The sequence below is a fragment of the Dromiciops gliroides genome, chromosome 1 (genome assembly GCF_019393635.1).
Source record: "Dromiciops gliroides isolate mDroGli1 chromosome 1, mDroGli1.pri, whole genome shotgun sequence".
NCBI lineage: Eukaryota > Metazoa > Chordata > Mammalia > Microbiotheria > Microbiotheriidae > Dromiciops > Dromiciops gliroides.
In genome coordinates this window covers 202,030,674-202,102,762 of record NC_057861.1, presented here as the reverse complement: position 1 = coordinate 202,102,762, position 72,089 = coordinate 202,030,674, and the positions used below count along the sequence as shown (strand labels likewise).

General features: G+C 34.8%; 1 protein-coding gene across 1 annotated transcript; it reads left to right on the top strand.

Annotated features, from left to right (window-relative positions):
- The first annotated feature begins 36,660 nt into the window (after positions 1-36,660).
- LOC122735043 (cytochrome c oxidase subunit 7A-related protein, mitochondrial-like) lies at positions 36,661-37,397 on the top strand. Its single transcript, XM_043976291.1, has one exon. It carries the CDS (start codon positions 36,663-36,665, stop codon positions 37,059-37,061), a length of 399 nt encoding a protein of 132 aa, XP_043832226.1. The 5' UTR covers positions 36,661-36,662; the 3' UTR covers positions 37,062-37,397.
- The last annotated feature ends 34,692 nt before the right edge of the window (positions 37,398-72,089 follow it).

Below are 72,089 nucleotides of genomic sequence, written 5' to 3'. Positions count from 1 at the left end.
AGTCATTCCCCAATTGAGAAATGGTCAAAGGATATGAACAGGCAATTTTCTGATGAAGAAACCAAAGCTATCTATTCCCATATGAAAAAATGCTCTAAATCTCCAATGATTAAAGAGATGCAAATTAAAACAACTCTGAGGTATCACCTGACACCTATCAGATTGGGTAAAATGACAAAAAAGGAAAATAATAAATGTTGGAGAAGCTGTGGGAAAATTGGAACACTAATCCATTGTCGGTGGAGCTGTGAACTGATCCAACCATTCTGGAGAGCAATTTGGAATTATGCCCAAAGGGCTCTAAAGCTGTGCATACCCTTTGACCCAGCAATACCACTTTTGGGTCTTTTTCCCAAAGAGATCATGGAAGGGGGAAAGGGACCCACATATACAAAAATATTTATAGCTGCTCTTTATGTGGTGGCAAGGAATTGGAAGTTGAGGTTGTGCCCATCAATTGGGGAATGTCTGGACAAGTTGTGGTATATGAATACCATGGAATACTATTGTGCTGTAAGAAATGATGAGCAGGAGGAGTTCAGAGAAACCTGGAGGGTCTTGGGTGGGCTGATGATGAGTGAGATGAGCAGAACCAGAAGAACATTGTACACAGTATCATCAACATTGAGTGTTGATCTACTGTGATGGACTATATTCTTCTCACCAATGCAATGGCACAGAAGAGTTCGAGGGAACTCATCATGGAAGAGGATCTGCAAATCCAGGAAAAAAAAAAAAAAAGAACAGCGGAGTACAGATGCTGAATGAACCATACTATTTCTTTTGTTTTTGATGCTGTTGTTTTTTTTTTCTATTTTGAGGTTTTTCATCATTGCTCTGATTTTTTCTCTTATAACAAGACTAATGCAGAAATAGGATTAATGTTATGTATGTATGTATGTATGTATGTATGTATGTATATATATATATATATATATATATATATATATAACCTATATATATATATATATATAACCTATATATATCAGATTACCTGCTGTCTAGGGGAGGGGGCAGGGAGGGGAGGGAGGGAGAAAAATCTGAAATTGTAAAGCTTATATAAACAAAAGTTGAGAACTATATTTATATGTAACAGAAAAAAATAATATACTTTATTAATTAAAAAAAAAAAAAGGAATGTCCTTTCTCCTGAAAAGACTTACCTGAACTGATGCACAGTGAAGTGAGCAGAACCTGGAGAACATTGTGCACAGTGACAATATCATTAGATGAAGATCTATGAATGACAACAATTCTCAGTAATACAATGATCCAAGACAATCCCAAAGGATGAAGCGCCTCCAAAGAAAAAACTAATATTGGTTGAACACAGATTGAAGCATGCTATTTTCACTTTCTTTTTTTTCTTTTATTTGAGTTTTCTTATACAAAATGACTAATATGATAATGTTTTATATAATTGCACATGTATAACCTATATCTGATTACTTACCACCCCATGAAGGGGGGGAGGGGAGAGAGGGAAGGAGGGACCTAGTTTGGAACTCAAAACTTTAAATAAAAATGTTTATTAAAAAAAAGAATAGAAATGACCCTTCCCACATCTGGAAATAATTACTTGTTTTCAACCAAGCCCATCATTAGGTTTTATAATTTCTCCATTTGAACCCCAACTTTGAGCAAGTTTCCTCCCTAACACATCTCCCAACTCTTCATGCTGTGTGAGTTTCTTGTTTTCTGTGAGGAGAAACCTCTGTCTCTTTATATATGCCACAGAGTATATGGGTTCTTTTGTCTGCCTGTTGTGCTGAATAATAATAACCCCCCCTCTTTTTTGTATAAGCTTCATGAGTGCCAATTTCCTGTAAATTTCAAAACCCAGGTCTTTGCTTTAACCTGAGTTATGAAGCCAAATAAAGCAGTGATCTCTTACTTTCTCCGAATTTATCTTGGGTATCAACTCCCAGTTAGATATTTTGAGTGAAAAGGTAATTTTCCTTTATAGAGAAAATAAGAATAATTTAAAATTCAATAGACTTTCCTTTTTCTGTTCAGGTAGTCTAATCCCTTTCTACCTTCTTTGGCCTTCATCCAAATCATCTCTCTCATAGTCCCTACCTCTTCATTCAGTTCCTATGTTATATATTCTTAAAATATAATGCAAAATCAACTCCATTTTATCTATCTCCTTTCTTTTGAAATCCATCCAACGCCAAAGAATAGTCAAAATTTTCATCTCAACAAGACTTAGTTATAACTGTGAGGTCACATTTGTATTTTTGTAATAGGGTCTCTAGATCATCTTGCTTATTGCCTAAAGTTTCAAAATCTGTATATAATCTTTACAAACCATGGGCATGAGTACTGATTATTTCCTTGAATTTGTATCTCTTGGGAATTTCTGCCTTTCTCAGCGGATAATCTTCTTTTGTCTTTGTGGCTATTCTCTATTTAGTCTATAAGTTTGGGAAAATATCCTCTCAAACTTTTCTCTCTTTTTTTGTTAGATCAAAGCCCATTTAATTTAGTTTGAAAGTTTCTAGGCAAATACATCTTTTACCAGTTTTTGTTACAGGTAGTCTATCTCTGGAGTGAGAGAATATGTGAACCCCCTATTTTAAGCTGTGATCTAGACACCTAAATCCCATTTTCAGATATTAACTTCTTAGTCAGTTGTTTACTTTGCAAATTACTTTTTTCTCATCTGCATCATTCATTGCCTTCAATGGGAAATGGGGTGCAGGGGAGATATGCCCTTATGGTTTTTCTTATTCAGGACTGCAAAAATCATTGATGATAATATTTTCCTGACATTCCTTCTGGGAATGTCATCTGTGCCCACTTGAATCAGTAGAATAGATAGTTATTATTTGTTTGAAACATCTTAAAAAGTTCTGTATTTGTGTCTTGGATACCTTCCCCATGAAGACAACATACCTCTTTGCCATTATACTAAGCTAATAAATAGCTATCTTAGTATTCCTGGTCAGAAAATCATTTACTAATGCTACTTGTCTCTTCTTCCTCTGACACATACTAGATAATTTCTTACCTGATAGCTTCTATGGCTTTAATATATCATTATCTGGAAGACAAGAAGTTTTGTTCCCCTCTGATAATCCATTTTTCTTCTCTTCAAGAAGAGCTTAAATATGTTTTAAGCTTTAACTGCACAGCTATCTTTTCCCCTCCCTTCATATTTCCTAGTGGTTGTTTGGTGATAAGGTGGTTAGAGCATCAGGCCTTAAGTCAGGAAAAACCTGAGTTCAATTCATCCTCAGACACTGCCTAGATGTGTGACTCTGGGTAAATCCATTAACCTCTATCTGTCTCAGTTTCCTCCTCTATAAAATAGGGATAATAATAGTGTCTAACCCCAAAGGTCATTTTGATGATCAAATGAGATATTATTTTTAAAGATGTTAGCACAATGTAAAGAATATTGCAGGCATTTAATAAATGCTCATTTCCTTCTTTGCTCCTCTTTATAACATTCTCTCATTTTCCCATCATACTGACACGACTCAGGTTTCACAACTTTAGATTCTCCTTTTCTCCCATTGAAGCCTTGTTTCTATTTATTTTCAGAGCCCTTATTTCTCCCTAACAATCTGGAGTGTGGAGGTAGAATTCCTCAAATTTGAATATGTAATATGACAATGTGTAATATTCCACTCAGCTGTGTCAGGAATGCAAGCTACACAGTCAGTGAAAGTCACCATACAATTTCCCCTACTCTCCATTATGGTTGATATTTTCACTCTTGCTACTCAAAAGTGATTAAGAAAAACTTAAGATTATAGGCGTATATTAGCTGAACATTGAAGGGAGCTATGTATTATAAGATGTAAGGTTACAGTCAGTGCATTCCAGGTTTGGGGAAAAGAAATATTCCCATACATTGAGAGAGGATGTAATGTTTATCCTAGAGGCAATAGGAAAACCCTGAGGATTTTTTAAGTATGGGAGTGACAATTTCAAAATTGTGAATTAAAAATGAATATTTTTTACAAATATCAGAAAGACAGATAGACAAGGCAAAGACTAAAAACAAGCACAACTGTAAAGAGGGAGGATGTTGCCAAAAGCCCGGTTAAAAGATATGAAATTCTGAACCAGGAAAATGGTTTTGTGAATGGAGAGATGATGTAGAAACAGAATATGTAAAGCGCAGATAATTGATTGCATGTATGGGGCTATGGAGAGAGAATCATCAGCAATTAATCAAAGGATATGAACCTAGGTGACTGGAAGAATGGGAGCAGCACCAACCATAATAAGAAGGAAATTTGGAGGAGAAACAAATTTAGATAAAGTCACTACATTTTGGTTTGGATATGTAGAGCTTGAAGTTCCTATGATAATGCCAGGAATTGATGGAGTTTTCAGTAGCCATCTATGATGGACTGTAGCTTAGTACAGAGATCAGAATTAGACATGTACATTTGTATAGACATTATAATTACATCCATAGAACCTAATGAAATGATCTAGGGAGAGAGTGCAGAGACTGATAAATGAGTGACAATGGCAAAAGCTAGAATGAAGACTAAGAGAAGTAATTTTTTGTCATTGTTAATGATTATCATTACCCTACAAAAGAAAAGGTTGAGTTTAGTGGTCAGGTCAGAAATCAGGGCAGGTAGGTAGCATAGTAGTAAGAGCACCAGACCTGAAGTCACGAAAATCCAAGTTCAAATCTGGCTTCAGACATTTACTAGCTGTGTGACCCTGGGCAAGTCACTTAACCCTGTTTATGTCAGTATCCTTATCTGTAAAATAAATTGGAGAAGGAAATGGCAAACCACTCCAGTATCTTAGCCAACAAAACCCTAAATGGGTTCACAAAGAGTTGGGCACAACTGAAACAACTGACAACAGAAGTCATATTACAAGACACATAAAAATGTGAAGTAGGAAAATAGAGACATCTGATATAAATAATTCTTTCTAGGAGTGTAGCTGTGAATAGCAAAGAACTTTCCCAAAGAAAAATGTTATGGCAGGTCAAATCAAGGAGTATTGTGTGTGTGTGTGTGTGTGTGTGTTCATGTTTATATATGTGCATTAGGGAGGATATACTTGTGTGTAGGAATCAGGAAAAGAACTAGTGAATTAGGAAAAAATTAAAGAAAATCAAAAGAAAGGAAGAGATTAAGGATCAAGATCCCAGAGAAAATAGGAGGTGATAGAGTTCGGGGCATGAGTAGAAGGTATGGCTTGGCAAGAAGAAAAGATAATTCTTCTACAAATCATATAAAGAAAAATGTTAATTGATGTAGAGGGATTTTGAGGTGAGAAATGAGGGAAAGAGAAAACTTACAATGGATTCATTAGACACATACAGTGCCTGGCACACAATAAATATATAATAAGTACTTGTTGGCTGACTGGCTGAATGATTTCTAATTTCTTTCAGGAAAATAGTAACATCAAGAACTAAAATTTATAAAGCATTTACTATGTGCTAGGCACTATGTTAAGTACTGTAAGGAATTAATTGTGATTTGGGGTTTCCATGACCATATCTTTGCTTCATTTTGGTCAGACTGAAATGATTGTAATCTTGAAAGCCCTGCAGCTTCAGCATCAGGAAGCGATGTTTCCTTGTGGGACTTTTCGATCAAAGTTGCCAGTCAATTAGCTTGGGGCTGTGTGTGTGTGTGCGTGTGTGTGGATGTCCCTGTTTCTGGTTTCACAGGAGGCTTCAGGAGGAAGCCTGGGAGGAGAACTCTCATTTTTTTGTTTGTTTGTTTCATTTTTGTTTTTTCCCACCCACAAGTAAGGAGGAGAAGGGCTGGTGTGGTGGACATTCAGGCTGAGCTAGGGGACACTGTGCAGCTCATTCTCCTTGGAACTATGGATTCTGGGTGGTGGTGAGTTTGTGTTGTTGAAGCGAGGCTAGATCTTTGGGCTACCTGAACTGGAGGCAAGTTTAAGATTTGTGTTGGTTTTTGTTTGTGCCAGGCTTGTTTGTGGTGCCTGGGGCCTTTTTGCCCTAGAGATTTAGATTCTAATCATCTGGGAAGTGGGTCATATCTTTCCCTTTCTCTATCCCCTTTCTCATTGTCCATGGCTCTATTAACTTCACCTGTGTAGTAGATTTGTTCCCATTAATAAAACCTGATTTGTTTGTGGAAAAGAGGCTGTTAATCTCCTTTCTTACCCCAATATTACAGCGAGTCACCCAATTAACTCTCCCCATACTAAATTTGGCCCTTACAGTACTTTACAGGTATTATCTTCTTTGATCCTCACAACAACCATGGAAGGTGCAGTTCTATTATTGTCCCTATTTTACAAATGTGGAAATCAAAGTTAAGTGACAGATCCAGGGTCATATAGCTAAGAAGTGCCTGAGGCCAGATTTGAACTCTAGTCTTCCTCACTCTAGGTCCAGTGACTGTCCCTTGTGCCAGCAAGCTGCCCCATGTAGTTGAAGGAAAGGTCCACAGTAAGGGGGAAAAGAAGTGATACTGGTTCAAAGAGAAATTTTGGAAAAGCTGATAGAGAAAATATAGTATAAATGCAGATCAGGAAGCAATATAAGCATTGCCATGCTGCAGTGAAGGCCCAGGTAAGATTATATTAGATTCTTCCTGTCTTTGAAAAAAAAAAAAAAAAACAACAACATGACAGCATAGAAATCTTTTAAATAAATGTTTTTAGCATTAAAACCAAATTGAATGAATGATTTCTTAGGCTCTTATCCAAAATGATTTTATCTAAAAGTCTTTACTTTTTCATCCTACACCCTATGCTGAACTATTCAAGACATCTTGATTGTTCTTTTAGTTTAATACATATTAAGCTCTATTAAAAAATGAAACAAAATATCCCAAGAAGTTCATTTCAAATGGTTTATGTGTAACTGAAACACCAAACAAAATAATACCACATGTATAGAAGAGCCAAAAAATTATAGAATGCTGAGTCTCAGCACTTAAAGCTAGAAAACACTCCGATCACATAATCAGATTCTCTCATTTTACATACAATAATATTGAAATCTAAAGAGATGAAATATACTGCTCCAAATCACACATTGTAAAATGGCAATGACTATATCTGCTTTAATTCTCAAATGAGATAGAGTATGCAAAATGTTAATACCTGAAAGTCAAACCAACATCAAAAATTGTATCAGAGAAGAATTCAAATGCAGTTGCTCTGATTTCAGATCAGGCTATGTTTGAAAGAAGGAAAAAGAAATAATTTATTAAGCACCTACTAAATGTCAGGCACTGTGCTAAGCACTTTAAATATATCTCACTTGAGCCCTACCAAAACCTAGAGAGGTAAGTGCTGTTTTCATAATCTCCATTTATAATCATCTTGGTCAAGGTCACACAGATAGTAAATAATGCATGTCTAAGGCTGGTTTTGAACTCTTCTTACTGATTCGAGGTTAAGAACTCTATCCTTTGTAACAATGAACTATCTCTGTTTGGTACATTATGTCTCATTGTCTCTAGCCTGTAAGGGGCTAAAATTCTAGCTATACTATCCAAAATCTGAGTGGTCACCAATAAACTATAAGCTTTAGCAATAGTTTAGACTTTTAAGCATTTATTAAGGAGAATAAGGATTTGGTAAAGACAGAGAAAAAGGCCTAGATTCATCTATCTATCTCTGGGAGCTACCATTCTCCTCCTCTGCTCTCCACCAAGTCCTGGCGAAAGGGAGCGTCAGAGTGCCAGCTTCACCCCTTCTTCCTCCCACAAGCAAATGTCACTTCCTGACACCAAAGAAAAGCTGCATGGCCTTGCCCTCAGAGGCCTTCTCCTTATGGTGGAGCTTTTCTACAGTAAGTCTCCAGCAGGTGGTGTCATTCCAATCATTACAAGCCCCAGGGAGAAAAATCTAAAGTAAATCTAATGATGATTGGATGAAAAAAAAAGGAAATTGTCACATCCTTTCAAGTAACATTTTTGAAGAACAATCTTAGCATCTCGTCATTGGAAAACAATTATAAAGAAGCAATTGTAAAAATACAATAAAATGTCCCTACCCATGAAAGGTTGAGAAAATTTTTGTTTATCTTCTGAGTAATAGGAGAGCCAATTTTCTTGTATATTGTAGTATGAAAAACAACTGTCCTTAATAATTATGTAAGAAAAGGAAAAAAAAACTTTTTTTTATTCCCAGGTTAGTAATAGAATAAAAATAGATGCTAGTTAGATATCATTTATCCTGAAAAGAAGACAGCATTAAAGTTTCTACCCATAGCCTTCTAAAGTTTCCCAAATGTTAAAGATAACACTGGACAAAATCCAGACATTCTTTTAAAGTTTGTGCCATGTCACTGATGATATAATTTATTTTACCTATTTTTAATATATTATCTTAATTGGTAATCATGCTATCTGAATTTGTCTTCTTCATGGCCATCCTGTAACATTCTGTCCAGAGATAATGTTGTTAAAGGTTTTATTTCTTGGCATTTGTATTCTAAGTCGCATAAAATTTATGAGGTAGCACATAATGAACAAGGCTTAAAATGCATCTGTACAAAAACATTGTCCATTTTATAAAATAAATGTATGCAATAGCAGTTCATTTCATTAGATAATAAAATGCATCTTTTTCTAACTATGATCTCACTCATTCTAATTTCTGAATGTTATGATATTTATTTTCCTCTAATGTTTGAAGGTTTCCAAAGAAAATCCTAGAAGTAGTGATTCAGAATGTAGCAATTCTCTATTAAACTAAAGCATTAATTCCCAGAAATCAAAATGGCCAGTGCATATTGACGGATAAATCACCATTATGTTATATGTCATGTTACATTATATACATCCATATCATATAACATTATGTCATGCCATTTGACATGCTATAGTAAATTACACATAGGGTAGAAAAATAGAAAGATAATGGGTTAAATTGTATGTATGTACATGTGTATGTATGTATATATTTGCACATGTGTGTTTATCTGCACATTTTGTATGTTTATTCATATGAATAAATATACTGTTTCATAGGATCAAAGATTTAGAGATGGGAGGGACTTTAAGATAAATGCATCAAACACTCCCATTTTACAGATAACAAAATTGAGCCCCAGAATGCTTAAATGATTTGCCCAGTGTGGCACAGTTATTACATATATGTGTAGGATTCAAACTTGGGACTTTTAGAAACCATGTCCAACACTCTCAGAAGTATGGTCCAATATCCTCTCACATATGTGATTGAATGTGTGTTACTACATCACTGGTACACAAGTAGCAATGATAATAGTACTGTGACGGGTAAAATTATATGTGTATGGTCACCCTACCTGTCCCCTGTGTGGGGAAAGCTAACTAGAACAAAAGTTTAACAGTTTAGGTATTAAACATTTATTAAAATATATTAGAGGTTAACAAAGAGAGAAGTGTTTCTGAAAGAAGAGGAAAACCCTAATTACCCTATAGGAGCAATCAGAGCTCCACCTCTCACAATATTCCAACCACCAACTCCCTAAACCAACTGACAAAACACACACATATATATGTGTGTGTGTGTGTGTGTGTGTGTGTGTGTGTGCGCTGCCTTACACACCGCTTCAAGCTGATTGGTTGAGACTGGTCTCATGTTGATGCGAGGTAACTTCAGGACACTGTACCTTAGAAAGGTCAACCCATGCTCTCACAGCAGGGGGTCCCTGGTAATGATATTCTTATAGTACACAAAGTAGAGCAACTATAATTTATTTAGATTTTTATTTTATTGGAAAATATAATTTTTGATTAGCAGTTAATTTTTCATTTTTGCTGATAAAAATAGACAAGAAGCACGAGTGAGTTTCTCCTAAGAAACATTTTCACATTCTGTATATTAAAAAATAGGATACAAATATTGATCTATTTTATGGATTTGTTTCTCTTATATGAAATTTATGAAAAGCCAAGTTAACAGAACTCAACAAATTTACTAACTCAGAAACATTAATCAGTGTTTCCAAGTTAATGCAATTTGTCAAAATTTCCCAGCCCATTCTGCCAGTGAAGAACATTTTTTGACAAGTGGATTGATTAGTGAACCAAGTGTATTTGACTTAGGGATGTCTATCACAAAATTCTTAAAAGAAGTTGGTAAATGCATTTATAAATGTTCACACACAAGCTGGCATAAAGTATTTTTATATGGCAAAATGTCACTTGACTGATGAAACAGCTATAAGAAATTCTCTTTCAAACCTGATGTTATTCTCTTTGTGAAATAATTAATAACAACTTTAAAAAGGGGGAGAGCAGGGCTCAAATGAAAAATACCCAATAGAATTGAATGATAAGCAAAATAGACAATTTTACTGAGCTTACAGACTTTGAAATGGAAGCATCTCTAACTTTCAGTATAAAATAACAAGATATTTTGTCTGAAATATTATGGCCAAGGTATATCTATAACTACATTATAGAAAATTGTCATTCAAAGGAAATATTTAGAACATGGTAAATGAGTTTTAGCTATTGCAAAATGGAGGGGAAAAAAGATGAGGGAACCACTTTAGTAAGTAGCAATAAGAAACTAGAATAAATATTGTAGGGGCATTATGACACCAGAGTAATATATACTCTAAATGCATAAATTGACCATAATTCAAGAACTTAAAAACTCCACAGGACCCATGGCTAAAAGGTAACAGTCCCTATCAAGGACTGTCTTCATAGGGGCAGTTAGGTGGCATAGTGGAAAGAGCACCAGCCCTGGAGTCAAGGACTCAAAACATGGCCTCAGCCAGACACTTGCCACTTACTAGCTGTGTGATCCTATCAATTAACCCTCGATCACTTTGCAAAATAACAACAACAACAACAGTGGCTTCATAACATTATAAAGCCACAAAAGCTCAAATTGTGAAGGGGCCTTTGAGATGATCTAATCCAAATAACAATCATATAGAAAATCTTTCTACAAAAATTCTCACAACTGGGAGAAGAAAGACACCATCAATGTAAAAAAAAAAAAAATCCCATCACCTCCCAAGAAATCCTATTTTACTTTTACTTTTAACATTTTTATTTATGAAGGAAATAAAATCATGCAAATAGAAATGAAAAAAAATAATTTAGTTATTTTCACCACTTGACATAAACATTCTGTCCAATAAATTATAAACCACCAAACATTCCCAATCAACTTTGATCATTGTGAAGAAATATTAAATGACAAAGATCACCTGCTTTTTGTTGGAGATAAACATGAAGGGTTGTATCAGAATATTGTGTTATTCTCTAGTAGTCTGTAAATCAAAATATAAATTGCTCTCTTTGTTATTTAAAACCCTTACAATTTGGTGCAAACTTCTATTTCCAAGCTGATTACTATGTACATACCACCTCTGACCCACACAGTAAGAGTTAATCTTGAAGGCAAATGGTTGGTCCACAACACTTCTGAATAGAACCAGATTAGAATGTAATTGGAAATAATTTGCAAAATATGTAAAAATACAATAAAACAAATAATATTACATTTTAACACTGTCTACACACAATCTGCAGGGATTTTATGTAGGGATTAGTGGTGCTTCCCTCCTCCCACTTCTATGTGAGTTTGATACCACTGTTCTTCATTCTAGCCAAATTCTCCCACTTGACATTTACTCCATACATAGTACTCAATCTCTACCTCCATGTCTTTGCAAATGACTGGAATGTTCTCCTTCCACATATATAATTTCCTTCAAGGTTTAGCTCAAATTCTAACTCCTTCAAAAAAGCTCTACCTCATTTTCTCTACTTATTATTATCAGTCTCTAAAAACTATTTGTTGTATATATATATATATATATATATATATATATATATATATATATATATACATATATACATATATACACAGATGCATCTATATGTGCATATAAGTATATATAGGTGCATATTGTAATTGGTTTACTGTAAATGGATTTGTTCCCACACACACCACTTTTGTTGACCTTAAGGGCAAAAAAAAAACAAAGCCTTTTGCAGGACAAGGACTGTCTCACATTTGTATTTGAATCCCTAGTTCCTAGCACACAGCTGGTAATTAATGAATTTGTATTGATTACTAAATTTTATCAAAGATCACTCTTTCTCTACCTTCCTTCCTTAATTTTCACCTTCTTCATGAAGCTTTATGTGAAACTCTAACCCAAATCAGGTTCTTCCTCTGAATATTCAGTGACTAAAATATAAAATTGGCATTAAATATAACATGGCTTGAATTACTATTTTACTTGTTCCTTTATGAATGGTGGCAATATTCTCCTGGTGATGCTATGTGATTGTGAATTGGAATACCACAGTCTCCAAAGATAAACTTAAAAAACAAAATTCTGGTCACTCAAAGGACATCAGAGAAATTTGTGAAAAATATAAACTATGTTTTCATAATCTTATCTCTAATCATGATGCTAAAAAAATAAGTCAGAAAGGGTACTCAGAATAACCAGTAACATAGACATGTAATTATAAGGAAGGGTAGGGGCAGCTAGGTCATGCAGTAGATAAAGCACCAGCCCTGGATTCAGGAGAACCTGAGTTCAAATCTGGCCTCAGACACTTGACACTTACTGGCTGTATGACCCTGGCCAAGTCAATTAATCCTCATTGCCTCACCAAAAAAAAAAAAAAATAGAAGAAGAAAGAAGAAAGAAGGCTAACAAATAGCACATACACTATACTGGTACCCATGAAATATTAAAAGACCTAAAGGGAGACTTCTAACATATTAGATGAACTCCTGTGAACAATTTTTGGAAAGAAATAAAGAAGAGGAATATAGGCAGAGAAGGCATAGGTGAGTTACAGTATTTACCACTGAAGAAAGAAAGAAAAAGAGAAAAGGACAGAAGCAAGGATGAAACGAAGGAAAAAAGATTCCCTCCTCTCAAGAAACTCATATATTAATGGGGGTTATACACATATAAAAGTTTCAGATGCAAGTCAGAAAATAATGGTTTTTAGATGCTAATGCATTTTTCTTTGATGTCATTTCTATTGATAAAATTATATTATTTATGATGTAACATTTCTGTTGGATAAAATACCCTCTCACCAGTGAAATCACAGACCCATTAAAGTATTAAATCATTTGTATTGACCATTCCCCCACCCCCAGCCTCACTGGACTGTAAGTTTCTTTAAGGGAAGTACTTTGGCTCATGTTTCCTAGTTTCATCCTTTTCCTCCTAATCTCCCTACCCTAACACAGCACAATAGAGGGCTATGAATGCACTAGCCCGTTAAACAAAAGTTTAAGGAAAGAAAGGAGGTTTATAATGAAGTTCTAATATTATAAGTTTGAAATTTTCATCATGAAAATATTCTTTTTTTCAGAAATGCGTTAAGAAAATATGGCACTTAGAAAGACTGAATGAGACCAGGCTCATGCTCATGATGCATTAAAAAAAGCATACAAGCAAAGCACTTAGAAAGTTACATATAGAAAGGCAAAAAGACCCAAGAAACAAGCTAGTAATCAACTGTGCTACCAATGAAAATCTATCATCCAAAGCTGGGCATTTAGGTTTAGCAGGTGTCAAGGAAATCATGTGTAGCTGAATCTTAGTTCCTCTGCAGAGAGAAGAAAGGAAATGAACAAAAAGAGAACTTTTTTTATGAGTGCCAATTTTTTTTTTTCTGACTTAGTATTTCTACCACATGTGTATGGGCAGGAAGTAGATATCCATTTCTTTCACAATTTGAGGACAAATGTTTAGAATGAATATGCATTCATTTCAAATAGCTTTGAAACAAAATTATATTTCTTATCTAGAACCAAAACTTTCACAAAATGATCATCACTCTGAACTATCATCATTGCTGAGTTGTTTCAGGAGTTTCTGACATTTCATGAACCCATTTGGGAAATGGTTTGATATTTCCTTCACCAGATCATTTTATAGATGAAGAAACTGAGGCGATTAGGGTTAAGTAACTTACCCAGGGTCACATAACTAGTAAATGTTTAAGATCATATTTGAACTCAGCTCTATCCGGACTCCAGGCCCAATGCTCTATCCACTGTGACACCTAGCTATCATTATCCAAGCTAATGTTATTTTTATATTATATCGTATAGATGGCATTTTAAAGTTGTACTAAATTGTAGGTTCTAAAGAGAGAGAATATGCACTCTCCTTGGTCCTATATTAAGCCCAACTAGTATGTATGTATGTATTATGTATACACACACACACACACACACACACATATATATATAGTCTCCTCCCCCGCAGATTTTTATAAAGAATAATCTCTTTATTCTTCTTGCTATCATATTCATAAATGTTCTTATTACTAACAACCTCAACTACAACTAAAATCTCTTATCTGTTCCCTGGCTACTATTCAGATTTTCTCTTCATTCAATTGATCCTTCAAACTATTATAAGATTAATATTAAATCTCTGGGTCATATTAATGTCAGTCCTCTGCTTAAATTACCCTATTATTCATTTCTATTCCCTGACAAATAAAGTGATAGAATCATAGAATCTCAGTGTTAGAAAAGATATAAAGGTTATTTAGTTCAGTGATGTCAAACTCAGAAACTGGGGCCACCAAACCATATATAAGGATCCATGATGACAACATATCGACTTAGAAAACCACATGTTAACATTGTTGTCATTAAGTCATTACAGTTGTGTCAAACATTTAATGAACCTATGTTGAGTTTTCTTGGCAAAGATACTTGAATAGTTTGTCTTTTTTTCTCCAGGTCATTTTATAGATAAAGAGACTGAGGTAAATAGGGTTAAGTGACTTGTTCAGGGTCACATAACTAGGAAGAGCCTGAAGTCAGATTTGTAGTCTTCCTGACTCCAGGCTCATCACTCTATTCACTATACCATCTAGCGGCACTATCTTTTTATTTATTTTGTTAAATGTTCCCCAATTAAAATTTTAATCTGGTTTTGGTGGGTCATTTTAGGAAGGGGGCCAGCAAGGCAATAGATGTTAAGTGACTTGCCCAGGGTCACACAATTAGTAAGTGTCAAGTGTCTGAAGCCGAATTTGAACTCAGGTCCTCCTGACTCTAAGGACAGTATTCTATCCATTGCACCACCTAGCTGCTGGTATGTCACATTTTTGACAATTCTGTCATAATCTATCCCATACTCCAATGAACACCTTTTCCTATATCATCTCCAACAAGTTCTTATCCTGTATTTTCTTGAAGATTCAGAACCCAATATTTCCTCAGTCAGTTCATTTAACTTTTTTATTGCTAAAATTGTAGGGGAAAAAATTGATAGTATTAAATGGACTTGTCTCTCTGAAATTTCTACCCATTGGTTTTATTTCTTAAGATTACAGTCAATCATACTAAATCTGATCTTCCTTCCCTGTGACAGTTTTTTATATACTTGAAGATAGCCATCACACCCGTTATGATTATTCTTTTCTCTAGTTTTACTAAGGTCATTCCAAATTTTCCAAGTTCCTCTAGCTCATTCAAGGATGTACATTTATCTCAGTTAAAAACATAATCTCTGAAAAAAACAAACAAAAGGGATAGCTAGGTGGCATAGTGGATAGAGCACCAGCCCTGAATTCAGGAAGACCTCAGTGCAAATCCGACCTCAGACACCTGACACTTACTAGCTGTGGGACCCTGGGCAAGTCACTTAACCCCAATAGCCACACCAAAAAACACAAAAAAGGAAAACTTAATAAAAAATGATTCTGGAAGCTAGGTGGGACGGTGGATAAAGCACAAACTTTGGATTTAGGAGGACCTTGGTTCAAATCTGGCTCAGCACTTGACACTTACTAGCTGTATGACCCTGGGCAAGTCACTTAACCCTCATTGCCCCGCCTCGCCCCCCAAAAAACCTTGTACTTCTGAATTATAGATATTCTATTTCAAAACCTGATTTCCTGAGTGTCATCTCCTGTCCCTTCATTTTTTAGAAATAGCTATTTAATCAGCAGTTTATATCAAACCTGGGATATACCGTTACCTTTCCAACACAAAGTCTTTAAGGATAGTGGGGTCAAATTTAGAGATCAGGTGTGGTCCAAGGATACATTTATAGTGTCTAATTACTGAAAATCGTTTTCTTCCTGTGAAGTACTTGATGAAGTTGCCTTTGTGTGTGGCATTCCACTGAACTTCAAGAGTCAGAACCCCTATAGATATTGCCTTTCATCTGTTTTTGTAGATCCTAATGTAGACTCTGCCATCAACCACTGCTACTGATTCTGGTAGAAAGTCCAGCTTCAACATTTCACAGTTGACAGAAAAGTTAGCATTTGGTCATTTGGAGAAAGAGGTCATGGCATTCTTTTTTTTCCTTTTTTGTTTTGTTTTGGTTTTGCAGGGCAGTGAGGGGTTAAGTGACTTGTCCAGGGTCACACCCCTAGTGTTCAGTGCAGTGTCTGAGGCTGGATTTGAACTCGGGACCTTCTGAATCCAGGGCCAGTACTTTATCCACTGTACCACCTTGCTACCCCTAGGTTATGGCATTCTCATTGGCCTTCATCTGCCCTTTTCCCACTCTGATACCCCAAAGACCCAAAGGTTGTATACTTCTTAAAGCTTCTCATGGGACTAGACTGCCTTCCAGCTAATATGTACATAAGCACAGAGTAGTGTTGTCTGATTTCAACCACTCCTGATACAATTTTTGTCATTTGATTGCATCTAATGACTCAAAAGCACTTCTCACCTCCCAAGTTAAGTACTTATTCACATAGTCTTATGCATTTTTAAAATTTTAAATAAAAGTATTTTATTATTTTCCACTTAAATGTAGAGATAGCTTTCAGTATTTGTTTACAGAAGATTTCCAATTTCAAATTGTTTCTCCCTCCCTTCCCTCCCCCTCTCCCCCAGACAGCAGGAGATCCTATATGGTATATATATATATATATATATATATATATATATATATATATATATATATATATATATATATATACACACACACACACATATATATATGTGTGTATATACACATATATACATACATAACAACATTAAACATATTTCTGCATCAGCCATGCTATAAGAGAAGTATCAGAGCAATAAGGAAAAATCTTAAATAGAAAAACAACAGCACCAAAAGCAAAAGAAATATTATGGTTCAATCAGCATCCATATTCCATAGTTTGTTTTTTTCCTGGATTTGGAGAGCCTTTTCCATCATGAGTCCCCTGGAACTTTCTTGTACCATTCTATTGGTGAGAAGAATCCAGTCTATCACAGTTGATCAACACATAATGTTGATGACACTATATATAATGTTCTTTTGATTCTGCTCATCTCACTCATCATCAGTTCATGCAAGTCCTTCCAGGCTTCTCTGAACTTCTCCTGTTCATCGTTTCTTTCAGCACAATAGAATTCCATTACATTCATATACCACAAATTGTTCAGCCATTCCCCAACTGATGGGCAACCCCTCAATTTCCAATTCCTTGCCACCACAAAAAGAGCAGCTATAAATATTTTTAAACCTATGGGTCCTTTTCCCTATTCTATGATCTCCTTGGGAAAAAGAACTGATAGTGGTATTACTGGGTCAAAGGGTATGCACAGCATTATAGCCCTTTGGACATAATTCCAAGTTGCTTGCCAGAATGGTTAGATCAGTTCACCGGTCTACCAGCAATGCATTAGTGTTCCAATTTTTCCACAGCTTTTCCAACATTTATTATTTTCCTTTTTTGTCATATCAGCCAATCTGACATGTGTCAGATGGTACCTCAGAGCTGTTTTAATTTGTATCTCTCTAATCAATAATGATTTAGAGCATTTTTTCATATGGGAATGGATAGCATTGATTTCTTCATCAGAAAAGTGCCTGTTCATATCCTTTGACCATTTCTCAATTGGGGAATGAATTGGATTCTTATAAATTTGATTTAGTTCCCCATATATTTTAGAAATGAGGCCTTTAGGGGAAAGCTAGGTGGTGCAGTGTATAGAGCACCGGCCCTGAAGTCAGGAGTACCTGAGTTTAAATCCGGCCTCAGACACTTAACACTTACTAGCTGTGTGACCCTGGGCAAGTCACTTAACCCCAACTGCCTCACTAAAAAAAAAAAAAAATGAGGCCTTTATCAGAAGTACTGCCCATAAAAATTATTTCCCAGATTTCTGCGTCCCTTCTGATTTTGGACGAATTGCTTCTGTTGTACAAAAACTTTTTTAATTTAATGTAATCAAAATCATCCATTTTGTATTTCATAATATTCTCTATCTCTTGTTTGGTCATAAACTGTTCTCCTTTCCAAAGATCTGAAAGGTAAACTATTCCTTCCTCTCCTAATTTACCTATGGTATCACCTTTTATGTCTAAATCATGTATACATTTTGACCTTATTTTAGTAGAAGGTGTAAGATGTGGGTCTATGCCTAATTTCTGCCATACTATCTTCCAGTTTTCCCAGCAGTTTTTGCCAAATACTGAGTTCCTTTCCCAGAAGCTAGAGTCTTTGGGTTTATCAAACACTATATTACTAATGTCATTCACTATTGTGTCTCCTGTGCCTAGCCTATTCCATTGATCCTCCACTCTATTTCTTAGCCAGTACCAGATAGTTTTGATGACTGCAGCTTTATAGTAAAGCTCCAGATTTGGTACAGCTAACCCACCTTCCTGTGCATTTATTTTTTCATTATTTCCCTTGAGGTTCTTGACTTTTTGTTTTTCCAGATGCATTTTGTTATTATTTTTTCTAGGTCTATAAAATAATTTTTAGGTAGTCTGAATATGTAAATTAGTCTTGTGCTTTTGATTTCTTGATTTAATGGAATTTTTCTGAGACTTATTCAAATGCAGTTTACACCTTTTATTGACTGATTCAGTGAGAAGTTTGGGCCTTCTGTGTTTAGTTGGTGGAACATGGATCCCTATCGTTACACATCACTGATGATAGTCCTTATGTGAATTTAACTGTCTAAAGTCCTTGCTTTCAGCTTTCATTGCTTATTTTTTATTTGAATTATATTTTATAAAATCTCATTACTGGAATCCCCTTTTTTCTTAAACAAAGAATTACATATTAAATTTTAGACCAAGGATGTAATTTCAATCAAGTTGTATCTTTTATTGATGTGTTCCTAGAAAGCAATATATTGGGGGGTTTTTGTTTTATTAATTATTTTTATTTTTAAATAAAATTCAGTATATTCACATTTATTTTTATATTATTTTTATATAAATGTTTTACATGCACATATATACATGCATTGATATTTGGAGATAGATTATAGATAGAGATGATAGAGAGATGAAGAGATAGTACATATATAGATTCCCTCTACAAATGAAGATTTGTACCTATTAGGCAAAACAGTCTCTGAAGATTCACACAACCAGCAAATTGATAGGGATAGACCGTGAACTCAAGACTCCCTGACTTTGAGGCCAGTTTGCTACTTCTTCAGAATGTAATAAAATAGGGGAAGCTAGGTGGCACAGTAGATAAAGCACCAGCCCTGGATTCAGGAGGACCTGAGTTCAAATCCTGTATCAGACACTTGACACTTACTAGCTGTGTTACCCTGGGCAAGTCACTTAACTCTCGTTGCCCTGTCCAAAAAAAAAAAGTAATAATACAAATTTATTTAATCTTTTGTTGATGTTGTTGACAACAATTTAGAGGGAGTAAATTCAGCTTTAGATTTTTAATCTTCAGAACTATTCTAAATCCAAATGATAAGATATATTGAATTTGGGGTTGTCATGTTTAGATTATTGGATCTTATATTACTTGGAGCATAACTCTCATACTTTTATAATGATATAGTTGTTTTACTTTTTGGATTGCTATTTACCTCCCTTTTTTACTTTTTTCATACTTGTGCAACTTACCTCTGATAAATAGCTATTTTATTAAAAAATAGATGCATTAGAGAGTGGTTCACTATTTTTGGATAATCCTAATTTATATTTTATCCTGAACACTAATTTATTTTTTGTTAGCATTAAGAAAACTTATATCCATTAACCGTATCTTTACTATACATGGAAACGTAAAAAAACCCTCAATATATAATAGTAGTCCTTGAATATATCCTTATGTTTTTTCAGTATTATCTTGGGTTTCTGTTTCTAATGTATGTGTGCACCTCTGTTGCTGTTGTTGCTGTTTCCTGATGAATTCTTCTTGGCTTCATTTGTCTTTGAAGCGAATTATTCTATTCTCAAATAATATTTTTTTTTGTAGAGTATGCAATTTGCGGGGGGAAATTCCGTTTTTTAATTTTTTTTCAAATAAAACATTTTCTTTGTTGTTTTGAAAATTTAATGCTTTTAAATTTGTATATTTTTCATTTTTCTTCATCAATATAATTTTACAATTTTACAGTATATTCATTGTTAAATCATGTTTAGGATTTCTATTTGCTGATAACCAAAATGTTTTATAAATTAAAAGAGAGCTTTTAAATTTAATCCATATGCTAATTTAGTCTCTATTTTGGTACTCAAATATAATATAAAACCATTTATTATTATTATTATTATTATTATATCTTTTGCCTTGCTGATTATCAGAATTTGCTGTTTTGTCATGCATATAAATGATATGTTTGTTGAGTTTCATTGGGATTGACATTTTTCTTCAATTTTTAACTTTTTTGTTGTTTGGCTACATTTATTCTGGTATATATATCTTCCATCAATGATTTAAGCCCTCAGATATGTATTTTTGCCTCTTAATTGCTCCATTATTTTTTTAACCTAAAATTAAGTCCTGATATAATTGGATTAATGCTTTTGCACTTCCTCTACTCCATCCATTAGTGATTCAACATGAACTTACTAGATAATATTGTCCCTTCTATCATGTTTGTACATTTATATGTATGTATTATACAAATATATATTATAGAAATATTTCTAATAATATATTGTATTGCATGATATAGTCATACAAATAATATATATGTGTGTGTCTTCATTTGTGTATATATAGTTATAGCATTAGCTATACATCTATATTTATATGTGTGCATATTTGTAGATAGATGATAAGTACATGGTTGAATGGATGTAAAACTTTGAGGTAGGGCTACTGCTTCAATGGAAAGACAAATGGCTAGATAGAGTTTATCTAGCAGCTACATGTCTATTTATTACTATATGTGTATCTATACATTTAAAGGGATATGGATAAGTAAATGATAGATCACTGTATGAAGCTATAGAAAAATAGATCTAGATAGATGGATTTAGGTCTAGTTATAGATATGCATATGCATAAGGGTAAAGATGTCCTCTGACAAAAATCTCTTTGGGATAGGAATAGTAGGGGAAGAAATCTTTGGAAATTTGCTTTTGAGAGTTTCTAGGCAGTCTAGAAATTACCTAGGTTTTGTCATCTTGGGTGGGGATGCACTCCAGCATAGGAGAGTATGTACCTCTGTTTACCACTTGCTTAGATTAGTGAACTGAAAAGGAAATCCCCCTTTGAAGACCAGGCAGGAATAGGCATTTGAAATACACTTAGTTGGGGCCTGAGGGCTGTTGTATGCAATAGGAAATGAGATAAAATGAGACTTAGACACTCCTGCATTACCTAAACTCTAACAGGCTGGGAGATCAAGATGGTAGGGGTGGATATCTTTTGTTTTGAGCAGTGGAGAGGAGTTATTAACCCAGCATTCAGCATATGTTCATAGTCCAGAAATTCAGGGCAGGGTAGCTAAGTGACTGATGCTGTTCTCAGATTTAATTCAGTTCCTTAATAGATTTTCCAAGTGTTGTTATAATTGCTGTTGCTGCTCCTGCTATTGTGATTGTTGCTGTGGTTATAATTAATGGTGACTATTGTTATTTCTATTATTATTTTCTACTGGTTTGTTAAAATGCAGAAATGGTAGGCCCTGATTCTTTTTATCATAAGAATACTCTATGCCAGGGTTTCTTAAACGTTTTCCATTCCTGATCTCTTTTTTACCAGAGAAATTTTTTACATGATGCCAAGTATATAAGTATATAAAATAGGCATGCAAATCAAATATTTGCTTCCAAATTTTTCAGGACCTCCACATTCAGTTACAGTACCCCATATGGGGTTGTGAACCAAAGTTAAAGAACCTTTGCTCTATGCTCTCTTTCAGGATGTCTGCTTTTGTATTTTTTAAATAACACAGCATATGCAAATGTTGTGATGAGGGGATAGAACATTTAATTTTTTAGGCTGACAAATTCACTCATATTTGTGAATTTTTCAAGGTGTGGATAACTGGAACATCAGGTGGACAAAAAAAATACTTCATTATAACAGAAGGGTTTAGGAAGACCTACATTTAGAAATTTGGAAGGCCTTTAATATCCACTCTTCTGTACTATGAAAAAGAATCATGTGTTTTTTGAGGACATCCATCTCAGGATATAAATACATAACCAAAAATGGGCAGAGAAAGGAAATTTTTTTTTTCAAAAGCTTCTTCAAGAAAGAGAACACTCTTTAAGACCATATTTGAAAACACACTTTTTAGCCAAAGCCCTTCAGGATGATGTATTGCTTCACAGCTTAGGCTGTGATTTTATTTTATATGTCTGCATTCTGTAGATTGTGTTCAATAGGACAAAAAAAGAAACATTTATAGTAAATTTTCATTCCAGAAAATATTACATTATTTCTCCTTCAAAAAATATCTTGTTATGCTTTAATGAGAACCTACTGTATGCTCAGGAAACTATATGTACCCTAGGGAAACCATGTATATTAATAATTATAAATTACATACTATTTTAAGGTTTGAGTTTTACAAAGCTCTCTCTCTCTCTCTCTCTCACATATATATATATATATATATATATATATATATATATATATATATATATATATATATATATATATATATATATATATATATATATATATATATATATCCTCATTTGACACCCATTGGGACATTTTAAGGTAGGTACTATTAATATCTACAATTTTTTCAGCAATTATCAAGTATTTATTTAACAGCTACTATATGATATATCTGTGTTAGGTGCTAAGGGGAGATAGAAAAGTATTATAAGATAATTATTGTACATGATAAGTAAGGAAGTTAGTTGGATCAAGTGACATTTGGTAACAATTTTAATAGAATTTATACACATATTAATGTATTTATATATTTATAGACATAAATTTATAGACATATATAAGCATATATATGTATGCGTGTATATATAGTGTTGCAAACCCTAAAGTTTTACATATCAGTTGCTGAATAATTATGTTTTTAAAATAATAATAACAATAATGATACCCTGGAAGCCCCTATTTATGTAATATTTTAAGGATTAGAATTTTAGTTTTAGAAATGGAAAAGGCTTCAACATCATCTATCCCAAATCCCTGTTTTAATGTTGAAAAGACTGAAGTCTAGAGAGGTTAAATAATTTAACTCAAGATCACACAAAGAATAAGCAGTAAAACTCAAATATGAAATGATATGCTTTGCTTCAGATCCAGCATACTTTTCACAGTTAACACACTATTCCTCACTCCCTTTCGAAAGTACTTCCTCACAACATTAAGAATAAATACAAACATAATTAGTCCTGTTTTCCAGAGGAGGAAACTGAGAATTATAAAGGTAATGGACACAGTCTGGTTGTTGTTGTTAGTAATTCACCTTTTTATCATAAAAGTATTTTTAAAAAATTTTCCAGTTACATGTAGAGATAGTTTTCTACATTTGTCTTTATAAGATTTCTAGTTCCAAATTTTTCTACCTCCCTCCCTACACTCCCTCCTCCCCAAGACAGCAAGCAATCTGATATAGGTTGTAAATATACAATCACATTAAACATATTTCTGCATTAGTCATGTTGTGAAAGAAGAATCAGAAAAGGGAAAAATTTCAAAAAAGGAAAAAACAAAAACAAAAAATGTAGAAACAGTATGGATCAATCTGCATATAGATTCCACAGTTCTTTTTTTTCCTAGATGTGGAGAGCATTTTCCATGATGAGTCCATTGGAATTATCTTGGGTCATTGTATTGCTGAGAAGAGTTAAGTCTCTCACAGTGGATCATCACACAATGTTGTTGATACTGTGTATGATGTTCTCCTGGTTCTGTTCATCTCACTCAGCAATAGTTCACGTAAGTCTTTTCAGATTTTTCTGAAATCTGCCCAATCACCATTTCTTACAGCAAAATAGCATTCCATTACCTTCATATACCACAACTTGTTTAGCTATTCCTCAATTGATGGGCATCTCCTCAATTTCCAATTCCTTGCCACCACAAAATGAGCAGCTATAAATATTTTTGTATATGTGTCTCCTTTTCCCTTTTTTATGATTTCTTTGGGATAAAGACCTAAAACTGGTATTGCTTGGTAAAAGCATATGCACAGTTTTATAGCCCTTTGAGCATAGTTCCAAATTGCTCTCCAGAATGGTTGGATCAGTTCACAACTCCAGCAACAATGTGTTAGTGTTCCAATTTTTCCACAGCTTCTCCAACATTTATTATTTTCCCTTTTTGTCATATTAGCCAATCTAGTAGGTCTCAGGTGGTACCTCAGAGTTGTTTTAACTTGCATCTCTCTAATCAATAGTGATTTAGAGCATATTTTGGTATGGCAATAGATAGCTTTGATTTCTTCATGAGAAAACTGCCTGTTAATATCCTTTGATCATTTCTCAACTGGGGAATGACTTGGATTCTTATTAATTTGATTTAATTCTCTATATATTTGAAAATTGAGGCCTTTATCAGAAATGCTGGCTATAAAAATTGTTTCCCAGCTTTCTGCTTCCCTTCTAACGTTGGCTACATTGCTTCTGAATTTAATGTAATCAAAGTCATCCATTTTGCATTTCATAATATTCTCTATCTCTTGTTTGGTCATAAATTCTCCACTCCATAGCTCTGAGACGTAAACTATTCCTTCCTTTCCTAATTTACCTAAGTTATCACCTTTTATGTTTAAATCATGTAAGATGTTGTGTAAGATGTTGGTCTATGCCTAGTTTCTGCCATACTATCTTCCAGTTTTCCCAGCAGTTTTTGGCAAAGCGTGAGTTTTTATCTAAGAAGCTGGAGTCTTTGGTTTTATCAAACACTAGATTACTAAAGTCCTTTACTACTGTGTCTCCTGTGCCTAACCTATTCCATTGATCTGACATTTTATTTTGTAGACAGTACCAGATAGTTTTGATGACTGTTGCTTTATAGTATAGCTTCAGACTTGTTATGGCTAGGCCACCTTCTGTGCATTTTTTTTCAGTAGTTCCCTTGATATTCTTAACCTCTTGTTCTTCCAGATGAATTTTTAAAATTATTTTTATTATTTTTTCTAGCTTTATAAAATAATTTAAGGTATTCTGATTGGTATGGCCTTGAATAAGTAAATTCAATGATGTAGATTTGTCATTTTAGCTCAGTCATAGTCAGTGAGGACTGGAGCCCGCCATCTTGTTGATTCTGTGCCTGGAACCTGCTACAGTTTCTTGTTAATTAGATTTTGTATCATGTGTTTGCAATGAGAATCAAGAATAAGATGAAATTTTGGGAGACTTTTGGTGGAAGAGCTGTTAGACCTTTGTTTGATTACTGACTGGAATAAGACCCTTCAATATGGGAAGAATAGCAGATTTATTGAAATTATCTGATAAATGGAAAAGAAATGAAGAATAAGAGAATGAGATGAAGAGAAGACTTTTCAATATTAGGTATTGCTAGTATATTCAGATACGCTATTAAAAACAGAATATTCAATTTAGAGAGAGAATAAGGTTAGAACAACTTATTCAAGTTGAGGTATAATCCATATAGACTTAATCACTGAAGCTTGGAAGCAGGGCTAAAAGGAATAAATGGGAAAGAATAAGAGGTTAAAGAGAGAAGAGAAGCTTTGGAACAGACTCAGTAGGGCATGATCTAGAAAATTAATGAGGCAGAAAGAGCAAGGCTGTGTAGTTGCAATCACATACAAGTGGCAAGTTGTAATTAGAGAGCATGAACATCAATAAATAGTGTGGCCTATTCCACTATGGGCCAAAAAGAAGGGGAATCCCTGATAATAAGAAGCTGTAGCAATTCACACTTACTTTAAAATGTATTTGGAGAAAAATATTTAAAGTGGGACTTCACAAACATTTTAAGCAACCATAAATATGAAATTTTGAATTTTAAAAATGATGAATAAGGGGCAGCTAAGTGGTGCAGTGGATAGAGCACCGGCCCTGGAGCCAGGAGTACCTGAGTTCAAATCCGGCCTCAGACACTTAACCCTTACTAGCTGTGTGACCCTGGGCAAGTCACTTAACCCCAACTGCCTTACTAAAAAAAAAAAAAAAAAAGATGAATAAAAGATTCAGAGCTAAATAGAACCAGCACACAAAAAAGGACTGCTTAGGAAAATCAGGTAACCCAACATATGAATCTAATGAGGAAAAGAGAAAGCAGAATAAAAAAGCAATGTTGGACAGTCAAACATGAAGGTGGAAGGAAATAACTCAATGTGAAACATTTAGGAAGCCAGCAACAATATTCTAAGATGAGAATAAAATGATGAGTAGAACAAGAAGTAGTGTGCAGAATAGTTCTTGAAGAAATTACAGAATTGCAGTAAAGAAAACCTCAAATAACAAAGAATAATGACTACCACCACCATCACCCCTCCCTTCAGACTGGGGGAAAAAAGGAAAGTATTCACTCATGATTCTAAATCCATCTGGCAAGGCAATGGCCTGTCTAGAGATATTTGCTATACAATGAAATTGTAATGTAGTAATCAATCAAAAATACATAACCACTGACAGTCTCACACCTGTGTTTTTAATGTTTGAGGACAGAATCTGTGACTGGCATGTGGTCAAGTGAAATCTCCAGAGTGAGAATGCTGTTAACTACTAATGTTATACTTAGCAAGGACACCAAACACAAGTAGTCAATTCTGTGAGAAAAATAAAATAAAAATCAATCTAGTTAGCTTGTATGATGTCTTAGGTTTAAAAAGAAAGATAAAATGTAAAAGAAGAAATATAAACTGTTATTTTGTTGGATTTTAAACTTTCAACTGGTTATAGAACTAAAATTGTATTTTAATTTTAATGTCTTTTAATTTTATATCACTTTTATGAATCTATTTATCCCCAGCCAGTAAACCATCCCTTGTATCAATGAATGAAGAAGAAAAGCAGGGATAAAAGCAATCAAATAAACCAATAAATCAATCATGTGTGACAATATATACAATATGCCACATTCATTACCTTCTCTCTCTGAGAAGTTACATTTTCTTAAGTCTTCTCCAGAGGTCAAGCTTAGTCATTATAATTACATGGTATTTAGTTTCAGGTTTGTTGTTCTTGTGTGTGTGTGTGTGTGTGTGTCTGTGTGTCTGTGTGTGTGTGTGTGTGTGTGAGATGTATTTTGCTGGTTCTACTTCACTTTGTATGTGATTATTTATTGTTCCTAGTTTTTAATTAATTAATTTATTTATTTTTTGTGGGGGGGGGGCAATGAGGGTTAAATGACTTGCTCAGGATCACACAGCTAGTGTCAAGTGTCTGATGCTGGATTTCAACTCAGGTCCTCCTGAATCTAAGGCCAGTGCTTTATCTACTGTGCCACCTAGCTGCCTCTCTTTATTATTTCTTATAGCACACTATCTTATCACATACATATTCTATAATTTCTTAGCATTTCCTAAAGTAAACTCTTCTTTCCCTTCTGATGTATGTATATTTGGCATTCAAATGCCAAATGTATATATATATATATATATATATATATATATATTGGAGTGGAAAGGAACTTTTTCTTACTTTGATCCACTTTGGGTATATGTGGAAGAATGGAATTCCTAGGTAAACTTATATGAATATTTAGTCACTTTTTTTAAAAAAGTGGAATTGCAAATATTTTTCTAGCAGGAACAAATTAATGATTCTAGTAAGAGTTTATCCATGTGACCATTTTACCATAGCCATCCCAATGTTATTTCAGTTTCTGGTGGGTAGAAGTTAAAATCTAAGAATTTTTTTCCACTTATCATTATAGCTTTTGAGCAATCTTTTATATGTTTTTTGAAGTTTTAATATCTTCTTTTGAGAACTTCTATTTAATATTCTTTGAAATGTAATTCCATGGGGAATGGGTTTTTATCCTATACTTATGTTAATTTCATATGTGTGTGTGTAATATAAGACCCTTCTCAGAGATATTTCATGTGACTATTTTTTCTAATCACTGATTCCCTAGGAAAATCATCCAAATTAGCTTTTAACATAACTTCTATCCTTCACTTGGTTAAGAATTCTCCCCTGAGTAATATTAGTAAAAAAAATACCTCATTTGGCTGTCTTTTAATTTTAAAAAATAGAAAAACCTTTTGTAGTCAGTATAAAAATCCATAAATTATATATTTCTATAATTTTGGTATTGTCAACAAATAAGAAATAATAGTGAAAACTAAAATTAGAAGTTATTGTTAAGGTTGGATAATGTAAAGTGGATGGTTCCCTATGCACAGTTGGTGAAGATAAAAATTGGGAAATAGAGGAAAATTATTTGATATAACTTTGTACTATATTAATATAAAAATAGTTAAAAGTAAGAAAAGCTTTATGTTCTTGTTTTAGATTAAAATGAAAGTGATACAATGTTAGATAGAGAAATGATTTCAAAATACTCTCTAACACCATAGCCAAATAGTCCATAATCAATTGTCATCAAAAATTAGAAACAAAATGGCATGTCAATGAAATTGGGGCATAATTTTATATAGAGGACAGCAATTCTAACTCATTGTTCTCTTGTGCTCCATTAACCTCAGGGAAAACCCATCTAGGAAGATATAAAGATAACAAAAAATGGAAAAGGACATATCCTCACCCGAGTTTTTGATCGACAGTTTCAGATATTACAGAATAGTTCAAGAAATGGAAAATTCAATTTAGTATTAGCAATTATGAAATACTCTCTGTATTGTAACGATTGGAATGACGCCACCTGCTGGATACTTACTGTAGAAGAGTTCTGCCCATGAAGGGAAGGTCTTTGAGGGCAAGACCAGGAGTCAGGAAGTGACGCGGGCTAGTGGGAGGAGGAAGGAAGAGACTGGCGCTCAGTCTCGCGCTCTTGCCTTTGGACTCTGGTGGAGAGCGGAGCTAGAAATGTGCTCTCCCTTTAATAGATAGGAATCTAGGCCTTTCTCTCTCTCTTTACCAAATTCTTCTTTTCCTTAATAAATGCTTAAAAGTCTAACTCTTGCTAAAGCTTATAATTTATTGGCGACCACTCATTAGATATTTTAGACAGACTAGCTAGAATTTTAGCCCTTAACAGTATACTTACACTGTGTTCATAAATGAATCTCTTTTCAAATGTCTTAAGCCAACCATTCAGTTACCTGAAATCTATCTCTTTTATTTGGAGCTAGAAAGGACTGTATAGCATGTCTAGTACAACTACATCACCTTAAAATGATTTTAAATCTAAGGCTGGATATAAAAGTCACACTCGTGGGCAGTATTTGAGCTAGGATCAGAATCCAGCATATATGCTCTGACTCCAAATTCAGTGGTTTGTTCATAGCTCTATTCTGCCTTGTTTCAATAACCAGAGCCCTACCAGTAAGATAGAATTAAAACTGCTTAATTTTATCTCATTGAATAGCTCCAAATGCATTATAGTTATTCCCATTTTCAAATACCAAATTAAGTTACTCCCTTCCTAGCTACCTAACTACACCAAGTAACTATCAGGTAAATCAAATGAGATAATGAATGTGGAAGGCCTTTGTAAACTAAGATGTTGTTATATAAATGCTATTATAGAGTATAATGACTTTTTTCTAATTTTATTGATAGCTAATGCATGGAAATTGAATTTGCAATTTGATACCTTTCAAACATGCTGATAAATTTATTAAAAACAACTTGGTAACATCAATAAAGCCATTTTACCAATAGGAGTTATTTAAGACTTTGTTGACATCTGATGGAACAATTCCCAGTTCCAAGGACATAGGAATTATTCCCTGAATTATTGTAGCCATAACCAGTAAAGTCTCCTTCTGTAGCCAAGTGGGAATTAAATCTAAAACACATGTAGTTGGACTCATTTCCTGTAGCCCATCAATAATATCTGACAGAAAATCTTGGGGAAAAAAATAATAGTCTCTGAAAAAACAACCTGAAAGAGCTATAGGAAGTCTAACAGCATGGTCTACAACATCCAATCAACAGGCAATTGATTCTCAAAAGTAAATCTATATTTGTGAAATAATTACAGAATTGTGGCAGGTGACTGTAGGAGCTATTACAGGAATTATTTATTTATCTCCCTAGGGTCATAGATTTTTTTTTCTTAGAGCTAGTACAAGTTAAAGACAAAAAAGTCTCATAAAAATTGCTGCTTGTAAAAATACAAAAAGATACTTTTGTGTTAGGTGTGCTAAATTCTACCCAGATGGTAAAAACTGGCAACCTTTCTCATTCAAACCCACAGGAGTCTGCAAATAGGATGTGACCTCAGGGAGTGGCCCACATTTTTTAAATCATCAGGAGCATAGTTACCTGTTAGTATCATTGGAATTTAGGATTGTGGATTTGGAGATCAAAGAGAAATGAGAGATAATCTGGTCTAAAACCCCAAAATTTATAGATCAGGAAACAGATGTAGAGTTGCACACAGTAATTACTTAGTCAATAAACAGGTATTAAGTTCTTACAATGTTCCAGGCACTGTGTTAAGTACTGGGTACATAAAAACATAAAATACAGTCATTGCTCTCAAGGAACTTATAGTCCAAATGGGGTGGGGGCAAGGACAAACATGTATAAAAAGATATATTCAAGATAGATCGGAAATGATCAACAGAGGGAAGGAAGTGTAATAGAGGTGGATGAAGAAAGGATTTTTGTAGGAGGTGAGATTTTATCAGAGACTTGAAAGAAGCCAGGAAAGCCAAGGAAGCAAAGATGAAGAGGTAGAATATTCTTGGAAAAGAGGACAGGCCCAGGAAGCAGGAGATATGTTTTATTTGAGAAACAACAAGGGGGTCAATGTCACAGGACTGAAGTATACATCTAGGAGAGAGGTTTAAGGTCTAAAAAGACTAGAATGTAGGAGGGGACAGATTGTCCTCCTATGAAAGATGGATTGGAGGAGAGAGAGAGACTTGTGGTAGGCTTACCAACTAGTAGGCAATAATAATAGTTTAGGCATAGGGTGATAAAGCCCTTCACCATGCTGATGGCAGTGTCAGAGAAGAGGTATATATGAGGTATATACCTTAGCCACAAATTGGATATGGGTTGGGGACAGGGTGCGGAGGGAAGAATGAGAGAAAGTGAAGAGTTGCATGTAACACTTGGATTTAGAGCCTTGGTTGACTGGGAATATTATGGTTCCCTGGAAATAATATGAAAGTTAGGTAGAGGGGAGGAACAAGAAGAATATGCATTTAATTAACTTCTTACTATATAACAGGCATTTTACTAAGCACTTTCCAAATATCTCATTCCATCCTCACAACCCTGTGAAGTAGATGCCATCATTATTCCCATTTTACTGTTGAGGAAACTGAGGCAGAAGATAAGTGATTTTCCAAGGATGACACAACTATCAAGTGTCTGAGGCCAGATTTGAACTCAGTTTTTTTCCTGATTCTAGGACTAGTGCTCTATCCACTATATCACTTAACTGCCTTCAGGAAAGGAATTTTGGTGAAAGATAATGAGCTCCATTTTAAACATGCAGAGTTACATGCATAATTATGAGATATCCATTTAAGATGTTCACTAGGCAATTGAGTATAGTGGTCAAGGAAAAGATTTAATGGATAAATAGAACTGAGAATCATCAGTATAGAGATTATAATTATTAAGTGGAAGATATGAGATTGGAAGCCAGCTCCTTTAACTCCAAACCCAGAGCTCATCCACATAACAAAAAAACAACCAAACAACAACAACAATAACAAACCAAGTTACTGTGCAATTATTCAAAAACAATGGTGCTATACGAAATGCAGAGACAGGCACCAAGTGACATTGACCCTTCCATTATACAAAAACTGACAAAAATATTAAAAGAAAAAGAGGAGATTAATGATTTAATTATATTAAAATAGTCATATAGGCATTTCAAAGGTTGGTGATTATATGCCATATTTCTAGAGTTTCTAATTGCCACCAAGCCATGGATCTTTTATAAATATCATCACAAATATTCCCACACCATTTATAGAAATTCTTTAATATTAGCTCACATTTATTTAGCACTTTTATCCATTATTTCTTCTGAGCCTCACAACAACTCTGTGAGGTAGTTACTGAAGGTATTGTTCTCCCTTTTTACAAATTAGAAAATGCACTGAGAGATGAAATAAATTATCTAGGGTCACATAGCCATTTGAATCTCAAAGGTGGGGTTCGAAACCAAGTCTTCTCAGTCCAAATCCAGTGTTTTCATCCATTCTAGTGCAGTACTTCTCTAGTATTTAGTTGATCATATGGCATGTTATGTGACTTTTTAGCCAATGAGGAAACTGAGAATTAGTGAGGGAGATATAAGTTGTTCATCATACTAACAGAACCAAGGTAGAAACTATGTGTCCTAACTATGCATTAGAACTTGAAGTCTCAAAGTAGAGGGTTTAGACTTAGGCGATCTCAAAGAGGTGATACAAAACTTAAAATAGCTGTTTGAATCTTTATGCAGCATACTATTGTGAATGTGAATGAATTGCCACTATATCCTCCATATTCTGAGATATCTGTATTTCAGTGACACTCACCAACACTACAAGATCTAATGTTAGTCAGAGAATGAAGTTTTTGATTATATTAAGAAGCAGTTTATAAGAGGCAGAGTATAGGGATAAAGCATGCTGAATTTGGGATCAGAGGATTTGATTCCAAATCCCAGATATGCTACTTTTTATCTTTGTGGCCTTGGCCAATGTACTTAAATACTTATGGAATCTTCACTTACCTTATCTGTAAAATCAGGGTATTAAATCTGACAACTTTCTAAGGTTTCTTCCAGCTCTAGATGTAAGACACTTCAACCTATTTGTTAATCACTCTGTTTGCAAGAATTGAGTAGGATTGTCAAAAGAAAAGGAGTTAGATGAATGTTTGTTCTTTCAACTGCACTGCAAATAGCATCTTGCAAAACCTAGATCCAAGGGCTATTTTCCTTACATCTGAGTTTCCTTTTGTTTACTCTACCCTAAACCTTTCCTCCCATATTCTTTCTCCTATCTAGCTTCGTAGCACCAAATATTATAATTCTGAAATTCTTTATGAACTGACTTGGAAAAAGGCAGCTCTAATAAATATAATGAAATGTGTAAGGTAGTAAAACTAAGAAATCTACTACTTTCTAACTTTTCTTTTCCCTTCCATTCAGGCCGCCAAAAAAATCCCAAATCAACAGTTCCATATGAAACAAAGCCACAATTGTCATGAACCCCAAAATGTTGCTGCTACAAATATCATAAACATTTTCAACATCTGGTCTAGTAATCTGCCTTCATTTTACTTTCACTTCAAAAATTAAATTTGGACCTTTATAATATGACTTCATTTTGTGCTTCTTTCTAACTCACAACTTAGTGGTTGAAAAGCATATGATCTGCATTCAGATTTTTTTAAAATACCCTCCTCTTTCTGGATGTACAATGTTCAAAGTCATAAGATATATTTCACTGTGAACTATACCCTCCATTTAAGATGCAGCTATAATTTGTTTCTCTGCAGCACATTTTCTCTAAGCTTCACAAAGCATTTTAGGCACATGAATTCATTATGCTTGGCATGCTTGGGCATCTTTGAGGTAAGTTAAAGGGTTGTAGCCAGTGAAATATGACCAACCCTAGTGGAAGTGCACCAGCTGTTAAATGGACCCTAGCTTTTTAATGGGGAATTTAAAAGAATACATTCTCATACTACCCCCTGGAAGATCTTATACAAGCAAAATATGATGATTTGGATGAGCATGCATGGGGTCAGGAAGTTTCCCAAAAAAAGGATAATTCAAAGTTAATTAAAAACTATATAGTCTAAAAACAAGCAAACAAACAAACAAAAAAGAAAATCTACTCCTTTTCCCTCTTTACCTTGTAAAGATAGAGAAACTGAGGGAAACTTTGTATTGAAGTAGAATTAGGATTTCTCCAGTTTAAATTTGAAGATATCCTGTTTCTTATTTCTGACAGAGACATAACATCCAACAGAAGAGATTATTTGACCCAATTCTAATCTTTTTTTAATTGCCTTCTTAAATTGACTTTATATAAAAATATGTATAGAGTATTCCTCTGAAATTTTCGATTGGTTAAAAAAGCAATAAGCACATAATCATGTGCCTGTTGGGAGTTATAGCCTCAATAGCATTTATTACATTATAAACTTAATTACAGAAGGGATCTGTTTATGGTTCTGAACTTTCCCAGGTCCCGAAAATTCAGTCAATGCTTGTGAGTTCCCTGAGGCCTATGAAAAATATAGAGCCTATAAACCTCTCTCACTGTCACAACTTTTAGATGAAGTCTATTCTTAATCATATAGGTGTGGTTAGTATACTTCCACCTATAAATCCATACAGAATCTGTTATTTTGTATCCATATACTGGATATTCTCCAGCATAACTGCTGAATATCTTTTAATATGTCAGTGTAGTAGAGTGGAAAAGGCCCTGAATGTGGGATTAAGGAAGACTATGGTTAAATTTTCTCTCTTTGATATTTAAAAATGATGAGGCCTTGGTTAAAACACAAACTCTTTGAGCTCTGGTTTTCTTATCAGTAAAAATGGGGAAGATATTATTTATTGTATGAAAGCTGGCTTTAGAGTCAGGAAGACCTGGATTCATCTTCTCTGACAAATACTGGCTCTAGACCTTGGACACATTCAATCTCAGTGTTCAAGGTAACTTTCTACAACTCTACTTTCCGGAGGAGGTACTTCATCCACAGATGGAGTTTACATTCATATCAGAATTTCCTACATGAACAAAATCATAAGTCTAGCCCTTATTCCTAGCTACTTCCTAAGTCTTTTGGGTTTCAAATGAGATTATGAATGTAGAACATTCTATTGAAAAAAAAGGTCATTCTCATGCACAAATAACAGAAATATGATTGTATATGAAACTCATCATCACTGTTACATGTTTCATTTCTCAAAGTATTTTATACAATTTAAAGCTCTACATAAATACTAGTCTTTATTTATTATTTTCAGGTCTCAGTACTTGAAAGAGTCATTTTTCTCAGAAACTGTTACCTTAAAAAAAAAAACAAAACTATTAACTAGTCCTTCCCTGCCTGGAATTGTGACAGTATGTGTTTTACTTCTGACCTTATGTATTGGTTCAGGAAAACTATGGATGCAACACCAAACCCCCTTGCCCTCCTACAACCCCTTGCAATAGCATCAGAATTCACCTGAAGGTATCCCTTTTGGTCTGTGTTTATTTGTGGAGAACTGGGTAGATTCAGAAGCTGAAACATAAAGATGGGCTGGTGGAAAAAAAAAAAACATAAGCCAATGGCTAATTAGCTGGTGGTTTACCTAAATTCTTTGATAGTCTGAATCTCCTGGCCCCACTCAGATACAACAGTGTAGAAAACAATACAGAACAATGCAACCTATAATGCCCACAACTAGATAGTAAATTCTGTGTCCTGTTCAATCTTTGTTTCCCCCTCACCCAGTAACTAGCACAGTACCTTGCACATTGAAGTGTTCAACAAATATTTCTTGAATCTCAATAAAGCATAATTAAACAGACTAATACATAGGAATATATACATGTGCACTTGCACATACACACATGCATATACACCTCTTTGGGGTGAGGGAACTCTAGATGGTAAGTGCCAGATTACCACTGGCAGTGAGAGCAAGATGTTACCACTGGAAGAACTCTCATTCTTAGGGCCTGGAGCTGAGGATAATAAGCTACTATGAAAAGCTGAAAAAAAAATCATAAATTTTAAATAATGATGGATTCATAAATGAGTTAAGCCATATTGTGTTAACGTTTTTCCATAAGATCATTGGGGTAGGGCCAAAGTTACCGTAGATATAATTGACTCCAACTCTTTTACTTTAGAGATGTAGAAACTGAAGCCTAGAAAGGTTAAGTAATTTGCCCAGAGTCACACAGTTTGTAAATGTCAGAGGCAGAATTTGAATCCGGGTCCTTCTGATTCAAAGTCCAGCATTCTTTCCACTCTAACAATAAGAATATATGCAAAGAGGGGGCAGCTAGGTGGCACAGAGGATAGAGCACTGGCCCTGGATTCAGGAGGACCTGGGTTCAAATCTGGCCTCAGACACTTAACACTTACTAGCTGTGTGACCCTGGGCAAGTCACTTGACCCCAATTGCCCAGCAAAAAAAAAAAAAAAAAAGAATATATGAAAAGGTCATAAACTAACTCCTTTTAGACATACCCAAAAGGTATCCTTTGCTTAGCTTCTCTTTTGTTCTGAATGGCAATAATATTAAGAAGTAAAATAGTGCTTTCCTCCAAAGTGTCTATAACCATTTCCTTTTTGAAAAAACTCTTAATAGATTCCAAAGAGGAAAAAAAACATACATAATTAAAATTAATTTCTATAATAAGTTAGTTTTCACTATAAGAAATAGCACTTGTAAGACTGCCATGTCTAACAGAGAAAAGCATGTTGCTGTTTTACTCCCTTGCGGGCAGGCACCATGATATGCTACTTAGTAATGTTAAGAGAGAACATGCTGGTTTTTTTTTTCATGGCGCCGGCGCAGCAGGGATACCGGCTTCAGGACGTCGGGTCCAGGGGCGACATGTATTACAAGTTCAGCGGCTTCACCCAGAAGCTGGCTGGGTCTTGGGCTTCGGCCGCCTACAGCTCGCAGGGTTTAAAACCAGTGGCACCCTCAGAAGCACCACCTATTATATTTGCTACACCAACAAAATTTGCCTCAGAGACAACTACCTATGATTATGCTGGGAAAAACAAGGTTCCACAGCTGCAGACATTTTTTCAGAAATCTGATGGTATACCTGTCCACTTGAAATATGGCCTACCTGACCAAATGCTCTATCGGACCACCATGGCTTTGACCCTGGGAGGGACCATCTACTGCCTGATAGCCCTCTACATGGCTTCACAACCCAAGAATAAATGAGTCAAAGTTCACAAGACTGATTTATTAACCAGAGTTTTGGCATAAAACCCTTTGAATTTTCTGTTTTCCTAATTGCCAGTGAATTCACTGACCTGTGTGGTTTATATTCTTCAGACAGAATTTGAAGGCTTATCAATAAGTGAATGTTTTGGTTAGTTGGTTTGTGAAAATAAATGGATTATCAGAGCACATTAAAGAGTTAGCTATTATTTAAACAAAGGTGATGATGCCCCTATAATTTGGGCTCCCTTATCTCTCCAGAGGTTGGCAGGCTGGCTCATTAACAATTCACTTGATGAAGCCACCAGGGATTTGTGGTGCCTTTCAGAGGCCCCTCGAGAAAGACAGACTGCAAGTAGGGGAAGCATTTCTGTAACCAGATGTGCTGACTGAGGAATGGGGGGGGGGGGATTCACTGAAGCCAGAACCAGTGACAGGAAGTCCTTTGCCTTCCTGGTGCCAAAAATCTGTTCTTTCTGACACCACAAATTTCACTGGGAATTTAATTAGCTGTTAATTTGGGGAAATTTTTCATCTTGCAGCATGCTGTTCATAGAAATTTTTTTTGTTAACTATCCATATACCCATAACTTTGCCATGTAGTTTCAAAAGGGTTATATGCCTGATCTCTGGCCTCTTTAAATATTCCAGAGATGAAGATTCTGTATTTATTCCATGGGAACAGAACAGCTCTTAATAAAGTTTTGCACTTTGGACTGGACTGTTGTACAGTTCATCTCTCCTGGCGATTCTCCTTTACTCTTGTTAAATGCTCTAGCTTTAAGGTATAATTTATTTTTGCTTGTGGAATAAATACATGAATGAGAAAAAAAAAGAGAGAACATGCTGGGATACTGCATAATACAAGCTACACTTGTATTTAAACACTTGTGGAGAACACAATAAATGCGTGTCCCAGACAAATAAAAATATCTTTAATCACTCAGGAGCTAGAGAATGAGAAAGTATATCAAAAGCTGCCTTGAGTTCGTGAATTCTTAGCAATAAGATAAAAGTTGATTGGCTGTCTACACTAAGACCTACACAAATATGGTAAATCCAAAAAGTGAACCAGCCCTGCTCAGAAACAGAGAGGTAAAGATTTCTATGCTGTGTCAGGGCCAGGAGTGATTAATTGTACTTCCAGCCTGGGAAGAGTAAGAAGAGGAGGAGGAGGAAGAGGAAGAGGAAGGAGGGAAGAAGGGGAAAGGAAGGAGGAGAAAAACAGTAACTTATTTTCATAGCATCATATATTTAACTCTGGACTGGACCTTGGAAGCTACTGTGCCCAATTCACACATTTTACAGATAAAGAAAATTTGCCCCGAATAGTTGAAAAGACTTCTAAGAGTCACCCAGTTAGAAAGTGCCTGAGAAGGGAATTAATCCAAGCTTTCTTTGACTCCAAATCTAAGGCTTTATGCAATACACCATAATACCTCAGTAACTTTATCATTTAGCTCATTTAGGAAATTTTAAAAGGTTCATAATAAAGTAAGGAGTCACAGTAATTTGGGACACTATGGGACTAATCTCCTCTGTCTCCAAAAGATTGGCTATGTACTCTTCAAGTCACCTTCCTCCAGTACTGCAGAAGGTTTCTGAGCCTAAATAGGCTTACACCTCATTGGAGAGAATGAGATTACTATAAATTCAAAGGTACAGAATGAAAATATCACAGATAGGCCACAGCACAGTGTAAGAGCTGCACATATTTAGCTAAAAAGTAACAGGAACAGGCTATTTCCTACTGAGCTGTGCTGAGGCACTACACAGAGGGGGCTGATTCATTTTAAGGACCAAATCCAAGGAATTATGCAGAGTTAAAAGGGCCATGGGGAAGCATTACTCTCTCTATGCCTGGAAGGAAGTGTGACATTCTTCACCTTACCTCCTGAAAAGCCATAAAGTAACACCAAAGCAAATTTAAGAGTGGGGTAGTTTGCTCATATAGAGCAAAGATTAAGACAAATATTCAATGAAAAAAGCAATAGGGCATCAAAAATGATATGCATTTTATGAATAAGGAAATCATACATCAAGTAATTAATTCAATCAATAGCTATTGAGCATCTCTTATATATAAGGCATGGTACTAACAAGGTTTTATAGATTCTTTGAAATTACTTTTTTAAAAAGGACTAAACTAAATGATTATTGTAATTATAATTAAAAATAAGTAAAATCTTTGAAAATTATTTTTAATTTGAAATTCATCAAACTACTCAGTATAAAAGGTCATTGTTATTAATCCTATTTTACCCAAAAAATAGACACAGGAAAAAAAACATAAGCATCATATTGAGATGAGATGAATAGCTTAAAAGAAATAAGAAATGGAATCAGAGCTTCCATATCTCTTTACTCTTTAAGTGATAGATACACAGGATTGTATGATATGATTATGGATTTGAGTCAGATTAAACTCTGACCATGGGGTCTGGACCTGCCCCAGTATAGTTTGTTTAGAAGTTTATTGCTTGTCAAAATTCTCACTGTCTCCTTTAAGTTTTATTGCCAATTAACAGTATTTTTACTTCTGCTCAGTCTCCCCACTTGTCAGCTACATATTAGTTTTGTCTGCAATCTATCATGTGTCAGAACCCCAGTCAGTGGGTCAGGGAGTTAGCCCACCAATTCAATACTCGGGACTCAAGAAGAAAGGATGGGACTCGGCACAGGATGCAGCCATTGAGTTGAGACCAGATGTTAAGTAACATTGTCTCTTTTTCTCAGAGCAGAATCCCCTTGGCCCTGGGGTCCCAACATAGCCGAAGATAAATTTTAACCCTGTCATCCTTATCTTTAGAGACAGGGGCCTGGAGAGGGGAGTCAGTGGGAACTGTGAGATGTGAAACATCTGACTCTCACTCCCCTGTTTCCTTATCCTTTGGTTTGACCTTGTTCCCCCTCCTCTTTTCCCCCTTGTTCCTGGAACACGTATGCATGTCTCCATACATTGATCACGAGCTGAACACGCACCCTGGGTGAGACAGGATTGGATGTTAGATTGTGAGCTCATCCACCCTAGGTGTACGTGGGGACAGTCCTTTTCAAGATTACTATAAAAGCCTAGAGGATTGGGCATATCTTTGCAAGACTTCAATGTGTAATTGGGTTTTGCCCGTCCTCATAAGGATGTAATAAATCTGTCTCTGCTTGACTTGATATGACAGTCAGTGTCTTTTACTAATTATGGAGATTGAAGACATGGATTTGAGTCCAAACTCTGACACTTACTGACTTTATTACAAGAGGGAATTCACTTCTTAACATCAAGTGAACAAACATTTCTCTTTTTTAATCATAAAAGTATTTTATTACTTTCTAGTTACATGTAGAGATAGTTTTCAACATTTGTTTTTATATGATGTCTAGTTCCAAATTTTTCTCTCTCCCTTCCTTCCCTACCCCCCACAACAGAAAGCAATCTGATATAGATTATATATGTACAATCACATTAAATATATTTCTATACTAGTCATGTTGTGAAAGAAGAATCAGAACAAAAGGGAAAAACCTCAAAAAACAAAAAAAGTAGAAATAGTATGGTTCAATCTGCATCTAGATTCTACTGTTCTTTCTTTCTTTCTTCCTTTCTTTATTTTCGGATTTGGAGAGTATTTTACATCATGAATCCTTTGGAATTATCTTGGTCCATTGTATTGCTGAGAAGAGTTAAGTCTACCACAGTGCATCATCACACAATGTTGTTGATACTATGTACTATGTTCTCCTGGTTCTGCTCATCTCACTCAGCATCAGTTCATGTAAGTCCTTCCAGGTTTCTCTGCTCATCATTTTTACAGCACTATAGTATTCCATTACATTTGTATACCACAACTTATTTACCCATTCTCCAGTTGATGGGCATCCCCTCATTTTCCAATTCTTTGCCACCACAAAAAAGAGCAATTATAAATATTTTTGGACATGTGGGTCCTTCTCCCTTTTTTATGATCTCTTTAGGGTAAAGACCTAATAGTGGTATTTCTGGTTAAAAGCATACACACAGTTTTATAGCCCTTTGGGGATTCTTCCAAATTACTCTCCAGAATGGTTGGATCAGTTCACAGTTCCACCAACAATGCATTAGTGTTCCAATTTTTCCACAACTTCTCCAACATTTATAATTTTCCTTTTTTGTCATATTAGCCAATCTAATAGATGTGACATGGTACCTCAAAGTTGTTTTAATTTGCATTTCTCTAATCAGTATTTATTTAGAGCATTTTTTCATATGGCAATATATAGCTTTGATTTCTTCATCTGAAAACTGCCTTGAACAAGCATTTCTTAAGGGATTACTATGTGCCAGGTGCTGTGCTAAGTACTGTGAATAAAAATACATGCAAAAAGAAAGACCTTGAGGAGCTTACATTATAATTTGGAAAGACAAACATATGGGTATGATGGAAAAAGTTGAGTCAGAAGAGCAACCTTGAAAAGAATGAAGGAGTGAAAGTGGCTGGTCTGGGCACTTTTCTTAAAATGAAAGTTTCCTCATTTGTATATATGGGCATACACATATCTCCATTTTTTACAGCTGGTTGTTAGGGAGAAAACATTCCAAAACATGTAAACCTTTTAAAAAATTATGAGAAAGTGCACTATCATTAAGTAGTTTTTATTGAAAATCAAAAGAAATGGTGTTCTAAAATCAAAATTCTCCCAAATGACCTTGAACAACCACTGATAAGTGTTATTTTTGTACTAACTTACCATTCAGTCTTCAAGATAATATTGCTATATCATTTACCTTTCTCTGTGTTCCCTGTAGATAACATTTCACAGCAGCTATATTACCTTTTGAATACTACATATATTACCTGAATACTACAAGCATTCAGTCATAAAATATTGCTTCATATGCATTTAATACTAGCTCATGTGTATGTATGCACACATGTGTGCATGCATATGTGTATTGGACATACATAATGAATCAAAACTTTTAGAATACCTGCATTCATTCACATGCATACATGAATTTATACAGCCTACATATACAATGCATATAGATAGATTACACACATATAAAATACATGCATGTATACATACATATTACTTAATTTTGCCAAGGCTGAAAAATTCTAATCACTACAGGGACTTGGACATATTATCTGACTCGGGCCAGCTCACCACTCCCCAAATAACTGGCCCTACAACTATCTCCCAGAGGCTCAGTATTTTGATGCTGAATTCATTTCAGCTCAGAACTCTCAAGCTCCAATGACTGACCTGCTTCAACTTCCCAGTAGCTGGAATCATAGACATGTGCCATCATGCTCAGCTACATATAATAATTAAAGTTGTTTTATGCTGTAAAATATCACAGAAGGCTTGTCATCAAACGGTGAATGTTTAGAGTCAAAGCAATTTTCAGAGAAAAAGGTTTGGCAGAGCTCAGATAGGCTTGGGAAGAGCATATGTCCACATGGATTAAATTACAGATCCTTGGAGTATGGAAGTATGCCACAGTCACAGAAAGCATCCTTTAGGTGCTTCCCAATGGTTTACACAATCTACAATATTATAGAATTATCGTGGAAGTTCATTTTCTGTTACATAATATGCCATAATGAAATTGAAAATTAAAATTTCCTTGAAACATTTTAATACATAAATCAATTTTTTTTATAATAATAGTTTCCAGGAATCACCTCTGAGTTTTTTTTTCCTCAAAAATCTACATTATAGGGGCAGCTAAGTGGCACAGTGGATAAAGCACCAGCCCTAGAGTCAGGAGGACCTGAGTTCAAATTTGGCCTCAGACACTTAACACTTACTAGCTGTGTGACCCTAGGCAAGTCACTTAATCCCAATTGCCTCACAAAAAAAAAATCTACATTATACCTTTTTATTGTTCATAATATGAAAGCCATTTCCCTAGATAAGTAAATTTTACAAACCTTCTAAATATTAAAAACTGTGTTTTGCTTTACTCATTGAGTCCCATAGAAAAGAAAAAAATACTCAAATTTCAATTTATATTTAAAAATGTATTCTGACAATAAAGGAGAGCACATTTCCCTTAAGACATAACCATTTTTCGGGACAGCTAGGTGGCACAATGGATAGAGCACTGGCCCTGGATTCAGGAGGACCTGAGTTCAAATCTGGCCTTAGACACTTGACACTTACTATCTGTGTTACCCTGAGCAAGTCACTTAACCCCAATTGCCTCACCAAAAAAAAAAACAAAAAACAAAGCAAACAAACCAAAAAAGGCATAACTGTTTCTTTGTGCAGACTATCACTTGCAAAACTCTACTTAAGAAAATAGTTTTGTCAGCTCAGTAATATGCAACAGATTTGGTCTCCAATTGCCTTAGGTCTGCTTAGGAATAACAAGGTTAACATCTCACTTTAATTCTTTCCATAAATTGTGGTTTTAGGAACTACAGATATTCTATAGTTATACAAATATAGTGCACTGGAACTCTACTTCTACTCCTCCCCCCAAACAGTACCCAATGACATTCTTGACACTAAAAAATTATGTTCTTCATTCTAGAAAATGTGAATACAATATTCAATAGCTAAGTGGTACAATGAGCTTGGAATCAGGAATAAGTGACTTCAAATCTAGCCTCAGACACTAACATCACTCAATCTCTCATACTCAGTTTCCTTACATGCAAAATAAAGAAATAGGACTAGATAGTGTGTAGGGTCCTATCATGCTCTATATCTATGATGCTAGCTGTTATAACCAAATGTAATGGGGGAAATGGGGTACAGGTAATATCAGGGGTTGGGGTTCTTAGGAATTCCTCTTTAAAGAATTACACCCTCTTGCACACAAAAGTGGTTAGAATAAGGTGGTAGTTTATTTAGGAGGCAAGGGAAGGGAAGGGTGGGGGGAGGGAAACCATGAAAGAAATCCTTGGACTTTTCATGGGGAGATTGGCATAAAGCACATGGCTCAGAGGTACCAAATCTCCTCGAACAGGAGACTGGAAGGTACTTTTATAGGGGACTGATGGGGGTGGACCATCTGCCCGTGAAAAGTTCCTTTAGTGAGAGAGGACCATCCCCCACTGGTAGTAGCTGGGGAAATTGGGTGAGGAGTGGAGGACCATCCCCCACTGGTAGTGACTAGAGGAATTGGGTGAGGGGTGGCTAAGGATCCCTCTTCAGAACACAAAGGCTGCAGCCACACCCAAATTTATCTCCCCAGGGTAAGGGAGACCAGAATGAAGGGTAGGAATCCCAAGCTAGCTCAGTCCAATTTGGTTCAGCTTATCTCTCTAGGCGTTATCTGTCCTCTGGTTTAGTTTCTCAAGGAGAAGTTTCCTTGTTGTGCCCCAGATAATTTCTGGGGTGCTCTGCACCCCATGACACAATCTTAAGGCTGATATATGGCCATGTGGAAACAAAGATATTCCAGTCACATAAGAGAAGTTTTACTTTATTTTCATTTTAGTCTTTTTATTAAATATAGTCAATACCCAACTGTCACTTGGTGAACATTTGAAACATTGAAACAAAGAATTTTGATAGTTCTATGGTTTCTTTAGATTTTTTTTTCCTTAATTCAGGCATGATTTTTTGTTTTACAAATCAGTTTCTGTTTTATGCAGTTCCTTTCCCATATTTGTCTCACCTATATTGACCCTCTGTTCCTACCAATAGAGGCAAGATTGGCTCCTTTGTCATTAAAAATAAAGACAATATGTATTTTTCTGTGACAAATAGCCTCAGCTTTCTGTACTTCCAACATCACCATCACCACCATCACCAACAAAAAATCCATGGGACAAGAAGTTCGAAAACCAAATGACATATCAATATGTTGTGCTTTTACTTATGACTTTCACTATTCTATTTTACAAGCACCAATTACATATAAAGGTCATATGCTTATTTCCATGTCACAAAGGAAAAAGTTAAGATGAGACATGTTTATAATTTTTCTGGTCTTACAAATCAATAGAGATTTATAATTTTAAAAGTTAAAAAATAATTCATGTTAAAGACATTGGAGAGAAGTAGGAAAAATACTTCAAGAATGTTTGTGGGGTAAAGAGGATTACAAAATTTGGGGGTACATCTTTCTGATTTTAATAAATATTTGTTGAATCCTACTCAGCATTGAATTGAACTTTGAAAGATGAGTAGGAATTCTATGGGTGATTAAAGATAAAATAATTCATTAAAAGTATGGTCATAGAGGAAGAAAGCTTTAGAGATACTTCAAGGAAAGAAGAATGCATAACAGACAGTACTATGAGACACATTTGGAAATGAAAGGTGATACCAGATTGTAGACCTTTGAATTCCGTGTATAAATTGGTTAAGCTGTATTCAGTAGATAAATCAACCTGAGTTTTTCCCCTTCTTGTTTTTTTGTTTTGTTTTGTTTTTAAAAAATAAACAGGTCAGATCCAGAATGGTGGAGGAAAGACAGTGACTTTTCGGAGCTCTCCCCAGGACACCTACAAATACCTTCAAATAATGCCACAAGATAATTCCTAGAGCAGTAGAACTCATGAAAGGACAGGGAGAAATAATTTTCCAGCCAAAGACAACTTAGAAGCTTAGCAAGAAAGATCTGTTGTACCAGTGTAAGAGTGAAGAACAGTCCAGGGCAGGCCATGCCAGCACTGACACAGCTCCAGCAAACCAGGAGAAGGCCTTATGAGCCACTGAACCAGCAGCATCAGCAACTGCTTCTGGAACTCAGCCTACAGATGGTAAGGAAGTTGAGCAATTGGCCAGAAGGAGATTACAAGGGTCTTTTTGCTAGCACTGAGGCAGGATTCTGTTGTTTTGTCCATACTCAGATTCAGGTCACAGATTTGGGTTGTGGTCCCAGCCAGGGGAGGAGCACAAGCAAATAGGAACTTTAAACTACACTGCAGTAAGACTCTGTTCATAGTTCCAGGGTAGAAAAGCAGGCCTGTGGTTGATTGCAAACCAGAACACAGGACAGGAGAGTAGTAAAGATACCTCAACTTAAATCACATTACCTTTGAAGAACTAAAAACTTATGAATCCCCAGAATTATCTCTGAAAATAGTTGCACAAACCCCATGAAACTTGGGACAGTGCACTCTCCACCCTGGAAACAGTGCTCCTCTTTAACAAAGAGTTAAAAGTCAAGAAATAGGCTAGGGAAATGAGCAAAGAGAAAAAAAAGTTTCTATGATAACAATGAAGATCAAAATACACCCTCAGACAAAGGTAAGAAAATCAAAACTCCTACATCCAAAGTTTTCAAGAAAAATATGAATTGGTCTCAGGTCACAGAAGTGCTCAAAAAGGACTTTGAAAATAAAGTAAGACAAGTAGAAGAAAAAATGTAAGATGAGTAGGATGCTTTCAGAAAAGTCTGGAAAGATTTAAATGAGCAGCTGCAAAGTGAAATGTACTGTGTTCAAAGTAACAGCAGTTGTGTGAGATGTTCCACTGACTTGGCTATTCACAGCAATACAATGATCCAAGACCAACTCTGAAGGACTTATGATGAAAAATGTGTTCCATCTCCAGAGAAAGAACTAATGATATCTGAATACAGATTGAAACATAATTTTTAGCTTAATTTTCTTGAGGTTATTTTTTTGTCTGTTTTCTTGAACAACCTGACTAATATGGAAATGTTTTGTATGACTACAAATGTGTAACTTATATTGAATTTCTTGACTTATTAAAGGTGGGTGATGGGGAAGGAGGAAGGAAGAGAATTAGGAGCACAAAGTTTAAAAAGTGGATGCTAAAAATTGTTTTTCCATGTAATTGGGATTATTGATAATAATATTAATAATAATTATTATTTTATTTAAAGTTTTGAGTTCCAAATTCTCTCCCTCCTTCCCTCCCTCCCTCCTTCCTGGGGCAGTAAGCAATTAGATATAGATTATACATGTGCAATTAAGTAAAACATTGCCATATTAGTCATTTTGTATTAAAAAAAGCTTGATTAAAAGAAAAAATGAAAGAAACTGAAAAAATAGCATGCTTCAGTCTGCGTTCAATCAATATCTGTTCTCTCTTTGGAGGTAGATAGTATGCTGTACCATTAGTCCTTTGGGATTTTCTTGGATCATTATATAGCTGAAAATGGTTGTCTTTCATACTTCTTCATCAAACAATATTGCTATCACTGTGCACCTTCTCCTAGTTCTGCTCACTTCACTATACAAGCCTGTCTGAAACAATCCTGTTTGTCATTTCTCACATATGGCACAATAAAATTTTCTTACAATCATATATCACCACTTATTTAGCCACTCTCCAATTAATGGGCTTGCTTTTGATTTCCAGGTCTCAGCCACCACAAAAAGAGATGATATAAATATTTTTGTACAAATAGGATTTTTTTTCTCTTTTTTGGGATGTCTTTGGGATATAAGCCTAGCAGTGATATTGCTAGGTCAAGGGGTATGCATAGTTTGATAGCTCTTTGGGCATAATTCTAAATTGCTCTTTAGAATGACTGGATCAGTTCACAACTCCACCAATAGTTGATTAGCATTCCAATTTTCCCACATCTCCCCCAACATCCAACATTTTCCTTTTGTTTTTGTTTTACTCACCACTATGATAGATGTAAGGTGATACCTGAGAGTTGTTTTAATATGTATGTATCTGATTAATAGTGATTTAGAGCATTTTTTTCATATGGCAGTAAACAGCTTTGATTTCTTCATCTTAAAACTGCCTATTCATACCTTTGAATATCAATTGACAAATGATTTTATTTTTATAAAATTATCTTAGTTCTCTATATATTTGAGAAATGTAACCTTTATCAGTGATATTTATTTCAGAAATTCCCAGGTTTTTGCTTTCCTTACAATCTTGGTTACATTACTTTTGTTTGTACAAAAGCTTTTTTTTAATTTATATTTTCAAAATTATGTATTTACCTTTCATATTCCTCTCCCTCCCTCTCTCTCTCTCTCTCTCTCTCTCTCTCTCTCTCTCTCTCTCTCTCTCTCTCTCTCTCTCTCTCTCTCTTTTTCTCTTTTGCGGGAATGTGGGTTAAGCCCAGGGTCTCCCAGCTAGTAAGTGTCTAGTGTCTGAGATCTGAGGCAGGATTTGAACTCAGGTACTCCTGAATCCAGGGCTGGTGCTTTATCCACTGTGCCACTTAGCTACCCTCAACTTGATTATTTTTAACCAGAGAAGTGGGACCGCCATAAAAATATGCAACAGTCACTTTCTTGCTGTCTCTATTGCATAAAAATCAGTTGTTTTTCATTTTCACCCCTCTTGCAGTATTTTCCAGTATCCCTAAGAGGGTGAGGTAACTTTTATCTCTGCCTTTGACTCAAGCCTTCACTGATATTCCCCCAATTTTAGAGATCCAAGAACTCCAGTTCCTTTAACTGCTTAACAATTAGCTTTTTGTAAAAGCATATATGCTTCAAAGTTATTCCAACAACAAACAAAATATAAAGGGAAGTTTCCATAAGGAATGATAAAATGTCTCTTCATCATCTGTTGCTTTAGGAATTCACATAATTTGAGGCATAGGAAGACAGCAGAAAGCTGTAGATAAATTGGCAGGAGACCAGCAGGCAGGTAACAGGATTCTAATATTTTTTCTACCAATAAATATTTGGAAGATTTAAGTTATTCTTTCAAACTCTGAATATGGGCTCTGTAATGCTTGTATTAACCAATTAAATATGCTAGTGCTTTCCTTTTTCACAGGGGAATCAGATAATGGCATAGCACAACAATTAGCCAATCAGGAAGACCTCTGATGTCCAGAGTGGCTTGACATACCAACAATCCTTTGAGGTGACCCAGAGTGAACCCAGCTGGACGTGCAAAAAAAAAAAATCAGCAACTCTGAAGGTAATTAAGCTCATACCATCTTTAAAACAGACCCTGAACTGTTTGGTGATTTATGGACCTTCAAAAGATATCCTTATCTTCAGAGATTCTACTAACTGTTGGTTATTGGGTGGGTTCTCAGACACATCCTCTTTTGTGGCTTTTGGGGACATCCCCTTAGCTTCTTATTTTTGTTCAAGCCTTGACTTATAACCAAGAATACCTTCTGATTTGTGTATCAAAGGGCCAGAGCTGAACTCCTGGAATTCCTCACTCTATTTCCTGGATCTCCCCCTTCCCTTGGGAAGGGGGTCCCTGCCTCATTCCTGCCTAGGATCTCCCACATTTCTCCCCAATTCCCTGCCTTCCTTGATTTAAAAAGCATAAATATCTCACTCTTTCTAACTCCCCTTTGAATAGACGTGGATACTGTCTCACTTTTTGAACTTGCAAAGCTCCTTCTGAGACAATAAATAAATTTACAAACTTTGTAAACTATGGTAGGACTCTGGCTTATTCCAGGTCTCCCTTTTTGGACATGGGGTTTCTTCCATTTTAACAGTTCACAATGGGTTTTATTTGAAAAAAACTCACCTTTTTTTCTGCAAAATAATTATGCTTGAAATAAATCATCTATAAAATTTTATTATTCCATGGAAACTGAGTCAGAAGAAAGGAATAGTAATACTATAGAATAATCATTTTACTTTATTTTTTGTAACATTGTGAAATAATATCAGCTTAAACGTGAGGTGATAATAGCATATTCAAAATCAGAATTTTTTAAAAAAGCAACGAAGGCTTAAGATGAATGAAATAAAGCCATATGTAAGCAATTCCAAATTCTAATTCTATTTAATAAAAAGCTTTTACTATAAATTATGATGTTCCTTTGTATTTTCCCCAATACTATTCATGATAACAATTTTTAAATATGGAAAGCCTTTTCAAAAGCATATTCATATATAAAATTTCATTTCTACAAAATATTTCATTACCTCTAACAATGATGAGACTGTAGAATGAAACTAGGGGTTTTGAAAAATAAATGACCAGGATTAAAAAGAAGAGGAAATTCACAAAAAGATGAGGTGAAAGTTATTTGAATGTAAATGCATATGTACCCATATAGGTACATACACATATGCATATGCATATGGAGAGAGAGAGAGAGAGAGAGAGAGAGAGAGAGAGAGAGAGAGAGAGAGAGAGAGAGAGATTAAATTCTATTTTACATAACTATATGCCAAAGAGACAGAGCAAATAAAATGTGCTTTGGAGAGTGTTTAGGAAAACTATGATACTGCAGGGCCTCAGAACTTTACTAAATGAGCATCAGCTGAAAGAACTAGATATGTTTAGCATGGAGAAAGACTTGATGAGAAGTATTAAAGCTATGTTGAAGTAACTGAACAACTGTCATGAGAAAGAAAGATTGTTCTGTTTGGCCACATAGGGCAGCACTAGGACCTTTGGGTATAAGTTTAAAAGAGGATAACTTAATCTTCGTGTCACAAAAAACAAACAAACTGTGAGATTTAAAATTGGATATTAGATCATAAATCTCCCCTACTTAACCTTTCCCTTAATTTATCTCCCAGACTAGTAAATGGAAGAAGCTTTCGGATTTCTAGATAGACCTTTTATTGTAATGGTAGTCACAAGGTGATGTTGATTAGAAGGATAGGAAAGTAGAAACACAATACAAATCATCTTAAGTCTAAGCTTAGACTATATTCCTTATAAAAACTCACCAAAGCCGAAGGCCACCTTTGGAGAGAGAGAGACCATCTGTACAGCACAGTCAGGAGACCAGCAGAGCAGGAAAAAGCTCCACTTCCATTCTCTCCTTGCCTTTTAAGCTCGCACCCCGGAAGTCGAGTGCATAGCAGGCAGTCTGACATGTGCAGCAGGCGCACTGGCGTGCGTAACTCATGCCATTGGTCTCCTCCCCGAAAGGGTGGTCCTTAAAGAAAAACTGGCGTCTTTCAGTTATCCTAACCGACTATTAAAAAACTTTCATATTTTTTTACCACAAAGCAAAATAAAACTTTATGAAAATTAGAGACATCCAAATATAGAATAGACTGCCATAGGAGTTAAGGGATTTCTTCTCACTAGAGTTCTCTAAGAAAAGAATAAATAACCACTTGTTGGTGATCTTGTTTAGGGATTCTCTTTCACATATGCACTGGACTCTATGGCTATTAGTATCCCTTTAAAATATGAAATTCCATGATAATTTTTTAAAACCAAAAGAAAAACCCCAAAATATAAAACAGGAAATAGAGAATTGGAGCTTTATAATCATTGGAAATGCAATCAAGTAAGGCTCAAATTAACTGCCAAAGTATGTGGGGCAATTACAATCTGGTCTAAAAGGACATACTAATATTTGAAAAAGAAAAAAAAAATTCCTGTGCTCTGGAAACTTTACAAACACACAGAGAAAGACAGAGACAAAGACAGAGACAGAGAAATAAGGTGACTTGCCAAATTATTTCTATAAAACAAATATCATTATACCATCTAAACTAGATATAAGAATTGAAAAATAATATAGACCAATATCATTTATGTATATGCATGTAAACATAATAAATAAAATATTACCATAGAATATGTATTAAAATATTCATTTTTATAAATTTAATGTATACCAAGAATTCTAAGACAGTTCAATACTAGCTGAAAAATGAACACAATTAATCATTTTAAAAATGTGAATAATAGAAATTATGTTATTATTAAAATACATGAGGAAAAATATCACTTCTGTAAAATATAGCTTTAAAAATAAAAAAGTAGAGAAACAAGGAGAATTTTGTTTAATGTGAACAAGGGCATCTAAAAAAAGAGCCAAAATTATATGTAAAGGAAAAATACCAGAAAATTTCTCAAGAAAATAAAGCAAATGTACACAGTTTCCCTTCTTAGTTGACATAGTCCTAGAAATAATATAGCACAGCTAAGAATTAGTTAATAGAAAGGAATACAGATGCAAAGAAAGAAAGGAATTGATTTTGATAAATCACTAATAATATGTAAAAGAGGAAAAACTAATTCATAAGGTGATCTAAAAATGATTTCTCTATCTTTGAATATTTAATATATACTTAAAATTAATTGTACCTGAGAAAAGTGAATGGTTTTATAGACAATCTTCTGTTTTTATTGGCTTAGTATATTAGAATGTTTCCGGCCAAGTTATATTCATAATAGGAATCCATGGCTGTTTCAACATCAGAAAAGTAATAAATATAAAATTCACATTAAAAAACTTCAAAAGCAAATGGTCGGGGGCAGCTAGGTGGCACAGTGGATAAAGTACCAGCCCTGGATTCAGAAGGACCTGAGTTCAAACCTGGCCTCAAACACGTTACACTTACTAGCTGTGTGACCCTAGGCAAGTCACTTAACCCCAATTGCCTCACCAAAAAAAAGCAAATGGTCATTTCAATAAATGCAGAAAAGTTAGATAATATACAATAACCACATATGCTAAAAATAACCCAATATGTAAGCATATATAGTAGCATTTTTCTTAATATCAATAAAACTATCTATTTAAACCCAGAAACAAATGTCACATGCATTGAAAATATATTAGAGGGGCAGCTAGATGGCGCATTGGATAAAGCACTGACCCTGCATTCAGGAGGACCTGAGTTCAAATCCAGCCTCAGACACTTGACACTTATTAGCTGTGTGACTCTGGGCAAGTCATTTAACCCTCATTGCCCTGGAAAAAAAAAAAAGAAAGAAAAAGAAAAAAGAAAAGAAAATATATTTGAAGCTTTCCCTATAAATATAAGGATATAACAATGACAACCTTTTTTCCTCAGCTATGAATAGACATAGTTCTAGGTATGCTAGAAATAGCAATAAAAGAAGAGAAATAAAGCATGAAACTGGCAAAAAAGAAAGGAGATAAAACTATCCTTATTTGGTTACAATTTCATGGTTTACATAGAAAATACCTAGGGAACTAGAAATGAAATCAATAGAGAAAATTCCTAGTTTCAGCAAAATTGCAGACTCCAAATAAACCAACAAAAATAAAATTTCATTATATAACAAAAGCCAGCAGGCAATTATAGAAATATAAGTCCCATTCAAAATTACTACAGAATGAATAAAATACCTGGGTGTCAATCTGGTAAACCATATGCAATATCTGTAGAGCTCAAATGACAAAATAATTCATAAACAAATAAGAATTTAAATAACTTGAAATATATTCAATGTTCATGGCCTACTCATGAGAAAATACTAAAAATTAACATGATATCCAGAAAAATTTACAAGGTTTATGCCATACTGATCAAACTACCAAATGGATACTTCACATAAATGGATAATACAATAACAAAATTTATTTGCAGCAACAAAAGCCCTAGAATATCTGTAGAAATAATGAAAAGGCAGGTATTAAGGGAGAATAGGACTTTGAGAACTCATACTATATTATATTGCAGGAATCATTAAAATCATTTGAGGGGCAGCTAGGTGGCACAGTGGATAGAACACCGGCCCTGGGGTCGGGAGGACATGAGTTCAAATGCGGCTTCAGACACTTAACACTTACTAGCTGTGTGACCCTGGGCAAGTCACTTAACCTCAATTGTCTCACCCCCCAAAAAAATCATTTGATAGGAGAGAGGGGGAGAAAGAGAGGGGGGGGAGAAAGAGAGAGAGAGAGAGAGAGAGAGAGAGAGAGAGAGAGAGAGAGAGAGAGAGAGAGAGAGAGAGAGAGAGAGAGAGAGGTAGATCAATGGGACACACAAGACAAGAATAAACCAGAAAAAGAGAATACAATGACCCAATATTGTATAAATCTGGGCACATAGATCTCTTAGGAAAGAACTTCTTATTTGATAGAAACAGAAAAAACTGCAAAGTTATCTGGTAGAAACTAGGCTTAGACCAACATTGTATTTAATACTCCACAAAAAGTTCTGAATGGTTATGTGATCTAATTATAGAATATCATATTGTTTCAAAAAATAGAAGAGAAGCAGATCATGTATCTTTTACATCTATAAAAAATTGATAGATTGTTAACAAAACAATGAATGGAAGAAATAATAAAAGATGAAATAGATGTTTTTGTTTGCATGTTATTAAAGAAGCTTTTGCAGAAACCAAAGTAATGCATATAGAAAATAAAGCGGAGGGCAGTTAAGTGGCACAGTGGATAAAGCACTGGCCCTGGATTCAGGAGGACCCGAGTTCAAATCTGGCCTCAGACACTTGACATTTACTAGCTGTGTGACCCTGGGCAAGTCACTTAACCCTCATTGTCCCACCAAAAACATAAATAAATAAATAAAAATTAGTAAAAAGAAAAGAAAGGGAAATGATTGGTTAAAATTGTCATATCAAATACCTTTAATAAGGGTTTGGTATACAAGATATATAAAAACCAGCAGAAATATAATAGTTAAGAAATTTCTTTAATATACAGATGGACAAAGGAGATAAATAATTATTTCTCAAACAAATTGCAAGTTATTTACAAGCACATGAAACAATGATCCAATTTTTTTTTTTTGTATTTCTTTTTAGTGAAGCTAGTAAGTGTTAAGAGCCTGAGGCTGGATTTGAACTCAGATACTCCTGACTCCAGGGCCGGTGCTCTATCCACTGTTCCACCTAGCTGCCCTGATCCAAATCATTTTTAAACCTTTTTAATATATTTTATTTTCCCCCAATTGCACATTAAAACAATTTTTTTTTATCATTTGGTTGTTTTATTGTTGTTATTTTGAGTTCCAAACTCTATCTGTCCCTCTCTCCCTTCCCTTCCTCCTCCCTGAGACAGTAAACCATCAGATATATGTTATACATATACATAATCCTGTAAAACATTTCCATATTAGTCATTTTGGCCAAGAATACATAAATTTAAAAAATAAAATGAAAGAAAGTGAAAAACAGCATGTTTTGGTCTGTATGCAGCCAATATCAGTTCTTTCTCTAAAGGCAGATAGTGTGCTTCAACATTAGCCCTTTGGGATTCTCTTGTATCATTGTATTTCTAAATACAATGAATAGCTAAGTCATTCAAAGTTCTTCCTCATAAAATATTGTTCTCCTGGTTGTGCTAACTTCATTTTGCATCAGTTCTTGTAAGTCTTTCCAGGTTTCTTCTGAAATCATCCTGCATGTTATTTCTTATAGAACAATAATACTCCATATGTACCACAGCTTGTTTAGCTATTCTCCAGTTGATGGGCATCCCTTACCCACCACAAAAGAGCTGCTATAAATATTTTTGTACAAATAGGTCCCCCCTCCCTTTTTGTGTCTTTGGAATATGGACCTAGCAGTGGTATTGCTAAAACAAAGGTTATGCACAGTTATATAGCCCTTTGAGCATATTTACAAATTGTTCTTCAGAATGACTAAATCAGTTCACAAGTCAACCAACAGTGCATTAATGTCCCAATTTTGTGACATCCTCTCCAACATTTATCACTTTCCTTTTTTATAATATTATCCAATCTGATAGGTGTGAGGTAATACCTCAGAGTTGTTTTAATTTGCATTTCTCTAATCAATAGTAATTCAGTGTATTTTTATATGACTATAGATAGCTTGGATTTCTTTGTCTGAAAATAGCCTATCCTTATCCCTTCAAATCACTTATAATAAGGTAAATATAAATTATAACAGTCTCACTTCATACCCAGCAAATTGGCAAAGATGGCATAGGTGGAAATATTCAATATCAGTGGGGCTATGGAAAGAAAGTCACACTACATTGTCATAGTTGTGAATTAGTAAATCTGTCTGTCTGTCTGTCTGCATGTATATATGTATGAATATATATGTATTCAAGAAAGCAAATTGGAATTCCACAAACCAAATGCTAAAATACCCTTACCAATTGATTTAGTGATTCCATTAGTACGTGTATATACCAAGGGGTTTGCCATTAACAGAAATAAAGTATCCATGTGAACAAAAATATTTGTTAAAGAACTTTTCATTTTAGCTAAGAAATTGAAACCAAGTATGGGACAACCAGTTGTGAAATAGTTAATATGAATGTAATGAAATGCTCATGTGCTGTTGGAGCAAATAATATGATGAACGCAAAGGAGTATGGAAAAACTTTAATGAATTGAAGAAAAATACAGTAAAGAGATGTGCAAAGTACTGGGATCTGAGTTAAAGGGGAATAAAAGGAAATAAATGTGGCTGATTCCCTCAAATTAATTATAGGCCAGTTAGGGTAAAGGATAAAGTGTAAAGAACATAAAAATATCACTAAATAACAACACAAAGCTGCATAGGTTTCCCATGAGTTCCACAGATAAGAAGGAATAAGGTAAGTGAGAAGAGAAAACTCCATGGCCTAGTTGAGTCATGGAAGACTTATTAAAGGAAGAATTAGCACGAAACTCAATCTTGAAACAGAGCTTAACATAAGTAGAGAAGAATGAAGAAGAGGAAAAAATATCATGAGCCTAGGGTTAGAGGTGAGAAGTCACAATACTTATTTGTAAGATGATGAATTGGAAATATATGGGAACATTCTACTAAAATGTCCAAATGGAGAACATTCTCATATAACCCTCTTTTTACAGCATTAAATTAGGGGATAAGTAATCAGCACTTATAAAAATCCCCAGTGGCTTGCCAAATTTGATAAGCCTTTACTGCATACAAGTTCTGTTTCCTAATAAATATATGTGTCTGCATGACTGAGAGACTCAGAGCAGCTGGGTTGGTAGAAGCCACCAGCTGATAGCTGAGAGTTCATACCAGACCTTTCCCTGATACAGATATCCCTTCTTAAAATTACATGCATTTGCTTAAATAAACTTTCACATTAGAAAGTCAAACTCCTTGGCAAATATAACAAAAAAGGAAAATGTTGGATATTGGAGGTAATGTGGGAAAACTGGTATGCTAATCCACTGTTGGTGGAGTTGTGAGCTGATCCAACCATTTTAGAGAGAAATTTGGAATTATGCCCAAAGGGCTACCAAACTGTGCATACACTTTGATCCAGCAATAACACTGCTAAGTTTATATCCGAAAGACATCCCCCCCCCCAAAAAAAAAGACCTATTTGTAAAAAAAAAAACAAACAAAAACACCATTTATAACAGCTCTTTTTATGGTGCCTAAGAATTGGAAATCAAAGGCATGCCCATTAATTGGGGAGTGACCAAACAAGCCATGGTATATTATTGTGCTAAAATATTATTGTGCTATAAGAAATGACAAACAGGATGATTTCAGAAAGGTCTGGACATATTTATATGAACTGATGTATACTGAAGTGAGAAGAACCAGGAGAATTTTGTGCACAGTAACAGCAATATTGTTTGATGAAAAACAATGAATGCCTTAAACATTCTCAGCTATACAATGATCCAAGATAATCCCAAAGGACTAATGGTACAGCATACTATTCACCTCCAAAGAAAGAACTGATATTGATTGAAAACAGACTGAAACATGCTCTTTTTCATGCTTCCATTTTTTTATTCAAGTTTTCTCATGCAAAATGACTAATATTGCTATGTTTTTCATAATTGTACATGTATAATCTATATCTGATTGCTTACTGCCTCAGGAAGGAGGAAGGGAAGGGAGGGAAGAAGGGATAGAATTTGGAACTCAAAACTTTAAATAAAAATGTTTATTATTAAAACAAATAAAAATAAAGTCAAAATCCTTTGTCTACCTTATTATTTCTATATTTCCAAGACCCTACAACAGACTGAGTAAAATAGCCAGGCTGACATAGAAGGGACATAAATAATGTTAGAAAAAAAATATGTTAAGATCAGATTTCTTGGAGACTTTAGTAACAGGCTAGAGTCTGGTCATTGAATTGGAGTAAAGCCTTGTTATCCCACCTTTACCCAATCTCAAAAACTACCAGGAGGCAGTCAACTTTTCTTAGCATTTACATGAATAACTTCAACATAAGAATTCTTGAGGATATGAAGAAGTACTGAGTAGATTCATGCCAAACAATGCCATCCAGAAAACCTAAACTCAAAATATAAATTATATTTGGGTCTGCCTTCCTTAGCTTGTTAGGATTGGGGGGGGGGGGAGCGGGGCAGGGCAATGAGGATTAAGTGACTTGCCCAGGGTCACACAGCTAGTTAAGTGTCAAATGTCTGAGGCTGGATTTGAACTCAAGTACTTCTGAATCCAAGGCCAGTGTTTTATCCCCTGTGCCACCTAGCTGCCCCTTGCTTAGGATTTTTAATGCAATTGCCCAAACAAACACTTTTCCAATCCAAAGGGTGGGGTAGTGGCAGAGAAAGGTGGGAGGGATGGTATCTGGCCCAGGTGCATATGCAAGCTACATCTAATATTCATTCTTGGTTATGGCAATGAAGATGCAGCTGATAGCAAAGATTTCAATTAGAGCTGTTTAAGTGGAATTTGGGGAACAGGTAATGTTTCCTTTTTAGCAGTTTATTCTTCATACCCATTCTCTCTCTCTCTCTCTCTCTCTCTCTCTCTCTCTCTCTCTCTCTCTCTCTCTCTCTCTCTCTCTCTCTCTCTCTCTCTCTCTCTCTCTCTCTCTCTCTCTCTCACTGTATTTCATTCAAATTCTGCCTCCCCCTGCAGAAAGGTAGACAACACAGAGAAAGGCCAGTTCTGTGTTGCCTGTTCAGTGATGCTACAAAAAATGAACATGTTACAGTCAAATGATTTTATTTTCTCTAAAGATGACGAGCCTTGCAATTTCCAGCTGTTGTAAATTAAGAAGCTATTTGATATTCAGAGATAACCTTTTGACATTAAATTCTAGATGCTAGTCAAATCTTTCCATCTCAGAAAAAAAGAAACATTTGGGTAAATGTGTTGAAAACACAAGGGGTTTGGTATTAGCAGCTAGTTTGACTAGCATCTTCCTGCTACAGAAGTCCATCTGTACACAATGCAATGACATTATTTTTAATTAGCTGCTTATAGGGCCCTTCATGTTTCAAGGAAATGGAAAAAAAAAACATATAACCATTTGGAAAGGTAGGAAAAAATTTTTGTGATATTGCATTTATTTAAAATAAATATCCAATCATAAACATTGAAAATATAGTCAGATGTAAGTATCTAAAACTACTATACTATTTCAGCTATACCTATTAGGTAATCTCTAGAGGCAGCTGATTAATCTTTTCTCTCTCTTTTTTCTCTTTAAATATTATCTTCAGCTTTTGAGTACCCTTTAAAATGCACTAAATAAATAATATATTTGAATACATAGGATGCATTTTCATAATTACAAAAATGCTCAGCTAAGCTGCTGATTTTTTTTCTAATATCAGGTAAAATAATACTTCCCTTTTGGGCAAATTTCACCAATGGAAAGAAAAATCAGCTAGTGGTTATTTATTTGCCAAATTGCCACAAACTGGAGAGGGCAAAATCAGAAGAAACACTCATAGGTTCTCTCTGTTTCCCGTCATGTCTACTAAATAATACAGAACTACTCGAATGAGAACTTGGATATTTAATTCCACTTCTAGCTGTAGGAACATTATCTCTCTTGCCTCTGGCCCAGTTTCCTCAACTCCATGTTTAGGAGAATGCTATTGCCTGAATTTTCTTTTCTTATTTGACATCTCGTATTCGAACTCTTCCAAAAATAAAGAAACAATAAATATATTCAAAACAAAACAAAACAAAAACAATTTACGCACTGGTCTTGAGTTTTTCTCTGTTCAGTGTGTAGTGAGAGAATAAAGGTACTATAAAAGGCAACTATAAAAGGCTAATTCCACAGAGCCACCATTCTACAGAATGAATTGTTGAGGGTGATTGTTTCTACTTCCAAGAACTGCACTGCTGATAAAGGCACACTACAGAAATGGAATATATGTTATTTCCTCATTGATATAACTTTGTACTAATGCACTAAGAGACCCATGAGCTGGAAACCTGAGCCATGCAGATGGTTCTTGGAACTAAGACCCAGAACTTGAAGATTTATAAATGGAAGTTATCATTCTAAGGGAGGCTAAGGAATTGGCTTCACAATGATTACAATGTATCTATCAAACAATAAAGAATTTAAGTCCTATTTGCTAAATACTGTAGTGGGCCCTGAATATGCAAGTACAACAAAATAAAACAACCCCTATTCAAAGAAGCTTACAATCTAATGGGAAAGACAGAAAATATATGTAAAAATACATAAGGCATAAATATAAAGTTACTAAAAACATCTTTATATGTAGATATTGTAAAGAATTAATTGTTATTTGAGGTTTTTATGACCCCATTTTTGGCTACAATTTAAAAAAAAAACCCTCGATGTGGTGGTATTATTCAGGTTGTATAGTTTCCCTTTCCCCACTTTATTTCCTTTCCCTTAATCCTACTGATCTTGTTTGTGTTTGTGTGTGTTTTTTTTTAAGTTCATTCTTGTTAAATAAATCTTGCTCTGTTTTGAGGGAGGCTGTCTCCTTCCTTGCCCCAATATTGCGGCGATCCACTTAGCTAATACTCCCCAATTAAAAATTGGTCCCCACAATATATGTATATTTGTGTTAGTTTCAGAGGGAAGACAGAAGTAGTTGTCAGGACATCAAGACAGGCTTCATGATGATGGTGTTTGAGTCACATCTTAAAGGAAGAAAAATACTCTATGAGACTGAGGAAAGGAGGGAATATATTCTAGGTGTGTGAGAAGAGATAAAAAGGGGAAAAGGGTACCATGTGTGAAGAATGGAGAGAAAACCAGTTTGGGTGAAACACAGAATATGGAAGGGTAGTAATATCCAATGAGACTATGGATATAGGTCAGTGTCAGGTTTTGTAGTGCTTTGTAAGCTAAACAAAAGGGTTTATATACTATCCTAAAGACAACAGAATATTTAACAGGATCAAGACAGCCAAACTAAATTAAGATCAAATGAATGGAGTCTTGAAAGCCAAGCTAAAAATGTTATTTTGTAGACAACTGTGAGAACTAGAAAGATTTTGTCTAGCAGAATAAGTTTCTGACTGTCAGATGAAAAAAAAAATAGTAAATTGTAATTAGTTAAACTACACCAACAGAAAGTTACTTAACAAGTAAAAAAGAGGTACCTAGTTCTTCACAAATGTGAGGAATAGGGAAGCATTAAAGGAAAATGAAATTCATTAGAAAATCTTAAGAACAAAAAAGGGTTTATGTTACTTTTCTCCTCAACAGTTGGTACAATTTTCAGCTTTACCATTAAAAATCCAATCTGACCAACAGGTTCTTTGCTAGGTGGTTCAGTGAGGAATATGCATATATGCATATCATTCTTCCTTTCTTCCTTTCTTTCTTCCTTCCTTCCTTCCTTCCTTCCTTCCTTCCTTTTTCTCTCTCTCTTTCTTTCTCTCTTTCTCTCTTTCTCTCTTTCTCTCTTTCTCTCTTTCTCTCTTTCTCTCTTTCTCTCTTTCTCTCTTTCTTTCTTTCTTTCTTTCTTTCCCTACAACTAGAGTAAAATCAGAGATACAAAAACTTGTCAGTTCTTTGGAGTATAATACTTACATGAATAAGAATAGTTTCTAACACATATCCAAAAAAAAAAAGTTATTCTCTCTTTCTTGAAGAGTTCTATTAAGTAGAGATCACACTTCTTTTTGAAGATGATCCTTGGAAGCAATCCAAGGGATACTCCCTTCCTCTCTGAATGATGTCTAATATCAGCTTGATTTGAGAATTGCAAATGAGATAGATTAGTAGTTCTTTTTCCATCCTTTCTACTCCTCTAACTCTCTTTTAAAAAAAAAGTCTACCTTTTCAAATGACTTGCTTTGGGAACATTTCCAAGAAAAATCTACACTGATTAGTGATTGTGTAACACCAAGAGAATATAACATGATATATTTCTATAGATTGGGGGAAATTATTCTTCAAAATGTTATTCAAATACAGTTATATATGTTCCTCCCCAGCTTCTGAGCTGTATAAAATGTAATGAGATATATGTCTATATATTTTTATAGACCTAATGGCTACTTATGATTGTGATTACACTTTAAAAATAAGACATAATTCAGACTTGCTGAATTTTGTTTTTCTTTTTATATCTTATAATAATCTAAAAAATATGCATTTTAAAATTTGAAGGGAGAGGGGGGAGAATGAGTTTAATGGCAGAAAAAGGGAATGATATAATTAGAAATACATTAGAACAACAATTCTCAAACTTTTTGATGTCAGGACCCCTTTAAACTCAAACAGTTATTGAAGGCTCAAAGTGTTTTGTTTGTGTGAGTTGTATCTATTAATTTTAGTATAAATTTAAAAGGCTTGGTATATTTATCAACATATTTGTTATAACAGATCCACTTAAAATATCTTGGGGATTCACATAGTTCTCTAGCCCACAATTTGACAGCTGTTACACTTAAGGAAATAACTTGTGGATGGAATTATTACTGATTTAAATAGTATCAAAGAAATGGCCAGGTTGCCCAAAATGCAGAGAAAGATGAATGGCCCTATTCTGCACTAGCTCCATTACATTCATAATTGTACATGACTTGATTTTTTTAAATTTTGTGGTAAGGAGCATTACTATATTTGGAAACTTGGCGGGGAAAAAGTTAAAAGTCTCTAATCCCTAAAATAATTCAGAAATATGGGTAGGAGGGGGGAAGAAGGCACAACACATGATTTTGTCTCAACAGAAAACACTCATTTGCAAGTAAGTGGCTTTGAGACATCCTGTAGTTACCTAAAATCTCCCCCAAAAATGTGAAGGACAAATGCAGATTTACGGAGAGAAAGAAATAACTTCAGAAAATACTAATGTAATTAGTAGCCTAATATTAAGGAAAATGCTATTTTTTAATTTCCAAAAGGTTAGGGTTTTGTATTCTTAAATAACCATAATGTTTTCTAATCCCACCACTGGTATATGAAAAATGGGTATCAACTCTGTCCTATGTTTCCTTTCTAATTTTAAGGACAATTCAGATTAAAGTATGTTTTAAGTATTTAGTCACATCCTGAATCACTCAGGAATATCTCAAGATAGCTTGATTACTCAAACGGTAAGATACTGGGAAAGATAATTGAATCAATATCATGATTTTCCCTATAGCAATTAAATCACTAATACCACATAGCAGAGGAAGCATCAGCAAAATTACAGTCTTGTACCATGCATTGTGACTCAGAAAATCATGTAAAAATGATGCTCTGCTCGTTGTTTGAGAAAAACAAACAAACAAACAAACCTAGAACTGTTTCCTCATCACCAATGCTGGCACCTGGAATTTACATTCAGAGAATAAATTTTTCCCTGACTTCCCCATAATCACAACACTCATTTTTACTGAGGCAGGTGTTGAATCAAGATCTTCCTGACTTCAAACTTTGAAACATTTCCACTAGTCAAGCTGGTTCGAAAGATGTAGGGGTGTGTGTGTGTGTGTGTGTGTGTGTGTATGTAAATTTTTTTTGGCAGGGCAATGAGCTGTAAGGGACTTGCCCAGGGTCATATAGCTAGTAAGTATCAAGTGTCTGAGGCCAGATTTGAACTCAGGTCCTTTTGAATCCAGGGACAGTGCTTTATCCACTGCATCACCTAGCTACCCCAAGATATATTTTTCTTATAACAAGACTAATTTTAACTTTGTAACTTTCATCTACAGTACCTAGTTGTACTCTCAGAACCCAAGCAAAACAAGTCTAATGGGTCTCTCTCCTATGGGCATCCTTAACTCTTCTTCAAGCTAAACCTTCCTAGTTCCTTCGATCAATTCTCCTATGAGAGGACCTTGAGGTCTGCAGACATCTTGGTTGTTCTCTTGATGCCTAAATTGTAGTGCCCAAAACCAAACAAAATTTCCACATGTGGTCTAAGTAGGGTAGAGTACTGTGGGATTATCATTGACCCAGTCCAGGACAGTATCATTCTTTTTTTTTTTTTTTTAGTGAGGCAATTGGGGTTAAGTGACTTGCCTAGGGTCACACAGCTAGTAAGTGTTAAGTGTCTGAGGCCGGATTTGAACTCAGGTACTCCTGACTCCAGGGCCGGTGCTCTATCCACTGTGCCATCTAGCTGCCCCGGACAGTATCATTCTTAATGTAGCCTATTAACTTCATCAGTACCTCACTGAAATGAGTAAAGTCTCCTAAAGTCTTCTCCTAAGGGTTTTAGGAAGAAAGAAAGAAAGAAAGAAAGAAAGAAAGAAAGAAAGAAAGAAAGAAAGAAAGAAAGAAAGAAAGAAAGAAAGAAAGAAAGAAAGAAAGAAAGAAAGAAAGAAAGAAAGAAAGAAAGAAAGAAAGAAAGAAAGAAAGAAAGAAAGAAAGAAAGAAAGAAAGAAAGAAAGAAAGAAAGAAAGAAAGAAAGAAAGAAAATGTAGACTACATGTGGGAGTGGAAAGAATTCTAGGCTTTGATTCAAATTTGGTAGGAATAAATTCTGAACATAAATAAAAACTATTACAAATAGGAGGAAAAAGTGAATCAGATTCTAGAAAATGGATATATTATATGGAATGGCTCTCTGAAATGGGCAAGAAAAGTATACTGGGAGAAATCTTAGCAATGTGAAAACAAAAAAAAGCAATCAAATTCATTTACAAAAAAAGATTTTTTAAAAATTTATAACAGAAATACACAAGGGCAAGTAGGAAAATAAATTCAAAAGTGTCAAAGTCCTGTAAGAATAGTGTTACGGGTGCTAAAGCTCAGATTGAACCAATGCCAACTAAAAATGGTAAGGGCAATGAAAAGGTATATGTGTGTATGTGTGTATGTGTGTGTGTGTGTGTGTGTGTGTGTGTGTGTGTGTGTGTGTGTGTGTGTAGGTATTGGGGAAATAGAAGAAGGCAAAGGATTGTTATTCAATGGCAACAACATGAGAGAGAAAAAACTCAATAGCTCAACTTTTGTTTTGCTTTTTTTTTTTTAATTTCAATGAAAGTTCTCCTTGACATAGACAGGATTAGGGCAAACAAACAAAACCCAAATGTTTACTAGGGAATGGAAATCCAAGACAAGTAAGGAAATAATCAGGTAGCATCTATCTGCCCTGTAATGAGTTCAATTCACTAGGCCTGGATTAATTATATCTTGAGGTGCTGAAAAACACTGGTAGATGAGATATCTAAGCTACTGATAGTAATCTTTTTTTTTCTTTTTTCTTTTTTTTTTTTTAGGCAATTGGGGTTAAGTGACTTGCCTAGGGTCACACAGCTAGTAAGTGTTAAGTGTCTGAGGTCAAATTTGAACTCAGGTCCTCCTGACTCCAGGGCCGGTGCTCTATCTACGGTACCACCCAGCTGCCCCCCTGCCAATAATCTTTGATAGATCTTTGAGGACACACTGAAAAATCATAAAAGTGCAAATATGGTCCTAATTTTTTTTGAGGGAGGAAGAAAGCATCTGCAAATTATAAATCAGTAAATCTATCATCTATTTTTGTCAAAATAATGATTTATCAGCACTTTACAAGGGAAATCATGACCACAACAACCCAGAATGAGTTTATCAAAAACAGGTGATGTCAGTCTAAAACAATTTCCTTTTTTGACAAGATTACTAGATTGATCAGAGGGGATACTGCAGATATATTTTTACTAGATATCAATATGACACTTGAAAAAGTAGTATGCCATACTATGATGATAGGCCTTTGAAACAGTTATATGGGCTATTTTGCACCAGTTTCTCTGTAAACTTCCTACTTCCTCCAAAAGGAATTAATATTCAGAAATCCCTTTGCTTCGGGTTTGATTTGCAACGCCACCTCAGTGCATTCAGTTGCCTCTCTCATTTGATTTGAGGGCTAGAGAGAAAAAGGAAACTACTTCCAGAGCCTCCCTTTATAGAATACTCAATCTTCTATCCATCTCTCTGTTTCCTACCAGTTTCTGCTTGGTTCAAACTTCACAAACACTATCTCTAACCACCACCACCACCCCAACCCCTAATCCCTTACTTTTTGGTCTCATTTTGTGCATTATCTTCCTCCATTTGATTATAAGCTTGGGGGTCATCTCCAGTCATCCTGATGTATATCTTGCTACTGGACCCAGGCGGCTTCAGAAGAGAGAGAGTGAGGTTTGTAACTTCCACAATCCTGCCTCACTCTAAATCCAATTCACTACAAATCATGCCATCACCCCATGTCATGGTCCTCTTCAGGAATGGACAAACCACAGGCTCCTTGAGGCAAAGAATACCTTTGGCATTATTATTTGTATCTCTAGTGTTTAGTATGGTTCCTTGCATATAGTATGTGCATACTAAGTTTGACTATTGACATATAACATTATGGTTGAGAAAATCTGGAGCTGATTAAATGACCACATGCAAACATTAGTGTTTCAAGTTCTGATATCAAATTTGAGGGAGATTTCTAGTGGAAACCAAAAATGTCTTTGGTCATTCGACATGTTGTTTAACATTTTTATCACCATCTTGGATAAGGTCATAGAAGTCATACATGTCAAGTTTGCAGATGATACACAGTATAAGGAGACAGCTAACACACTGGATGACAGAAGATAGACCTAAAAAGATCATTTCAGGCTATAATAATGGGTTGAATCAAAACTATGTGTACATAGGCACACACATCCACATCCACATATATATATATATATATATATATATATATATATATATATATATACAGACACATAGTCAATTCTCATTATTTACAGATGCCATTTTTGCAAATTCTCCTATTTGCTAAAATGTATTTGTAATCCTAAAATAAATATTTCCTATCCTACAGGTGTCATTCATATGCCTTCCCAGAAGAGTAAAAAATTTAAGTCACTTGATGTGCATGTTTTCAGTTAAGATCAAACAATGAGATGCTCTGCCTTCTTGTTTCAGCTCTCAAACTGTAAAGAAGTGTTCTTTAATTTATTATTTACTGTCACATTTTTCATGGTTTTGTGCTTTTTGTTAGTGTTTTAGCTATTTAAAATGGCCACCAAGTGCAGTGATGAAGTGCTGTCTAGTGTTCCACAGCAAGAAGGCTATTATATAGGCCTTACAAAGAAAATACATGTTTTATATAAATTTTATCAGTCACAAATTATAGTGCTGTTGACCAAGAGTTCAATGTTAATCAATCAATAATATGGTACATTCAGAAACAGGAAGAGGAAATTTCGTAATCTATATGTGAGGCCATAAAGTGCTAAAGTAAATGGTGTGACCAGAAGCTCACAGGAAACTAACCCTCTAATAATTATAATTAACATATTTATAGTTCTTTAACACTTGCAAAGTACTTTACACATATTATCTTATTTTATCCTCACAAAAGTCCTCAGTGATAGTTATTATGATGATGACCATTTTATAGATGAGGAAACTGAAGCAAAGGTTAAATGATTTAACTAGAGTTACATATCCAAAGTATCTGAGACAGGATTTGAATAGAGGTCTTTCCAATTCCAGGTCTAGTTTTCTATCCATTATGCCAACTAGCTCCATAGGTAATGGGGTGAGGTTGAATGTTAGAGTTACTTTAAATCTAAAATCTAAAATTTAAATCTAGAGTTGCATTTATCTAATTATTAGTGATTTGGAGCACTTCGGGTACTGCCAGGCCAAATTGATGACTCTACTGACCCTGCAATCCCCTAAAACCTCCTGATTATTTTGTATGAGTAATGATGAGACCCATGTGTAGAGAGTGCCACATGTTACAAGGTCTTGTTATTGTGTGGCTCAAATGGAGACAGGAGAGACATATCTACCTTCCCCCTACATTCCCTTCTTTTCTAAAAGAGACCTTCTTTCCTGTCAGGAGGGAAGTAGACATCGTCTCAACATCCTAGGCTTCCTTAAAAGAATCATAACCAGAACAATTGTTTCCTGCTCTGGTCAGTTCACATTTGTTCAGTTATTCTCAGAAATGTGTAGAGTCCTTTGAACTACATTTTTAGATTGATATTGAAAAACATATAAGCTATTAGTAAGTCAGTCACCAAGCATTTTTCAATTTGTGTATTTTTTGAATATGTGTAAAGCACTATGAAAAGTGCTAAAGATGATTGAATAAAAATAGTAAATAGAAAGCAAAAACGTGGTACCTTGCCCTTGGGCTCACATTCTAATGGAGAAACAACATGCAAACAACTATGTATATATAAGATAAATATTAGGATAAAAGGGAAGTAATCTCAGAGGGAGGGAAGAGAGTAGCAGAAAGGTTTTTTAAAATGTGGGATTTGATCTAAGTCTTGAAAGAAGTCAAAGACTTTGGAGGAATAGTATTATGGGCACACAATAAAAATGCATGGAATCAAGAGATGGGGTTTATAAGAAACAGAAAATAGTCCATGGTGGCTGAATGTAGGTATATGATGTTGTGGGAGAGGAGAGGGACTGTCCACCTGATTCAGGAAGGCTAGCCCACCCAAACAATTGGAAGCTCACAGGGAATCTTGTAAAATAAAAATGTTTATTAGGAGAGAGAATGGGAGAGACAGTCACAATGGAGATTGCCTCCCTGAGTAAGAAAAGAGTTGATCTTTTTATATGTTTACAGACAAAGAAAGCTGTGTCCCAAGTAAGGAGATTACAACAACTGGGGAGGGGGTGCCTGAAGTTTGAATAATGGGCTATCCGTAACATATGCAGCACTCATCCTGCTGGGAGACAAGGGGTTCACATATCCAACTATGGAACTCACATTTCATCTTTTATTCCTTGCAGACCTTGGTATGCTTACCTTTGTTTAAAACATACCAGGGTCTCTGTGCTCTGACCACATTCCTAAGGTAGGAGGCAGAGATGTTTTTCACCTTTGTATTCCTTGGTTTCAATGTCCAAGGTTTAAGATTTCTTGGGGGTTGTGATCTCTTAAGTTTCTTGGGGTCCTGTGTTCTACACCCACTAAAATGAGATATTGATAAGACAGAAATGATGAGGCTCAGTAGTAGCATGAACATGTTAAGGAACCTATGAGTGAGAATGTGAAGATGATACTAAGGTTTCAAGCCCAGGTAGCTCAGAGGTTTGGTAGTACCCTCAATAGTAACTGGGAAACTGGGAATAGAGGAGAGCTTAGGAAAAAAGATAGTAAATTCTGTTTTGGACATAGTGACTTTTCAATGTCTATATGGCATTCGGCTTGAGAAGTCCAATAGGCAGCTGGTATTATGAGACTGGAACTTTGGAAAGAGGTTATGGCTGAAAAAATTTATCTGAGAATCATCTTCATAGAAAAGATAATTGAAGTTATGGAAAACTGGTAAAATCAACAAGTGAAATAGTATAGACTGAAAAGAAAAGATGGCTCTGGACTACCCTGCAAGACAAGCCCTAATAGCTGTGTCATAGAGAAAGACTGAGCAAAGGAGAGTGAGAAGAAATCAACAGAGAAGTAAGAGGAGAACCAAGGAAGAGTAAGGTCACAAAAACCTAGAGAGAAGAGATGTTTTTTTTCTAGAAGAAGGTTATCAATATAGTTAAAGGGTATAGAGAGGTGAAAAATGAAGTAGATTGAAAAAAAGACTATTAGAATTGTAATTAAGAGATTATTGGTAAGAGGAAAAAGCAATTTCAGTTAAATGGTGAGATCCAGTCAGACTGCAGAGAATTTAGAAGAAAATTAGAGAAGTGCAGATAACACTTGTAGATAACTTTCTCAAGGAATTGTCACTAAACATCTTTTTTGCTTCAGTTTCTTCACATGTAAAATGGGGATAATAATAGGACCTACTTCCCAGGTTTGTTTTGAGTATCACATGAGATAATTGTTAAGCACTTAACACATTGCTTTATACATACTAAACCTTACATAAATGTTGGATATTATTGTTGATGTAGTTGTGGTTGTTATTGTTATTTAGATATTGAAAAGAGAAAATAGAGTGAAAGCTAAGGGAGGTGGTTGGGTCAAGTAAAAGGTTTGGGATTTTTTTTTGTTGTTTTTGTTTGTGGGGTTTTTTTTGGTTGTTTTTTGTTAGTTTGTTTTAAGAATAGAGGAAACATAGGCATGTAAACAGCCAGTAGAGAGAATACAAGAGAACTGGAGAATAAGCTATAACTAGGAGTTGTCGAAGGAATTTAGGATTTTTAAGTTGTAAAAAGAAGACTTAGTGAAGATATAATGGTACAACTTAATATTCAGTGGTCTCTCCCATAAATTCTACTCAGTCCCAGCTTGAAGAAGTAAAAAAAAAAAAAGATACCAAAAGGCATATTTTTGGCTTAAGGTAAAAAGGAACTTCCTAAAAATTAGGGCTATTCAAAAGTGGAATAGGCTAACTCAAGAGGCAGTGGGTTCAACCTCAATGAAAATCTTCAAAGTAGAATCTAAATGACCATTCAAAGAGTATAATATAGAGGTCATTGGGGATGAGTTATACCTCATAGATAGAAGAACTGTAGGTCTTCAGTGCTTTTCCCAGTTCTAGAAGTCTGTGATTCCATGACAAATGCTATATTAGCATTGATAATAGGAGGAAGAGCAGTAGTAGTAATAGCAGCAGTAGTAGTAGTAGTAGTAGCAGCAGCAGCAGGAGTAGCAGTAGTAGTAATAATTTACACAGTGCTTTCTATATGGCAGGCACTGTATTAAGCATTTTACAACTATTAGCTCATTTAATCTTCACAACACCTATGGAAGGTAGGTAATGATATTATCAGCATTTTTCAGATAAGAAAACTGAGGTAAACATGATTAAAGTAATTTATCCAAGGTCACACAGCTAGTAAATATCTGAGGTCAAATTTGAAGTCAGACCTTCCTGACTCCAGGGCTGGTTCTCTACCCATTGAACTACCTAACTATATTATCCCCATCATTCATGGAGGAAAAAAAAGTAAAACCCAATGAAGCACATGTATATCTTGATTTTTAAAAAAATTAGTCAGTCAAATATCTTCTCTTATTCAGTAGAAAGCTCAGAAGGAAATCTGGCATGAAGACACACATCACAATGAGGAAAAATAAATAGCTTCTGGAATGTTCTCAAGCCATCTCAGATGTATAACAGTCTACATCCAACAATGAAGCATATCATTAGTAGCTACTAATTAGAAGGCTAATCTGAAATGTCAGAATTTTAGGATATTTGAAAAAAATATGGATTGTTTTACCTTAAGGGTAGGTAATTAAAACAAAACTAATAACATATAATACAGTCAATTTCCTCTAGGAACTTTCTTTTGATAAACAGAAAAGTGATTGCTAATTAGCATACCAATTGTTTCTATATAAATGGGTACTTTGAAAGTAGATAAAGTTGCTGGATAACAGGTTAACTCTGTACCTATCTTGTTTGCACCATTAATTTCCTCCAGCAAACCACTTCATCACAGATAGTCCAAATATAAAGTGAAGACAGACCCATTGGAATTATCCCAAATTTTGAATTAGTGGAGACTGAACTAATGAGTTTTTAATGTTTCATTATCATGGTCCACAGAACCCTGTGTCCTTTTTTGCATTTGTAGGGTAAGCAGTTATAAATCAGTCCAAGGAGTATGTTATTTCATATTACCCAAAGAAAGTATAGGTATTAGTGCTGATTGTTATTTGTATTCTTTGAGGAAAAGAATTGGGAGAAGTAGAAACCTGAAGAGAAACCAAAAGATTGGGGATGGACAAAAATTACACTATTCTAAAGGAAGGAAAAATTTTGATTTCAGCATTTATAAAGAGGTGACATTAAATATCATCTCTAGAAGAATTTTGGCATCATATAATTAAAAAAAAAACATTTAAAGTGGTAAAGCCATTAGGGATTAGTGTGGGCTCACTAGGAATAAATTACATAAAACTAATCTCAATCTTTTTTTTTTTCCTCATTGCTATAAAATTACTAAGAATTGCAGATTCTTGATATACTGAAGTACAATATTCAAATACTGAAATGTTATGGACACACTATTGTTATAGTACATCAAAACCTTCTATAGTATCTTTATGGCTAAGACAAAGAAATGGAAATCACATTACAGTAGAATTAGTTTGATTTATTTTGGATCAATTACAGTACCCTTAGAGAAAAACAAACTGATGAAAACCTGTCCATGTCAGTTTTTAAATATTAAACCATATAAAAATGATCTCAAAATGAAAATGAAATGGTGTGTCAGGTAAAGGAAATACATTCTGTAACATTATAGTGTACTTCAATATGAAGAAGAAAAAAAAGCATGTATCACAAAAGAGGAAATCTAATAATTCAAGAAAGTTCCCACAAATACAAAAGGTTTAATATTTCTTCAAGATCAGGCCTTCAAACATATGAATAACTTGTGATTCTGTCCCCAGTTAAAGAGAG

Excerpts from the sequence above, each read along its gene's own strand:
- LOC122735043 (XM_043976291.1), top strand. The coding sequence starts at position 36,663 with ATGGCGCCGGCGCAGCAGGGATACCGGCTTCAGGACGTCGGGTCCAGG.